We start from the raw sequence: 60,948 nt of genomic DNA, 5'->3' as shown, positions 1-60,948 counted from the left end.
TCGTGCGAAGCAGAAAATAATGTCGAATATTGCGGAAGTTCAAGGAAATATTGGTAAGTGCATTCATGACAAACTCTAAACAATTTCTCATGTGTCAATCGGTTCACAGCTAACCGAAAGCGCTTCAAGAAGCCTCGATATCCAGCGGTAGACTAGGCGTTATACGTTTGGTTCCTGCAAAAACGGCAGCTAAACGTTCCTGTAAGCCACGAAATGCTTCAAGTACAGGCTCAGAAGTTCTATTCACAGATGATTGGGGAAGGTGAATATGGTAGCCGTGGGTATGTTGACAAATTTATCAAAAGGCATGATATTTGCATTCTTAAGATAACTGGGGAAAAACTGTCCAGCAACCTTGCGGTTATCGACCAATATGTTATAGATTTCTCGCAAGAAATGCGTTGTCGTAACTTGCAACCATATCAAATTTTCAACGCTGATGAAAGTGGCTTATATTTCAAAGCAATCTCATCAACAACATTCGTCGACCGGAATTCTGCCAGTGCTCCTGGTAGAAAAGTCAATAAGGAGCGCATAACTTTTATGCCCTGTTCAAATATGGACGGTTCTTTGAAGCTTCCACTCATGTTAATTGGAAAATACAAAAATCCTCGACCACTGAAGAACCTAAAGGATCTTCCTGTCTACTACAGAGCATCCAAAAATGCGTGGATGACGAGGGAGTTGTTCAAAAATTGGTTTTTTGAGCAATTCGTCCCGCTAGTTACTGATTTTTTAAAAGGACTAAGCCATCCTGTGAAAGCTGTTCTCGTATTGGATAACTGTTCGGCTCATTATAGTACAGAGCAATTGCGAACAGATGACGGAGCCATATTTTGCAAATTTTTGCCACCCAATACCACCGCTGTAATCCAACCGATGGATCAGCATGTTATTCAGCTGGTGAAGGCTCGTTACAAGAAGATCATGACAAACGAGATTCTTGGAAGAGGTGATGATTTTCACGATAACGTCAAACGCATCAACATCAAAGATGCCATGTTTTGGATTGCCCAAGCATGGGAAGCTGTTCCGGAATCTGCCATTCAGAAGTCCTGGAAAATATTGTATACGGAGACACCGGGTGATGATGAGGACGACTTGCCATTGTCCGTATTGCAAGAAAGGCTGAGGAACATAATGAATAATATTAACCAGCTGGAAACAATTGACGAGGAAAACGCAGAGTTCGAGATCCTGAAGGACGATGAAATCGTTGAGAAAATACTCAACCCATCAGTTGATGACTTCTTTTACACAACGAACCAAGATCACGAGGATAGCCAACATCTTTCTACATCGGTTGATCCTGAAGATGAAAATGTTAACGTTTCTGATGAAGCTGCTTTGAATGGAGCTGACGTTCTGCTTAGGTATGCGGAAGAGCAAGGTTGGTCGCTTAACACCCAGTTTTCTTTGCGTAAAATGAGACAAGACATCTTGAACAACATAGTAACTAGAAAGACTTGATAAATCTCAAGAGTGAATATCTTATTTGATGCATTGGTTGTTATGTAAACATGAATGGTTATTTAATTTCCTGAACTGATTTTTTTAACTCGAAAAACTACACGATATGATAAATTCCATTGAATTCTTAACAAGTTGAATGTTACTAAATATATATTTTCGAAGGAAAATAGAATGCTAATCATAGATTATTATCAATAACCTTAATCAATAAATTTGAATAGGACCATGCATTTGTTATTTAAAACGCTTATTCCACTGGTAAATTTCATCTAAGAATATATTTACATCTAAGAAAAATGTGTGCATCTTGTATGATTTACAGTTATGTTTAAATTTTTTTCTCCTTACTCCTCCAACAATTGCTAAAGAAGCGTCTTTTGATTTTTATTGTTTTTTTCACTTTACCCCTAGTCACCGCTTACATAATATTTCATTCATATCTCAATTTCGCGTTGCTATAAACGGTAATTACCGATGCATTAATTAAATCACGCATTATTAGTAATAATCGTATTGTGAACTGAAAAAATGAAGCTGTTGTTCCTACAGGAGACTGTACTGCAGCTTATCTCTGAAGGGGGGTTTCCTTTTGTTCAAGAAAAATATGATTTTTTTTTAAGAAAGGCTGTTTTGCACTTCTAGATGAACAATATTACCAAAATATGCTATATTTTCTTATAATTTATCAAAATAATGCAAAATGAAATGTGTTTCTTAATTTAAAAATCATGCTTCTATATAAGATACAATTCGATATAACATACAGTCGTGAAATCAAAATGTATGTTATATCGAAGTTTATGTATTATAATTGCAGTTTAATGTAAAGAGAGATTTTGTCCGGTTTTGCGACAATCGTCAACATCAATATCTTTCTGACTGTGCGTAGTTGCCTTTAATTAAATTAATTAAAAATTGCTTTTAAAAGACTTAAAGTCAGTCAAGCATTGCGCAATGTTTATAGTGCAGTTCAATTTTAATTTAGTAATAAAGAAGGATTGATAGAGGAAGTGGATGCAGTATTCTGGAATAAAATAATGTCGGACAAAAGCTGCACAAAAAATTGGAAAATTGTTGGTTGGTTTTATTCTTTTATTATTGCTCAGTAATATACTTATTTTTTAGTTTCCATTTATTTAACCACATAAACAATAAAACAACAAATCGAATCAATCAGTTGAAAATCAAAATAACAAATAACGAAAAGATAAAATATTTATACAGTTTGTTGGAATTTGTTAATGGCAGTAGGCAACAAATCACGACTGAACCGAATAGTCATCAAATCATTGAGCATTTGTGGGGACATTCGCAGCCGATGTTGCTCCAGCAATAGCTTGATTGCTGAGAAGCACCGCTCAACTTAGACCTGTGTAGCTGATGCGGATAATGTAATCGTTGAAAGTGCATACAATTGTGGATCTTCATAGCGTCGAGATTCCCAATATTTCACAATATCTGTGTTGACTGGAAGTCGACTTTTTGTGTTTGCCAAATCCAAAAGCCTCAGCTTAAGATCAACTTGAGAAGGACACAACCTATAAGAAGATGCTTGCTGGCACTCTTCCTCGAGTAAAGCCTCCAAATCGTCTTCTGTTGGGTTTTTGGAATCTTGATTCGATGTTCCCGGTTGCTGTTCATCGGATGGACTGGTATTAAATGTTGTTAAAATATTGCTTACTGTAAGAATGTGCTCCTGTGTGGATTAAATAATACGAAATGGGAAAAGGTACTGTTAAACAACGGGCTTATATAAATCACGTATAATTTCAAGAAAGGTGTGTTGAATTTTATATATGCTCGATTGATATCAGTTCTCAATAAATTGTTTATATTTTCATCGTTACTTTTTTCATTGAAAAGTAGACTTGAATAGAAAATAGATTGATATTTAAGCTACATATTATTTTTAAGAAAACTTCCGATGTAACTTATTTTTCAGTCCTAATTTATACTCAAACAACTTTGACCCTATCTGAGCAGTGTTTCAGTCAAGGGCTTCAATTTTCTTCTTTTTTTCCTTTCTTGAAAGTCCAAAGCGCATATGGATGAAACCATAAACATATATAATCACAGTCATTTGAAAGTGATTAAGATCAGAAAAATCCTTACAAACCAAATTCCCATGGACAGAGTTCGCGTTCGAAACTTGCCATTGACTAGAGTTCTCGTATTGATCCCAAAAATTTTCCGGTTGTGTCGTTGAGCACCATCGAATTCCAAAGAAAATAATCCGTTGAGTTCCTTAGCAATCATGCTTCGTATGATGTTTGCAATTTTTGGGATCATCGAAGCCATTGCTTCACCGTATGACGGAATATTTAGAGCTTTGGCGAGAATTCCATTTGTCGATGGAAATGCTTTCGAGTTAAGAAAGTTTAAAGGAACCGAGTTTATGGCAAGCATTTCAACTAATCCGCATTGAAAATCGACAGGATCTACTTGCACAGTTACTGTCTTTAGTTTCTTAGATGGAGAGGCTTCTTGAGGTACAATTAGTTGATCTGACTTTCGCTTGTATCCTGTGATTCCGATTTGCGATGCAATGTTCGGATGTAATTGAGCAATATGTTATACGGTTGAAACCTTATACACTGATGTTAGTAAGGCCTTTGACAGAGTAGACATTCCCTTACTTCTTTTTAAATTAAAAAGTTTAGGTATGACAAGAACACTTTTAATATGGATTGGATCATACTTGACAGAAAAAACACAGATGGTCCGCTTTAAAGGAAAAATATCTTCGCCAGTTAATGTTACCTCGGGAGTTCCACAGGGATCTCATTTAGGTCCTTTATTATTTATTTTATTTGTGGATGACGTGAAGTTTGTGTTAAATCGTTAAAATGTGCTCATATATGCTGACGATATGAAACTGTACATGGAAATCTTTAATAATTCTGATTTGCTACATTTTCAAAATGAAATTGATGTTTTCTACAATTGAGGCGTTAAAAGTCTGCTGGACATTAATGTTAAAAAATGCAATATTATATCTTATTCCAGAAAACACACTACTCTAGATTTTACATGTACTCTTGGAAACCAGCTGGTTGTAAGGTGCGATAAAATTAGGGACTTAGGAATAATTCTTGACTCGAAGTTGACATTTGTAGATCATGTGAATACCACAATTCACAAAGCAAGTAATATGTTGGGATGCATAAAAAGATTTAGTTATCATTTTAAAGACCCATATACCATCAAATCACTTTATATAGCTTACGTGAGATCAATTCTCGAATATTGCAGTGTGGTTTGGGCTCCATATCATGAAACTTATATAAATCGAATAGAATCAGTTCAAAAACAGTTTTTGTTATTTGCTCTTAGGAAACTAAGCTGGACTTTTTTCCCCCTTCCTTCTTATGAGTCCCGTTGCATGTTGATAAACATTGAAACACTTAAGAAACGAAGAGAAACTTCCATGACATCCTTTGTTAATGATATTATCTCACAACGCGTAAATTCCGAAAAATATTAGCAAGCTTAAATTTTTACGTACCATCACGCATGTTAAGAACTCGAAATGAGTTTTAACTGTCACCTCACAGAGCGAATTATCGTAAAAATGGACCAATCAATAGAATGATGAGAGTGTATAATAATTATTGTGAGCGTTTAGATCTAACGATGTCTAAAGATACAGTAAGGAGAACACTAACTGCTAGGATTTCATCTCGTTAAGTTTGAAACAATTTTTATTTTTTAGATTTTTGGATATGCAGTCTACATTTACTGACAATTTCAAATTAAACGTTTGAATTTAAATAGCATGTAAGGCAACAGAACTATTGTAAGATTGACGACAAATAAACAAATGTGCAAAATTTCAGTAAAATCGGAGCCAGCAAATTAAAATGAAAAAAAAAATGAATGGAATTGTTCACTAACTAAAGAAATTTTTCATCGGGGGATTAAAACATACAAAGAAGTTCTTTAATGACATTTTTCATGCATAAGAATTTAGCAAAAAATGTCCTATAGCAAAAATCGATCAAATTGACTTAAATTTTGTACACATAAAAAGTGTGAAACTTGAATAATAAAATTTAACATCTGCCTAAGGCCTCTCTCCCCAACGGTCACTAGAAAATGTTTCATCCAGTTAGAAATGGCAGCTAAGATAAGGTGTACTTTTTATTTCTAGAACAGTCTATATTTATCACCTATCCTGCAATTTGCGTCGGATCCGGTGATGAAAGGCTCCCTCTGTGTAGCTGAAGTCGAAAAATGCGTAGAATTCGTTGACTAGGTACTGTCGCAACATTCTTTGCAAAACCTGTGTGTTTGACAAAAGGGGCTCGGCCCTAATTGACTAATATACGAGCCCCTTTTTTTCTGGGGCTTCATTAGCTGTGTTGGTAAAGATGTAGCTATTATGCACAATCATGCTGGAGGCGTCGGGTTCGATTCCCAGCCTGTTCAAGGATTGTTTCGAGCTGGAACATTCAACATGCAAGTGCTCAAAGAACGCTCAGCTGAAGGGCAGGTTCACAGTTTCAGTTGGGACGTGATAGCCAAGAAGAAGAACGAGCCTCTTTTTTGGGAGAACTGTCCAACGTTATGCAATCTCATTACTGTGTCGTAACCAACGCAGCGTAATGAATACATGGGCAAAGTTTTGCTAAAAAGAAGTCGCATTGTTCAACCCCACAGTCTCCAGTTTTTTTTTTTTCATTTTTCACCCTTTTACAGATGTCCACCAACAAATTTGCCAGGCAAGTGTGTCTTTATTTTGATGAATGTTTTCAGACTGCGTTATAATATAATCAAACAGTGTTTTTCATCCCGAGAACGACAAACTTGGTAGTGAATATCCATTCCCGTGAATCCTGTGAAATGCAAGCCAAACTTATGCCGCTTCCTTGGCTCATTTCAGTTCAGAAACACACCCTCCCGCAACCCTTGACATTTTTTTTTCCGTTCACCGCAAGTATTACGTAGGAATTTCATTCTGTTCCAGCTCAATTTTTCTCTTCTAAAGTGGTCGGGATCGAGAGTACACACCTACCGGAAGAGTGGAATGAGCTACGGAATTTTTCTAGAAGTTTTCCAACCATTTTAGTTTCACAAGAATGCGACAATCTTGGGAAACGTGAGCCCAAACGTTTTCTAAAAGTGCGTCTCGTGTGGATTGTGGTCGGTTTCTTGGAAATTACACCTTCGTTTTTCTATTGTCAAACAACGTTTAGATTTGTTGTTTATATATACCTGGCGGGTATTTCAAGGAGTTTCCACAATTACTCGTAGCAAACTAAAATGGCAACAGGCGTGTCGCAAAACAGTTGTTGCGACACCTATGTGACTTATTTTAGTCACCAGCCGCAACCTTTCGTGACTGAAGGGTGCCACTAGGGGCATATTCTCGAAACAATGACTTAACTGGAACTGACACCAAAACAAATGCTCAAATGCTATCATCCACGTAAAGCATCGATTGTTTGGCTTCATCTGCGGTCAAATGGTTCTCTTTGTTGGGAAAATCAAATGAATAAAAGCAAGAGTTTCAATTACGGCATCTCGTTCCATAACAGCAACGCACAACTTAAGAACTTTCACTTCCCAATTGAAGGCACTTCAAGAAAAAGTTTACTCAAATGACGTACACTGAATTGGGTTACAGCTTTGCTTAAAATACTTGCATAAGCCTCGATTGCCATGGTGGGACTCAAATTTGCTTCGCAGTTAATTTATTCCATCCCGACACATTTTACAAGCAGCGCATTAATCGTTAAAATTTCAAATATCACGTTACGAACTATTGTCCACTACTTTTCCAACAAAGTTGTGCGATTTACCAGAATCGTTACATAATTAGAGTTCGGCAGATGTCAGCCTTTCATTCAATTTATACTTTCTCGGGCAGTTGGACAGAAACGACTAGTTGCTTCAGGACTTCCCAGTTTTTTTTTCTTTCGGTATGTTCTATTCAATTAACTATCCCTATTTAGTGAAACTTTTTACAACCGACATTCGCCATAATCACCAATGGAGGTGCTGACGACAGAAGAAACGGAATAGGGAAAGCAGACCGCACTATTTTCAGTCGGGTTTTCCGTCTCTTCAGGGGGATTTACCGTGTCTATTCCGAGTGCCAACTGCTGGCAAGTGGCAAGAATCAGGCGAAGGGTGGCGTGATGTTTTCGTTTACTCATGCAGCCTGTGTGGTCACTTTACGTTGAGTTAAGACTTCCATTCATAGATTCACATACATAGAAACACACCACACACGCACACACGTACTCCAAGACGGACGGAAGGTAATCCTGAGCAGTTACACAATAATCGGACGAGAATAGCCGGAGGTGTGACGGGGCTCGTGCATGTGAAGCGCGTTGACTTTCGTACGAACCTGGGATGAAGGACTGGACCTATTTTGGAGGCACCTGTTTGGAAAGGACTTTTAATGCTTCAGTGGATGTAATGTCACCGTATGCGTTCCGTTTACATTGTGGGTAGTGGATCAAACCTTTTAATGGTGGGAGTCAAACTTCACAAATCACAATCCAACAAGTTTCCCGAGTAAAGCTTTATACCAAATTGATAACAAGTTCTGATTCCCGGTTATCAAGGTTAAATAACTGATAAATGTTATCATTGTGGTTGAGTAAACAGCGAACATAACACATATTATAACAAAAAATGCTCGTTGCAAAATATTTTCGGCGGCGGCGTGATATGTTATTTTCTGTCTGCGGCGTGGCGGCGTCACGCCGTTTGCTTTCGGCGGCAGCGGCGTGGCAGCGTTGGTCGGCGTGAGTTTATTTTTAATGATTTAGAAAAAAAATACATTCCAAACCATTCGCACATGGACAAAAAATGCTACCCAGAGTTGAGTTCATTTTACTAAAAATCGCTAAAACGTAGGTCACTCATAGTTTGAGCAAATTTTCTGACACTTTCCCGGGGAAAACTTCTGATGATGATAATGGTCCCACCGCTTACCCCTACAAAGGTTTGAGCTGGACGATTTATCTTTAAGATAATTAAATATGGCATTTTAAGCAGGTTAGCAAACAAAATTGAACTGGTTACAGTTACTGATATAAATTCCCTCTAGAGTTTACAGTTGTTTTACAGCGATATAAATGTTGAAAAGCTCAGGCGTACACCTCTTAGTTCACCTTTTTGTCGTCCTAAAATATTCATAAGTATTACAAGCAATCATGAGTTAATGAACAATGCCCCGTAACGTGGGTAGATCACCTTTTCGTGGTACGTTACGGGATGTAAGATCTACCACGGATTCCTAGTCCTGACTACTTCAAACTAGGGATACAGGATTTTTCAGTAATCCAAGGAACACATCTTAGTCCTTGTTACTTTTTATGCCTTGTTGATAGTGACAAGACTCGGCTTTGTCTACCGAGGATGATCTTGAAATAAGGAAAAAATGAGTTAGTTAGTCTTCATCTATGTGATTCCTAATCTTCTATTCGTTGTTCCCTAGTTTGAAGTGGTTGAGACTAGGGTTCTGATGCATGGTCATTATCGGTGTCATACCTTAATTTTGTTGCTAAGGCATCCAATTTTGACTGACAAAGGGGCGCGCCTTTGGAGGGTGTTTCAACTCTCCGAAGGGTATAAATAGCGGGACCTTTCAATTAGAGTCGGATCCTTGCAATAAATGCAAGAGTGGCAACTGTAAAAAAATCGAATACTTCATCATTTCTCAATATTGATGGAGTAATACGACATGCACTAAACTAAGGACATGGGATATACTACAATTGATCAATTTACTGGTCGCAGTAGTGTTAGGTTCCGAACAGAGGAAAAAAATAATAATGAGCAATCAACAAAGCCTCCTATTACACTAGCAACCCCGCAATCTGATGCTATCATAATTTTCAGCAATGTCAGGAATGCTCATGAACCCCCAACATTTGCCAGAAAACTTACTACTAACTCAAGGTATCTTCCAACTAAGCTTCAAAATTGCATTGAAGGCTGAGGCTCAAACCTTTGTAGACTACTTTTTTTTTAAACTATTAATATTAAATCAAATATTAATAATCCCTCATCACCATCAAGGCAAACAAAAAAAATTTTTGCAGTGCTACAATAATTATTAAAAGTCATTATGAAAGCTATCCATACAAAATAATCCGTTAGAGATAAGTTCGTTAAGATACATAATATGTCAATTTATAAAAAATCACTGGATAACTGTTCAAACGACAGATTTAACGTATGAAATACAGTGTGTTTTAAATTCTGTAAGTGTTGCTGAACGTCTAGGCATCGAATTGAAAACATTTATTCCTTTAAAAACAATGAATTTTGTGAAGCACAAGTTAAGAAATGAGGTGTTCTTATTTCAACCACGTTTCTAGTATTACATCTATGAAAGTCACTTCGTCTTTCAAATCGATCACACAAATATCGAGACAGCAAACCGTTAACTACTTTAAAAATGAACACCATAGTCAAATTTACATCAAAGTTGAGGAAGTGAATCTATTACATCTCAATATCCAGCGCATTATATTATTCTGCAAGCGCTGTAATATCGATATTTGTGTTTAATTGGCCAGAAATAAAATGGAAGGGCAAAAGTCTAGATGAGGAGATGATTGATTTGTATAGTTGTATCAACAATCAATACGAAACTAACGATTGTAAATTGGCTCACCACTTGACTAGCCTATTGGTCCCAAGCAAATCGACTAACGTAGCCCATTCCAGTGTAAATTCCAGTACTACACTATGTTTGTTTTGATTCGCTATGAAAGTTTGACAGATTAAATGAGGGGTTCGTGGATTTTCCAATGTTTTGAGGGGTGCATCGATTAGCTTGAGACCGAAGATAGTACCAGAGCTGAGCCAAAAAGTTGAGCTCGTTTCTTCAGGACCTTGTCGTCTTAGAGTTACCTCTATGGTTGTATTTTACTGGCAATAGTTAAATCGTTTTTCAGTCGACATAGAATTTCATACTTCTTGGCAATTTTCTTGATGACATTGTCAATGTGAGAGTTGAACTTAAGTGTGTCATCAATAATGACGCCAAGATATTTAATCTCCCGAACGGGATCAACATTCTCATCATCAATTACAACAGAGACGTTCTCATTTACTCGATTCCGCGAAATTACCATAAATTTAGAGAACGCAAACCTTCACTCGAGTGTTAAACGGCATCATCGTAATCCTCATCTGCAACTAGAGCTGCAAAGGATAACACAGTATCATCCTCGGTATCGTCTGCAAAAAGATTAATGTCACAAAATCGTAAAACACGTCGCAAGTCATTAATATACATAATAAATAATAGGAGCCTTAATACACTTCCCTGGGGCACTCCAAGGTTATTCCCCTACGCGATTGGAAACAGAATAATTAAAAACAGTCCGTTGAGTTCTGTCAGACAAATAGCTTTCAAAACATTTATATGCAGTGCTCGTAATTCCAAAGCGCTTGAATGATCTTAACAGTAAGGGCCTAGAAATTGTTTCAAAAGCACGTTTTAGATAAAAAAAAATAAACAACAAAAATTGTATCTTTACACTCCAAGCTATTTTTTCACTTCATTAATACCTTATTCAAAGTGGTTTCACAAAAATGACCTTCCCGATATCCCGATTGTTCTGGTATCAAAAAACTATTACTATTTAAATACTCCAACAGCTGGTAAGAGATGAACTAGCCTATGGTTAAAATCTCTCTAATAAAGAAAAAAAAAATCCAACAGCTGGCCTTCAACAACAAGTTCTAAAATTTTCTCTTCTGTGTGCAACGTGTTGATTGGACGAAACTCTTCGGCTTTAATCGTTCCAGCAACTTTTTGAATAGGAACCACTAAGGATTCCTTCCAAATTTGTGGCACATGTCCAGTTTGCAATGATTCATTAATAAGGTCCAGCAAGATGTGGCCAATGATATGAAAGCAATCTAGCATTTACATTGTCTACTCCGGCCGATTTTCCTAATGAAAAACAAATAACTCTAAGTTCATCAAATGTAATTGGGTGAAAACCTTCAAATCTACAACTACTAGTAACTTGAAATTTTATTTCGTCAGTCTCAACGACCAATTCAATGGATTGATTAATCAATGAAGCACGGTCGACAAAATAATCATTAAATTTAGATGCAATTACTTGTTCTGACTGTTCTAATATGCCATTAAAAGTTATGCACCTCGGTTTGCAATTACTAGGTTTTAATAAAGATTTCAAAATTTTCCATAACTCTTTGCTGTTGTTTTGATGTTGATCAATCTTCCTTTGAACATATTCACAACGAGTTTTCTTTATCGATTGTGAATACTTATTACGCGCGATTGTGTACCTAGTCCAATGATTGTCATTATTAGATCTACAAAACTTTTTGTGCAATTTGTCCCTTTTCCGTTTAAGACGTAAAAGATCCAAATTGTACCAGCTCTTCGAGTTTTTCAAAGAAACAAACTTTTGCTCAACTAGTTGATTGGTACACGTTTTCAAAGCGTTATTAAGAACAGCTGTAGATTCATCTAAGTTACCGTCCGCGAATGGAAAATCCAGGCTTCTCTCAACAAGGTTTGAAACAGCTTGCTTCGAATATTTCCTCCAGCACTTTAATTTAACAAAATTATCGTTATCGTTAACATGGTCTAAGACATTAATCACTAAAGTCTCATGATCGGTTATTTTCAAATCAGTATCCGTAACTGAACAAATGGAATCAAAATTGGAATAAACGTGGTCAATTAAAGTTCTACTGTGCCTGGAAATACGCGTATACTCATTTACCGTTTGCTTTAAATTAAAAAACTCAGCTAAACGCTTCAAATGATTCGAATTATGGTTATCACGCCAATTAATATTAAAATCACCAGCCAATATATTTAATTTACTAGAATCAAGGAATGTCTCAAACCAGTTCTCTAAAACTTCAACAAAACGCTGTTCACTAGAACTGGGAGAATGATACAAAACACCATAATTACCCATCTTCATGCCACGTACAACTGTAATGCCCAAGAACCAGTTGCCATCAATAACTTCGTTGGTACGAAGGTTGAATTGAACTGATTCTTTGACATAAATAGCAACACCGCCAGTGTGTCTAGAATGTAATAAACAAGCAGCAACAATATATCCCGGAATACTATACTGATCAAAAGTTTCAGTTTCTACAATATGAGTTTCAGGTAATAAAACTAAAGCAGTTTGTTGACAACCCCGCAACATTAAAATAAAATAAAAAAATCGAATACGGGGAAAAATTAAGAAAATTTTACACATGTTAGAAGGTACTAGTAGACAGACTAAAACCACTATCAGTTTTTCTCATATTCGAAAAGTTTTCCTCGGAAAAGCGTCGGAAAGTTTACTCATGCTATGTGTAACCTATGTTTTCGCGAATTTGAGTAACTCTTACTCAATTTTGAGCCGTTCTCATTGGCGGTGCAAGCGGAATTTGATTAGAAAAATATGTCAAGTGCTTGTTGTTGAAGTCGTTTGGCAAAGTGTTACAACCCTTTTATTAAGCATAAGAAAGGTACGTTATCCACCCCCACATTAAAAATCAATCTGTTGCATACGTAACATTTGAATGGGCCCTAGGAATTCCTTCACGTCCTTCATTTATTGAGCATTACTCGTTATTAATATGTTGATAGCGATAAATGATATGCTTGTATTACTCTGATACATATTGGAATGTACACGCATTGTAGTTATATAACTTTTTGTTTATGTATTTGAAGATGATGTATTTCGGATATACGTTGAATCCCGCACAACTTGAACCTGAAAGAGATTAAAAAAAAGCTCAAATATCAACGTGTTGTTAATAAAAGTCTCTTATTCACATTTATGTAAATCCAATCCGAATGATTCATTCCTGTGTGCTAGATCGAGAAAGTTCGAACAAACGTCAAAAAACTAAATGACAATCGCTGCACCACACACAAGTTCTAATTTCAACGCGTTCAAGATGCATTTTGCCGAAAAGGTGCTACGGATTTTTCATCGGCGTGACATAAATTTATTCGGCGGCGTGAAAGATTTTACTGCGGCGGCGCGCCGGCTCAATTTCATCGGCGGCGGCGGCGAAATGCACATCGAAATGTAAAAAAAATAAACACAACAACTGATCTATAGAACCAAATTATTTGAACTGAAATTTGAACAAAAAACCTTGAAGAACGTCAAGAAATTATCCTTTTTTTCCATGATTTTTTTCCGTCGATCTTGTTTTCCGTGCTGAGCACCAATGCTACCGACGCCAGGGAGGCAGTTTCCACACCTGGACCCTACACAGTTGAAAAATATAGTGTAAATTTGCGTTACTATGATGCACAAAAAAGGAGCGTCATACATCACACAAGTTTACATTACAGATTGTGTAAATTTATGACACATGTCATGAAATATTCCATAAATTGTATGCAACTGTCCTTCTTTGTAAGCAACATTTCTTGCAAGCTGCTAGTTTACGTGAAAAGGAAGTTTACATGCATACATTTTTGCATGCATGGATGTTTACATCACCAGTTGCTAAACTTTTACAAAACTGTTTGATCTTTCTTTTTCAAACATCCCCGCACTTCTATAAAATGTTATGCAGCTCCTTGAATTGCTACGCAGTTCGCTTAACTTATACACTTACGCATTTCTGCGTTTCTCGCTGATTTTCCGTGAAGTTCCACAACGTTTTATGAGCTTGTACGTAATTCCCTGAACTATTCCAAGTCGTTTATACTTCAGCGAAGTAACCTGATATTAAAAGAAGGTTTCCAAACATTTATGAAGCTCTCTTGAATTAAACAAGATTGAGTTAACTTCTACGAAGTTTCCCAAACATGTATAAAGTTCCCACTTTGACGAAGTATCCTGATTTTTTACAAAATTTACAAAGTTTCTCTGACGCCCTAAAAAGTTCCCCGATTTTTTACGACGCTTCCTGAACTTCTAAAGTTCAATAAAGTTCTACAAAGATCACCAAACTTCTACATATTTCGCTGAGCATTCACTCAATTCGTTGAAATTTTACAAAATTCTCTGCTCTTTTTTAAAGTTCACTTAAGAGCTTCAAAGTTCGTTGAGTTTCTACAAAATTAGCTGAACTTCTGCAAAATTTGCTTCACATTTAAAATGTTTCCTAACTTCTACGGTAACTGAACTTCTACGAAGTTACCTGGACATCTACGCAGTTACCTGTACTTCTACTAAGTTCCATGATGTTCTACGAAGTTTCAGAAGATCTACTAATTCCTTGAAGTTCTACAACGTTCCTTGAACTTTAACGAAATTCTTCGAACTACTACGAAGTTCGTTGAATTCTTCCTTGAACTTCTATAGGTTTTCAATAGACATTTTGCCTATCTCGATGAAGATTTTTTTTTCTAAATAAAGGGTGTCCACGATGAAATTGCCACACACAAAATTGATTCGCAAAATTCGAGTTTTCATCCGATTGCCATCAAATTTTCAGGGATTGAGAAATAACTATTAAACTTCATTTTACCATTTTACTCGTATTTTATTTACAGTCCATACGCAAATGCCCGCACCTTGGCCTTAACCCCGGCCATAAGATTCTGCACAACCTGCGAATCAACCGTTTTTTGCATGTAAACCCATACTTTCTTCAGTTCCTCGACTGTCTTCACTACCTTAGGTCGTTTAAGAAGGTTCTGCTTCATAATCGCCCAGTACTTCTCGATGGGGCGGAGCTCCGGAGTGTTGGGAGGGTTGAACATTTTCGGCACGAAATTGACCTTATTGTCCGCATACCACTTCAGCACGTCCTTGGAGTAGTGGCATGAGGCCAAATCCGGCCAGAAGATTGTTGGAACGTTGTGGGCCTTCAGGAGAGGAAGCAGCCGCTTCTGGAGGCACTCTTTTATGTACACCTGTCCGTTCATCGTGTCCGGGGTCACGAAAGGTGCACTCCGCTTCCCGCACGTGCAGATGGCTTGCCAAACCAGGAATTTCTTCGCAAATTTGGACATCTTCTGAGTGCGGACATGCTCCGGAACGCTAACCTTATCCTTGGCCGTGAAAAACAGGTTGCCGGTGATCTGTTTGAAGTCGGCCTTCACATATGTTTCGTCGTCCATGATGCAGCATTCAACTTTCGTCAGCATGTTGAGGTACAACTTCCTGGCACGGGTTTTGGCGGACTTGTTCTGCTTCTCGTCGCGATTAGGGGCCTTTTGTACCTTGAACGTTCGAAGCCCAGCCTTAGTTTTGGCCTTCTGGACAAAACTTCGGCTTAAGTGCAGCTTCTTAGGCACATCCCTAACGGAGGCGTTCGGATTTCGGTTGAAGGCCCCAACTACGCGGTTGTGATTTTTGGTGTTGTACGGAATACTTTTTCCTTCACTTCTGGGCTTCCGATCGGTGGTCAACCGTTCCTCGAACCACTTAATCACTCGCGACACCGTGGAATTCGCGATTCCCAACGTTTTAGCGATGGAACGATGGGAAAGATCCTTGTTCTCGTGATGAATGCGCAAGATTTTATCACGCACGAGCTGTTCTTTCGACTCCATTTCCGCTAGTTTTGATCACAGGACTTTAAAACTTGCAGGATGTAAATAATGCGCTATGAACTAAATCCACCCAAATTTTCATTAAATTCTACCCAACGGTTAAAAAGTATGAGCAATTTCATAGTGTGGCAATTTCATCGTGGACACCCTTTACACCTGGCATCCCTGCGCTCAATCGCCATTGGGTCACTGTCTGGGAACTTAAATTCTCGCCAACTCGTTCAGTAGTTTATTCCAGTATCAGACTATATTTTTTTCATTAATATGCATGCATAGTCGGTTCGACATAGTGCTGGGAGATTCAAGTGTTTCAATTTTCATTGGAATAAAATTCAATATCTTCATTATTATTTAGGATTTGCTAGCGAGTTTGAAATCAAAAAAGTGTTTATGTTCTACATTTTGCAGCACTTAGGGGCTGTTCATAAACAACGTAGACAGTTTATGGGGGGGGGGGGTTCAAATGCCAACGGTCCATACAAATTTAAAAAAAAATGTATGGGTAATCTCTACACAGGGGGAGTTGGGATCAAGAATCCCTAAAAACTGTCTACGTAGTTAATGAACAGCCTCCTGCAGTTTCTTATTCCTTTCAACCTAGCCAAACCAATCCTATTTTTTTTACGAATGGCGTTCAAGTGATCCGTATAGACTATTCTGTCATTACCTCTTCCTAATCGTCGGCTTTGGAAACGCTGCAAAATGAAAATGCAATTGACCAATAAGGTCTCTATTGTTGGACTGAAAGGTGTCTGAAGTAGACTGTACAGGATCCCCTATGGCATACATATATTTTATATACAGCCGCTCATCGCAAGTCATGCGTTTTTGTCAAAATTAAGTTTTTCAATTAAAAAATAAAGCTAACCACCCATATTTTCATAATACTGGATAAAATCATCAACTAGGGGAAATGGCTCTAATCTTGGCCTATGGATATAAGATTGGGCCCATCGCTAAAAATCTACTATTTATTAATTTTATCTAGATGAACGCGTCATTGGGACGGACCTAATAGATATTTTGGGTGCTATTGAAAATTTGATCGATTACTGAATGTATGTATGGGCCCAAATTAGGGGCATTTAGGCCGACATTACATCCATTTCCCCTATGTTCTAGAACAGTATGGAAAAACAGCTATTTGGCTATCGTCCCATCACATAAGCAGTAATGCTACGAAGCTAACTTAAAATGGATTTTCCTCTGTTTGCTGTTTTGTGCTGTGGGACGGACTCGCCATGAGCGGTAGTATATCAGGCGTAACATTTGATAACGGCACAAAAGCATTTGTAAGCAAACTTTCTAAGGCCCTTTATACGCTAACGAAAGTACGCCCACGCAAACCAATACCACTTTCGGAAAGGTGAGAGTTGCCCCTATCGGATAATGTTGGTTTACGTGAGCGTACTTTGGTTAGCGTATAAAGGGCCTTAGAAAGTTTGCTTACAAATGCTTTTGTGCCGTTATCAAATGTTACGCCTGATATGATACCTTAAAGTACTCTCTCGGCTATATTTGTTGACTGCTATTTGTTGTATTTTTTTTTCAATTTATCGTAGTTTTTCTTCTAAAGCAAATAATTTTCATTTTACGTTCAATCATAAAGTTTAGTTCTGAACTTCTGATTTAAGTTTATACGATGATCTGCCAATATATCTGAGCTTGTTGGTGACCAATTGTTGAGTGGAGCTAAAAGATCTTTCAGCACAATACCTTTGATTAATTGCAAACTTAGGTTATTGACCACATCGATAACTGATGAATGGCTGAGTTTGCCGAAAACCGAAAGTAATGCTCTTAAGAAGATTGATTTTGACGCATTGACGTCTACTTCTTAATGTATGCATCAATGCTTCATGGATGTTTCCAATTATTCTTGCTGATTTGTATTGTTTTTTATGAAGCATTCAAACAAAGAGAATAAACGCAACTCTAAATTGAATACCGAAATTCGGGGGCAAATTCATCACATAAAACGTTAATATGGAAATTAAATCTGACCTGAAGGAAAAAAGGTTATGAACATCCCTCCCAAGGGCTAGTTTTTGCACCTTGACGTTGGTGGGAGGGCTTAATCTCATGTCATAATGGAGCGAGATTCTATATATATCGCATACCTATCGGTTAATCTTAAATTTTGAGGTGGCTACTTTAGAGTTTTTTTTTTAAATTTATTTTATCAAGTGCCTTTTGAACTTTTCGCGGCTGTCGGGACTCAACGCGACCTACGAAGCTTTCATAATGTCCAATTCGCTTGTCAAACGCGTTCTAGGCTTATGTAGTTTTTGCTATTTAGTCGGTACGGATGTGGAATCTTCGAATCTCTATAGTATAATTAGTAGAATATTTAGGGAGGAAACCAATATTAATCAACTTGCCAACTATTAATGGAGGACGAATTGCAGTTTCGAACGCCTTTGGGTACGGTTGTTTGTTCTCTGCTTTGTGCGTGCGTTCGCGTTCATAGTTTTCGGCTGCATTTGCCGGATTAGCGCTGGCGCTCTGCTTCCCGGACGTTTATACGTGTGTGATTGGTAGTTTTCTCGCTTTCCGGGAAGTTTTAGAATAGAGAAAGAAAACGTGATTCAACATGTTTGCAAGCATCAGAAGAGATGTCGCAATCTGCGTTATTTGATTTTCTCCCAGACCAGAAATTAGTGGCATCGCGAGTGATAATTTGTAATTTCAGTTTATTTACGCGCTGCAAGGTGCGTGAATGAGTTCGGCCAATCGGTGTTGATGTTGGCTCGCTGCTTGCAACTTTTTTTTGTGTTTTCGAAAGAAATTGATCGAAAGTTTACCAAAAGTGCTTTTAAACGTGTTTCGCAGTTGGGAGTGGTAAAATTCGTAAATTCGCGGTTTATGTTCTGTGAAAATTCCGTATCACAAAATTGCTCACCGAGTTCCTTTTTTTTTGTGCTCCCGGATGTATTGATTTGGTGAGTACGTTCCAGTTGAAGATTGTTCTTATACATATCTCGATTGCATTTTCGAGAGGACGTCCGGAGAGCTTTGAGATTTAGGCGTTGTTGCTTTTGCGGGCAGACGAGTTGGTCGCCGGTAAGGGCCAGTAAGTGCTGCCAACAGATGAATCAAGAGGTATTCGACACAAAATTGGTAAGAAATGTCCATTCAAATCGATTTAATACAGTTGAACAAATTTCAAAACTATATACGTGCCAGATTTGGAAATAATATTTTTTGAATCTGGAAGTGTGTTTATGATACCATTATCCATTTGATAAAGGTAGAGTGAACATGCGGGGCTTATTGTAAGCAAAAGTGACCTCGGAGTGGTCGTGAATTACCAGGCATTCTGAAATGGGTCACTGGAGCTGCAATAGAGCTAACACCTTCTAACTCCCGGACTAAACCTGCTTTAATTGAAGGTTAATAAAAAGCAGTTTTCTTCCATAATAACACTGCCGGACAGTGGGGGTTAGATTGTACACACACACACACACACACACATGGATGTTTACATCACCAGTAAAATTCCGAATTTTTAACTGTGCATACCTATCGATACATCAGCTCATGAACCGGGGACCAACGGCTTTACTTCCGAAGGAAGGCGTGATCAGAGATGTTATGCCTCAGAACATCCCGGCAGCGCCGACTGGGATTGAACCCAGGCCTGCTGGAGTGAGATGTAATCACGCTTACCACTACACCACCGGCGCTGCTTTTCTCGAGATGATATCATTAAATATTTTCCATGTAACGAAAATTCAAACCTTGGGAAATTTTCGAGAGTGAAAAAGGTCAAACTTCGGCCTCCATTGCGATTGAGCTCAAATTTTGCATAGGGTCGTTTTTCAAGGCAATAAACATTTTTTAGAGGGTATCTTTTGGAAATTTGAAATGGTCATTTTCATTGGCACCCTAATATTCATGTATGTATAACATTTCAAATCCCTCTTTTTACGAATTAAATCTCAAATAACGAGTTTTCTTTTTACGAAGTAAATTCCAAATAACGAGTTTTTTTGTGTGATTTTAGGAAACTGGGATATACTGTGAAATACCTCACAATATGGGTTTTGTTGGAATCTGAGTGACGTGTAGGGACCAGAAATCGATGTCTGACGCCATTTTGAAATCCAATATGGCGGCTTCCGGTTACAGGAAATTATGGAAATTCTGTCATATACCCCACAATAAGGGTACTTTTGGAATCGGAGTGACGTGTAGGGACCGAAAATCAATGTCTGACGCCCTTTTGAAATCCAAGATGGCGACTTCCGGTTACATAAAAACTAGGAAATTCTGCCAAATACCCCACAATATGAGTATTTTTGGAATTGGAGTGACGTGTAGGGACCGGAAATTGATGTCTGACGCCATTTTGAAATCCAAGATGGCGACTTCATGTAGTAGAAAAGCTTGGAAATTCTGTCATATACCCCGCAATATGGGTATTTTTGGAATTGAATGACGTGTAAGAACTGGAAATTTATGTCTGACGTCATTTCGAAATCAAAGATGGCAGCTTCCGGTTACAGAAAAATGGCAAATACCACCACATCACCCCGGTTGTTAAGATATCCATATTGTAGGTTATTTAACATTATTTTTATGTTTTTATGTAACCGGAAGTCCCCATATTGAATTTTAAAATGGCGTCAGACAAGGGTTTTCAATCCTAATATGTCACCCCGATTCCAAAAAACCCATATTGTGGGGTATTTGACAGTATTTTTCAGTGTTTCTGTAGCCAGATGTCCCTATCTTGGATTTCGAAATGGCGTAATAAATGGATTCCCGGTTCCTACACGTCACACCGATTCTTAAGATACCCATATTGTGGGTTATTTAACATTTCTGTTTTTATGTAACTGGAATTTAAAAATGGCGTCAGACATCAATTTTCGGTCCATACACGTCACTCCGCTTTCAAAAATACCCATATTGTGGGGTATTTGGCAGAATTTCCATGTTTTCCTGTAACCGGAAGCCGCCATCTTGGATTTCAAAATGTTGTCAAACATCGATTTCCGGTCCCTACACGTCACCCTGATTCCAAAAATACGCATATTGTTTAGTATTTGACAATATTTCCAAAAACCTCATCCCAAATAACGAGTTTTCTTTTTACGACGTAAATCCCAAATAGCGAGGTTTTTTTTTACGCACTAATTCGATTTACGAACCCCCGTTTTGGTTCGTAAATGGAGGTTCCCGTGTAGTACTTTCTTTCATGATAACAACTTATAAAAAATTTGTCAACTAACTTAGTAAAGCGATAACAACTGAAAAAAAAATTGGTGGGGATATTGATTTAAAAATACAGTAGAAGTAATCTGTGATTTCGGTCCTATGTACAAATTTGGATTTCCTACTTAGTAAAACTTGGTTAATTTCTTGTGCTCTGCTTCTGTACGGACGCGAAAATTTCCGAGTGTCAACCCAACTAACAATTTTCACAATGTAAACGCTTTACTCATTTCATTTATACAGTCTCAAGCTGTATTCAAACGTTATACGATATAAGGAAACCTCTACTCAACCTCTATACAAGCAAATCTGGCGAACTTAGTCAGCTACTTATGGCTGTTGTAACGGTCGGAAGAAGCTCTTATTGCATATCCATTAACGCTTCTATACAGCCTGTTATCCTGCTCTTTAGTTGTGTGTGAACTTGAAAGGCGCTTATTCAACCTTTTCCCGGTTATCAAATAATCACTACACAGCTTTCTCTTGAAGCAGGGTTAAATACTGTTTACGCTGTGAAATCAAATTAATCGAAATTATCATCACCAAATTGTTTACCCTGCACCGGAACCTGGAATCGAACTCGAGACGACCTCATTGGCAAACCTTGACACTACCAACTGTGCTATGCCAACACTTTGAACTTATTTAAACAAATCAACATTCCCTTCTACAACAAAATCGCTGAGTAGAGGCTTTATAATAGTGCACATGAATCACTTTTCTCGACTAGTTATAAAAGAGCAGAGTAGAAGCTGTGAAACTGCACATGTCTAAAAATAAACCTAGTTGACTGTGAAAATGCTTCCGAAGTTGCTCTAACACAGTTTATAAGCTGAGTAAAGGTTGTTTAGTTGTTAAAAAAGCACTTTTGATGTTTATTTTATTTAGCAAGAGTGGTTGGTTGTTTAGAAGCCATCAAATGAGTAATATATTCACTTTGTTGGCTTTGTTTTGCAGCTACAAGTTGAAAGTTGATTAGTGTGTGTATAGAAGTGACATTAGCGTTTATTGGATGATGTTATTCAGTGCGACTGACAAATTGAATAATGGTTGTGAGAAAGTTGAGTAAACGCTCTCCAAAACTATTTTGCTAGCTTTTGCTTGTAGCTGTATCTGCAGCTTCTTTTCAGCTACTTTACAGCACAACGCTGAAAAGTTGGCTTACAAAGCTGAAAATGTTAGTTGGGAAATTAACGGTTTTATTTTTTCTTGGCGTTTTCTAATTTTAGTGCAAGAAAGTGAAAGTGATCGGTTGGAAATGCATTCCAAAGTGTTTTCGTTTATCATAATCGAGGATTCTGATTGGAAGCAGGTGCAAGAGCTTCTTTGAAGATCCGAAGGAATGTTATGAAATGTTTAGCTAGAATTAAGAGATGCAACAGTCTTTCAAGTATTGGCTTCACGTGCAAACCATCGTTCATTTGGTGAGTTCGTTCCAGTTTATTTGTTTACTTGTTTCGATACCATCTATCAGTTTTCTACAATTTTGTCTTGGACATCTTTTCGAAGAGCCACGTTCATGCTGTAATTTGTCGAGCGCACAATTTTCACACGTTGATATCGAGTAGGAACGGCAAGAGAGTCATCCAAGTGCTTTTGTTTCTGGTTTTAGACGTTTGATGTCTTCAGTGATGTTTTTGTACTTTAATGTTCCCTTTTCTGTGATCATGGTGGGTCTGAAGAGTTTTTGTTGAGCACACTGAGGCTGAAATTGCATGCCCCCTCCCCATGGACATGAAGGTTGACGGTACTGAAGCAAAGGGTTATGTTTAATTTCTTTATGTTTGCAACGATGATGATTTCCTATAGTTACACACATCACCTTGTTAATGCTTCAGTATGCCTCAAACGATTAATTCTTGGTTGTTAATAGAACTTCCTTGATGAAATCGGCTGCTTCATGCAGATTGAGCAATTCTGATTGTAGTATCAGATTTGTTCTGTATACATAAGAACTGGGAGAGCTTATTAGAAACTTCTCACCAATATAGTAAAGATCTTCTGGTAACGTTTGCATATAATTTTATGTATATTTAATTTTATTTAAGCATATTTTTTTTTATATTCAAAATGCTTTTATGTTACTTCATACGCGAAGTTAGCGATTTTCAGAGTTGGTTGGAAATGCTAACATGAAGCTTTAGTGTGATAATTTATTAGCTAGAGAATGATCTTTAGAAGAGAGTAGGTGGATAGTTCCGTTAGAGTACGGCAGTATGAAAATTGAATAGAAGTTGAAAATGAGCGAAGGGCCATTAATGCGACAGTTTTTAAAGATAGACGCACATCTTTTACCTAACCCGTACGATGTACGCGGAGACTTGAAGTATGTCTCCAAGTCTACAGGCAAAAGATGTGCGTCCTCCTTCTGCTCATAACTGACTGCGGCTGTGGAATAGTTCTAGCGACGTTTCATCACTACCTAAAGCCCCACGTTTTGCGAGAGCATTTCCAGTCGATGGTGTGTTATAATGCAATTCTTCTTTACCCAACTATTGTGTTGTCCCTCTCGTCATGACCAACGTGATCATCTCAGAGAGAAAGCGCTCATTTTCAACTTCTATTCAATTTTCATACTGCCGTACTCTAACTGAACTATCCACCTACTCTCTTCTAAAGATCATTCTCTAGCTTTATTAGCTTCATGTTAGCATTTCCAACCAACTCTGATATTATTTTTGTTACAGTCAATTAGCATTAGCATACGATACAAGAGATTTAATATTACTTGCTCGTTTTTGCGTAAAATAATTAATATTTGTTTTACTTGTAATTACCAGATGAAAGTTTTTTTTTCAAGTTATTTTTTATGATCTGGAAATTTTCCCAGTTTGGTTAAAAGTTTCGAAGCTAACGCATGTCCACAGGCCCAATAGAAAGATAGGCAGAAAAAGTGTATCATGAAGAATGGTTGCATGCAGGGTTGCTTCCACTCACTTGCATAGATGAGTGATTTTCGGAGTTTTGAATTCGTTAGAGCCTGTCAATTTCGATTTCAGAGTGCCGCAGTCGACGGTTTTATGATTCGTGAGCGCTCGCGATTCGTAGAATCGTTGATTGTGACTGCAAGTGGATTTGGCGGGTTTTGTGTGTTGGACGCTTGCTTTTTGGCATCTTCTTGTGTCTAACATGTGCAGAGTATCATTATAGCGTCTAATGGTTTTGAGATTGCTCGTTTTTTTTTCCTTTGGTTTGTTTTTTCCGTCGATCTTGTTTTCCGTGCTGAGCACCAATGCTACCGACGTGCCAGGAAGGCAGCTCCCACACCTGGACTCTACCTATCGACCCATCAACTCATGAACCGGGGACCAACGGCTTTACTTCCCATCCGAAGGAAGGCGTGATCAGAGATGTTATGCCTCAGAACATCCCGGCGGCGCCGACTGGGATTGAACCCAGGCCTTTTGGGGTGAGAGGTAAGATTGCTGGTTGTGTGAAATATATTTGTAAAAATATCTTTTTGAGATTTCAGTAGTCACGTTTTCTTTGAAGTTTATATTTTATTTCTTTCATGTAATCATCGTACATAATGGTTATTCAATAATAGATAGTTCATCCATATATTCGTTCTTTGACGCGAAGCGCTGTGGATTATGAGATGCTCAATGACCCTGGAGGGATCGATTTTGCTTACTGAGCAGAAAATCATGGATTTAACCCCAAGCTCTTCCACAGCACAATAAATCGCCACCATCATCTTGTATTTGATATTGAACCTCGGAAACTATTTGCATATAAAGCGAAAACGTAGTCCTGTATTGTCGCGAAGCGTTATGGTTCTGAGATGCTCGATGACCCTGGAGGGATCGTTTTTGCTTACTGAGCAGAAAATCATGGGTTTAATCCCAAGCTCTCCGTCATTACTCTTAAACTTCATGATCACTAAACAAAATGAATATGTTCTTTCGATAGCCGGCTAATCGAGAGATTAAATAAACAACAAATAAACAATACATAATTTTGGTTGCATCGCTAACTTGAGTTGAATCCTAACCGAATACCCTACCCAACCCTCCAACTCCGTAGCACTTATGAGGGTGTCAGGTGGCCTCTCGTTAAGTAAGTACAATATCAACATTTCCTTCCCTTTCCCTAGTTATGGTAAAGATGGGCGTGGCCAGGAATAGCGACAGTCATGCTTCTGTTACTCTTGTTTAGATTGGAACCAATGTTTAATCCCCAGCATTATTCCTGAAAGTAGTCTAACTGAGAATTTCATAAGAGACGTGAGTGTCGTTAGTATCCAATCTACGAAGTATATCAAACAACGCTAACGCTAACGCTAACGCATAAAAATGCGAATACATATTCTATTAAAGTTGTTTCCTAAATAACAATCAGATATGAGTAAGGCTTTCTTCAGGTGATTCATTGAAGCGTCCAACAATGACCGTCATGATGGCTGATATTCCCTAGCTCCATTTCTGGGACATAAATCTTGGATCACTCATGAAATTGAAACTCCTTGTGTACTGGACTGCAACAAACGTGAAGTTCCAGTTTCTTTGTTATAAGTTTTGTGAGAGCTGATATCTGTACTCTTGAAATTTTTATGTGGTAATGAGAATAATCAGAAATAAGGTTTCCTCAGCGATTCAACTTCAAACGCTAAACGGAGTGCACAATTTAGCACCAATGTTATGCAACATTTCATAGTTGATCGAATTAGCCATGAATCCTTCCAATAAATTCTCGGTGCATCTTTTATCTACCGATTGAACAAATAAAAAAAAATACTAAGGCTGTGTTCCATTTGGAAAATTTTCACTTAGATTTGACACTTCGAAAATAAATTAAGATGTTCGAAAATCCCTCTGCTGTAGATCGGCCGATTTTCGAGAAAGCGTGTGTCAAATTGATTCCTTGTCGGTCAGAAATAAGTCTGCTGGAATAGCAGATTTATTTGAAAATTTTCCATCTGTAAAATTTAAGTAAAAATTCACCAAATGGAACACAGCCTTAATAACTTGAGCACAGGATCGTTTCTTGTTGTGTTTGTCGTATTAGATGCTAGATAAAAACTTCTTTTATCGATATGTGTGCTGAAAATACCTGGGCCGAGAAGATTCAAGGAGAAAGTCGACGAAGAGAATCTTGTCAGTGTTACTTAGGACCTAATGCAATGTTCAGCTTGAATTGTTTCGCTTAGCTGTAAACAGAAAATCGATGAAGAGAATCGAACATTACAAGTAGGCCCTTTTGAACGCTCACTGTCGAATTTCAGAACCTAGCACTACCACCTCGACAGTACCTCTTTTTATGCTAAGAGATAAGCATTCCAAGTCCCTCCTACTTGAAGAATTATGCAAAAAAAAAAACTGGGGTTGTATAAACCGTTCTATACCATAATTTTAAAAGTAGGAGGGACTTTCATAGCTAATCTAAAAGCATAAATAGAGGTACCGTCTAATAATTTATCACATTTATTTTTTTTTTTAAATAATAAATGTGCGTCCACAAAACGCACAAAATCTTAAAAAAAAAACTATTTAAATGTTTTTTTTTTTCATTCAATCAATAGATTAAAGATGTACCGAAATTAAATGGAGGGATTTCAAGTTAAAGCGTTCTGTTAGCGAAATATTGACTATGAATACCGACATTTTGCCTAAATGTCCAACCCATTTTGTGTGGTGTGTGCTGCTGTCTTTTAGTGTTGCCCAATGATTAGGGAACTTTCATAAATAACTCTAGATAGAGCTGGAATTAGGGCCTAACAGCTTTTGTAAACAATAACTTCTCTTGATGATTTCTAGAAATTCAAGGCTCGCTCACGCAAACCAACATCTACCTCGGGTAGGGCAAGACTTCCCCTATCCGATGGTTAGGTTGGTCTGCGTGGGCGTGCCTTGAATTCCTAGAAATCATCGGTAGAAGTCATTGTTTACAAAAGCTGTTACGCCCTAATTCCAGCTCTATCTAGAACTTAGTAGTTGAGGGAGGAGAGGGGTTCCAGAAGTTTGGACTGGCCATGTATTAGGTGTATTGCAAAACACGCTCCGAAGGGGAAGGGGGGTTAATTGGTCAAAAATATACGTAATTTATGGATGACCCTAATTTTACTTCCAAGGCTGTGTCGCAATGGGTGAGTTTAATTTAACTCGTGGATGTGACAGATGAGTTATAGAATAGCCCTGCTATACGAGCGTGGTTATTTTGGACCGATTAGAAGCTAAATTTTGGTAACCGTGGCTGAGTTCTGTTTGAAAACTGATCAATTTCAGGCATTTTCGAACATTGAAAATAACTTACGAAATGTCACGTTTAACCACGAGTTAAATTAAACTCGGCAATTGGTACACAGCCCATGAAGTATTTTTCGATTACTTTTTCGAAGGAACGTATCAGGTTTTGTAAACAACGCATTTGATCGTCGATTTGGCGTCATTGGTAGCTCGCCCACGCATGCTAGTACTACCATCAGATAGGGGAAAATTTTCCCAACCTTTTAGCGGTGTTAGTATGTGGGGCGAGCTATTAGTTATGCCAAACCGACGATAAAATGCGTTGTTTACAAAAGCTGATAGGGTAGAGCACTACTTCGGCCTAATCGGCCATTTTGGGCCTATCGAGCAGAAAACTTAAAATAAATCCATGATTTCAGAGTTTACAAGTCAATTATGCATTTGGTACAATACTCTAGTTAATAAACTACGGAACGAAGTCAATGAGAACACGTGATATGAAGGTTTGCACCCATTATTCCCAAAAACAAAAGAAGCGCTCCGACCAAATCATTGTTATGTTCATCCGATAGGCCGAATTGAATTCATTGGCGTTTCAATGCGTTAGGCCGAGTTTAGAATCCGTAGGCCGAGTTTGGCGTCCAGAAGCAGTGTTAGACTTTTGACAATATCTGAACAATTGGTTTCTCTTTATCAAATCTTACGGGTACGTACGGAAAGGTAAATAAATTTGGAAGCCATCAGTAATAATAACATTCCGTTTGGTGCTAAACTGCGCTAGATTAAGAAATACTAAGTGCGGGTTGTGCTTAATAGGCCGAAATGGGGTAGTTAACCCTATGTCCTTCCGAAAAGTGATCGAGATGTGTAGTTATCATTCAGGCAAGGAGCGCTTGTGCCAAATGATCTCGACGAGAACGACGCGCAAAGTACGAGGTGCAAAACTCGAACTCTGCGCGCTTGACAGGAATCGTCTTCCTACTGCTGCTATACTGCTGCTACTGCTGCTGCTACCTGTTTACCCGTCGTCCGAAGCGAAAATGAGTTGAGGCACATTAGCAGCGCTGTTTTATAGCTTTTCAGATTCAAGCAGCACGATGTGCAATCAAATTGTACTTGATTATGAGGACTGGGTTTGGTGAGAACGTTTATTTCATGAAAACAGTGATAAAATTATCGCTTCTTATTTGTCCATTTCTAAAACAGTGAAAACAATTTCATGAAAAAATGAAAAAAAGTTTATTGCTACAGCTTACGAAGGGTATTTCCTATCAATTGATGTATTTGTATTTTAATTTCATCTATAAATGACAAAGCTTATAGCGTTCAAAAAATTACACCTTTTCGTGACGGTCGCAATTTTAAATTTTCGATTTACCCCCAGTACCTTCCCGTAAGACGTAGTCTACGTCAAAAAAATGATATCTGGAATAACGAGATTAGTAATCCAGATGTTATTTTCCTCTGCTCGGGATGTGCTACACGCTAGCTGTACTGATACGATAGTGATTCAACGTGTAAACTTAATGATTTTTAAATTATTGTTTTGATTTAAGTTAATTAAAATTATTAGGATTTATAAACGTCTTCTGGTAGATGTTTTTTTTTTTTTATAAAAGTTAATATAACACTTTATGATGAGATTTGAACTTGTAACTTTGGCGTGGACGTTAAACACCACGTCCTCATATATAAACCCAACAATGTATGATCGTTTGGTCGAACAGCTAAACTTTCCTCATTACATGAGCACGTTGCTTCCAGCATGGTTGGCTTTCAGTACTAAAAATACCCCACCGTACAGCAGCAAAACAAAACAAAAAGCTAAACACTGAAAATCACATCGATATTGCACTTGAAGTGATGATGTCACCCCCATCCATTCACATTCGGAAATAGACCAGCACTCCCTGTACCTACGAGTAGGTACCTACAGCGATGAACTACGGCGAATAATTTACACACAACGACAAGCTTCAGTCCCAGTTCTAAACTCGAACCGAACAACAATGGGTGTTGCAAACGAGATCCTGGCACATAAGGATCGCAAACACCTCTACGTTGCTTAAGTCGATGTGATGCAATGAAGAAAAGCGCTCCCTTGGCCTGTGCCCTTGCGTCTCGCACTGATTCTACCTGTCGGCGGTGCAGGTGGTGGCAGGCGGAAAGCTATTCATAGGCGTGTGGCCAATACTTAGTGGGGTTCGATTGCAATCCCACTTCCATTTCTAGCAGGCAATTCGCTTACCGAATCGGTACCGTATTATACAATTGGCTGTTTAAGGATTAGCTTAAAACCGGCGGTAGCAATGTAACAACGACAAAGTTTCAGCTCAGTGACGTCAGTAGTTTCATTCGTATGTGAGTGTGTGCCACCGACGATGAATGCGAGGATGCAACAATTTACGTTAGTTCTTGCCACACACTGGGTTATGTATTTTCGGTGAATAAAAGCATTCGACTCTTCGACGACCATCGGCAGGAGTGGATGTAATTTTAGAATGCTATAAAGTTTGAACGGAGTTTACCTATGCGAATGGTATGCAAAAATAGCATCAATTGTACTTTTTTCAGCAATGGTTACGTTTATATTCCATGTTTCAGTTTGACTTATCTAATCAACATGCAATCAACTCTCTCTTGTGTACTTCACAGTGCTGATAAAAGTAATTTCTTCTACATTCATCTTAGTTGAAATTGAAGACAACCTTAACAGATAAACCCACTACCTGCATGAATTTCAATTTTGACATAGCAACAGTCTATTGATTAAGGTAACCTCTCACATTTCTTTTTTTTTTTCATTCATGACTCACTGTGTTGTCAATATTAATATTCGTCTTCAGCTTTGTGAGGATGATTTTGAGTATATTCCACAAAGGTGTAATCCTGGAACGTAGTAGGCTCTGCCCGCAAACGGTTGGTTTTGTTTTCGCTGGCGCTGATTTCATCTGTTTTTCGCATATTTTTTTATTGTACCAAATCAAACAAATATTAGTTATCGCGTGTGGATAAGTGTAAATTAAGATCTATCACGTCTTAAGAAGATTTTTTAGTGATATTGTAATTAACGTGAATTTGTTTCGAGTAGGAGTGCTGTGGTGTCACGTCGGTCGGTTTTTCTTTTCGCTTGTTTTTGGCGCTTTGCCTCCCTCCCAAGAAGAGTTTTACCGGGTATTTTTTTTTCTTTTCTTGGTGCTGGCGTTCTGCATTCCGGAGAATGCACGTGAATGAGGTGTCAAGCAAAAATTCGGTGCAAATGAAAAACTTCGAATGTGATTCAAATTGTCGTGTTGGGTTGTAAAAACATCGCGGAAGATTTTTTCGATTACCGCGAGTGAACAAACCGGTCCTTTTTCGCAGGCAGAATTTGGTGAGATCCATCTGATTTATAATCAATCATAAATGCATATTTCCATATATTACTAAATACGTGCCAGATTTCGAAACATCACATTTTGAAATCTGGAAGTGTGTTTGCAGTACCATTATACATATGATAACGGTAGTGTTTACATGCAGGGCTTATTGTATGGGAAAGTAACCTCGGAATGGACGTGAATTACCAGGCATTCTGAAATGGGTTGCTGAATCTGCAGTAGAGCTATCGCTTTCTAACTCCCGGACTAAACTTGCTCTAAATTATTACATCAAGGATTGTTGTAAGCAAATTTCTTCCATAATACCACTGCCGGCCAGTGGGGGTAGATTGAATACATACATACATACATACATTCCACAAAGGTGTAATCCTACGTCAACATGGAGTGGCAATTTACTAATTAAAATGCATTGCTTTTAACAAACCGGTATCAAAGTAGTAATGAGTATTAAAACAAATATTAAGAAGCATAAATTATTATGACTTCTTCTTCCTAAGAAGCAATTCGTGCACAGCAAAAAAATAATTTTGATATCACATCAAAGTGGATGCACTACAATCATGTCGAAAATTTCATGTAATTTTTATAACCACATAAATAAACAAATGCAGTAAAAGCAGCGTAATGTCAGTTCATGCATTGTATTAATGATAATTTTGTCCTTTTTAGCAAGTAATATTACACCATATTTTCGACATGATTGTAGTGCATCCACTTTGACGTGATATCAAAATTATTTTTTTGCTGTGTGGTCAATTACGGGTCACTTGTGTGATGGACTTCTACCACCGGAAAGGTGGTCCGTAGTGCTAAACAACTGCAACACTTTCTTTTGTGCATAAATTTTTAATGCATGGGTAAAAATTGATGAAATTTTGAGAAAAACTAGTTTACAGTGTATAACTGATGTAAGAACTCAGTACTCACCAACTACCTACTCGGAGATAAAACATACAGCACCCGGTCGACTCAGGCGACAAGAGCAAGCTCCGGAACACCCAGGGTCGGCTAGCTACCGGGTAATCAGAGGGTTTCGCAATACAAAATCGAAGAACGTTCACTTTTCTTTAAATGCATTTATTCGTTACTTTCTGTATTATGTGCGTGTTGTTCTGTTTTCATAATTTCGTGTAATATGTGTCGTGTAGCCTAATCGCGTTGTTCACTGTACCGGTACATACTACTGCTGCCGTTGATGGCGAATCGGGATGGTCGACACAGTGACTCCTGTCCTACTGTGCGGCCGGAACTCTCGCCAGATTGCCGAAGCGAACGGATGACGGGCCAGCGGGCGTTGCTGGACGGTGGGATGGCAGGCGTCGTCCTTCGTTGGCACGATCGGCCGACCGTGGCAAGGCCACCTTCACAGTTCGAAAAAGTAGAGTAAATTTATGTTCAGTATGATGCACATAAATGGAGCGTCACATATCATATAAGCACAGACAAACAGACATAACTCTTAGAAGAAAATTCTTCAAAAAACATCGTCAAGCGTATTTTGCATGCTCACTAGCACCCTCTATCATGCAAATTCCGGAGCATTGTTTTGCATCCGGAGCATCTCTCGTTCATGCAATTTTTCCACTAGTTGATTTTCCCTCGTTCTGTCAACGCGTCAGCTGTGTTGAATGAAAACAAAACAGATGAAAATCAGTGATGTCGGTTCTACGAAATCTTCCGTAGATTTAAAGAATTGCTTAAATTTTGAATAAAAACAAATCCGTAGGAGAAATTCACAGAAGGTCAGTCATTTTAAGGGATTTTTTGTTGTGAAATGTGATTTTTTGCAGGAAACAAGTTTTTAAACGACATTTGTGATTTGTTCACAAATTCTGTGTACATCGTACAGCGTAATATTACAAGCGGAATGACCAATCAACTGTTTGGGTGTAATATTCAACAACTTTTTTTTTTCTGTATTCGTCAGATTATTATATGGTACAGTAATGACCCGATTTCGTCAACCCCTCAACACATTAGACTTTTATAATTAAATATTTTCATAAAATCGTAATTCCAAATCATTCTCTTGCATCTTCAAGATGGGTGTTTAAGGTATACTTTGATCCAATAAGACCACCGAAAAAGCGCTTAGGTTTCGTAGAACATTAGAAAAGATTTTCAATAAAGGGACTGGCAAAATCGTGTCATTACTCTATATGTCTCCAGTCCTTTGTCATTTTCAAGAGCTGACATATACCAAATTGAATTGAAAAAGAACTGGCATCACTGATAAGTTCGAAATGTAGAGGCTTGCTTAACGCTTCAGTGGCACCACCATGACAAATGCTAGCATATTCCCATCTAAAACCATATTTGCGAAGAATGTGATGGTGAGGTTTATGTCTGTTTGTTTTTTTTTTTTATAATTACTTTATTTGTACAGGCTCAATCGAATAAACTTTACAGAGCCGAGTTATCCTTTGCGTTATACATTATTACTGTCTTAAATTTAAAGTTAAAGGAACTGGACCGAGTACTCGCGGTTGTCTCGAGGTTAGTGGAGATTTACAATTTTTTGGATGGGAAAAGGGAAGAAGGAGGTTTGAAATGTGGTTTACGATACAACTATTTAATTAATCCTAAAGCATGAAATTATTTCTATTCATCTTGAAAACAAACATTGAAAAAAAAAAACCCACACGTACAAAATACAAACTAAGCACAAGGTTAATCAAACTTACAATCTAAGGTTAATATCCTTAAAGTAAACATATATGAGTTTCATAAACTCCAGATCGCGTCTAGCCAAAATATCCCGAACTGGAACATTAGGTTGTCTACCTCGAGCCCGAAGGGAATCATAAAAATGTGATCTGACTCCACGATACTCCGCACAAGACCAAAGGATGTGATCAGCGTCCTGGTAACCTTGTCCACATTCACAGAGATTGCTGTCTCCCAACCCCACACGGAACAAGTGAGCGTTTAGACAATAGTGATTGGACATGAGACGAGACATCACGCGTATGAAGTCTCGACTCAAGTCCAACCCTTTGAACCATGCAAACTTCGACACCTTAGGGATAATTGAATGTAGCCATCGTCCCAAGCTCCCTTCACTCCATTGATGTTGCCAGCTAACGAGCGACTGCTGACGATAAATAGAGAAAAATTCACTATAGGCGATCTGTCGATCATAAATGTCGCCTTCCATAGCGCCCACCTTCGCAAGTGAATCCGCCTTCTCATTGCCCAAAATTGAGCAATGCGAAGGGACCCACGCGAAGGTGATGATGAAAGAGCGCACGGATAAAGTACTAAGCAGTTCTCGTATTTTCAAGAGAAAATACGAGAAGTGCTTTACCGGCCTAATGGAACGGATAGCCTCGACAGAACTAAGACTATCCGTAAAAATAAAGTAGTGGTCTGGAAGAAGTGAAGCAATAGTTTCCAAGGTGTAGTGAATTGCTGCCAGTTCAGCCACATACACAGAACAAGGAGCTTCAAGTTTTCGAGAGGCGCTATGAAATTCATTAAATACACCAAAACCAGCGGACTCCTCTATTAGAGATTCATCTGTGAAAAACGTTCTTGCAGAATCAACATGGCCAAACTTTGCAGCGTATAATGACGGAGCAATCATAGGACGATGATGCTCTGGAATTCCGCGGATTTCCTGCGTCATAGATAAATCAAAATTCACTGAATTGCCGAAATCGGAGAAGATTACACGATTGGGAATATTTCTTGAAGGGCTGACATCCTGTGTTAAATATAGGTAGTACAAAGTCATAAAACATGTTTGAGGATTTAGCTCCAGAAGCTTCTCAAAATTTTCGATCACCAGTGGGTTCATTACTTCGCAACGGGTGAGGAGCCTAAGAGATAACTCTGAAAAACGGACGGATAGTGGCAACATGCCCGCCAGCACTTCGAGACTCATAGTATGAGTCGAGTGCATGCATCCTAACGCGATACGAAGACAACGATACTGGATCCGTTCCAGCTTGATGATGTGCGTTTTAGCTGCCGACTGGAAGCAAAAACTACCGTACTCTAAAACCGATAAAATCGTTGTCCGGTACAACGTCAGAAGATCTTGTGGATGGGCTCCCCACCACGTTCCGGTAATTGATCGAAGGAAATTGATCCTTAGTTGGCATTTTCGTCTCAGATGCTCAATGTGGGATCTCCAGGTGCATTTGGAATCGAACCAGACCCCGAGATATTTAAAAGACATGGAATGAGTGATCGGTTTACCCAAAAGTTGAAGCTTCGGTTGTGCTGGGCTATGCTTCCTAGAAAAAACGACCAACTCAGTTTTCTCCGTGGAGAATTCGATACCTAGCTGGATAGCCCAAGTAGACAAATTGTCCAAGGTATCCTGTAAGGGTCCTTGCAGGTCAACCTCTTTTGGCCCTGTGATAGACACTACGCCGTCATCTGCAAGTTGTCTCAACGTGCAATTGTCACTAAGACAGACATCAATTTCTCTAACGTAGAAATTGTTCAAAAGGGGACTTAAACATGAGCCTTGGGGGAGACCCATGTAGCTAAATCGAAAAGCTGTAGAGTTTCCATGAGAAAAGCTCATATGTTTTTCTGACAGCAAATTGTACAAAAAATTATTCATTAATGGAGACAATCCACAAGCGTTGAGTTTCTCTGAAAGAACTTCAACGGATACTGAATCAAAAGCCCCCTTGATATCCAAGAACACAGAAGCCATTTGCTCTTTCTTAGCAAAAGCCAACTGAATTTCCGAGGAAAGCAACGCGAGACAGTCGTTCGTTCCCTTACCCCTACGGAAACCAAATTGAGTATCTGAAAGAAGGTGGTTCGTCTCAACCCATTTGTCGAGGTGAAAAAGGATCATTTTCTCCATCAATTTCCGAATACACGACAGCATCGCGATGGGCCGATACGAATTGTGATCCGATGCGGGTTTATCAGGCTTTTTAATGGCTATCACCCTCACTCGTCTCCAATCGTCGGGAACAATATTGAGCTCCAAGAACTGATTGTACAAGTTCAACATGCGCCCTTTTAGCGACGTCTGGGAGGTTTTTCAGCAAGTTGAACTTGATTCTATCAGATCCCGGGGCAGAATTGCCACACGAAAGGAGAGCGAGTGAAAGTTCGACCATTGAAAAAGGCTGACTGATTTCGTCTACCGAATTCGCGGTTTCGTGAGGAATCAACTGCGACGGCACGGAATCTGGACACACTTTTCGCGCGAATTTAAGAATCCATTGATCCGAGCATTCCTCGCTTTCGTTGTTAGTAGACCGGTTACGCATTCTTCGCGCCGTACTCCAAAGCGTATTCATAGACGTTTCGCGCGACAATCCGTCTACAAACTGCCGCCAGTAACCCCGTTTTTTGGCCTTGATGAGGCTCTTGAGTTCGCGTTCAAGAGATGTGTATGCGTCGAAATGCTCGCGTGTTCCGCGTTTCCGAAAAAGTTTAAACGCGTCGGACTTTTTACGGTAAACCTCCGTGCATTGTTGATCCCACCAGAGCGATGGTGTTTTCTTACGAATAGACGATCGCGGCACCGGTCGTGTTTGAGCTTGAAGTGCGCTGTCGACGATGAGATTAGAGAGGAAATTATATTCCTCCAACGGCGGAAGCTCTTCCACTGACGATACTGTATCGTCTATCGCGGATTGGAACTTAGTCCAATCGATGTTACGGGTTAGATCATACGCGACATTAACAGATTCTGACGAGTTGATCCCACTGGCAATCGAAATTTTGATCGGCAGATGATCACTACCGTGCGGATCCTGGATTACATGCCAAGTGCAATCCAACGATAGTGAATTGGAGCATAAGGTGAGGTCTAATCTGCTACCATTCGAGGATGGACCAGCCAAACGTGTTACTTCTCCATTGTTAAGGATTGTCATGTTGAAGTTGTCGCAGAGATCATAAATCAAAGTAGAACGGTTATCATCGTACAGCTCCCCCCAGCCTGTACCGTGGGAGTTAAAATCTCCCATGATCAACCATGGAGCGGGAAGTACCGCACATATGTCGAAAAGTTGTTTGCGATTAACAGAGACTCTAGGAGCAATATATACAGAAGCAATACAAAGGCTCTTACCTTTAATGGTAGCCTGACATGCGACAACTTCAATACCGGGGAATTCGGGAAGATTCACTCTATAGAAGGAATGGCACTTTTTGATCCCCAAAAGTACCCCTCCTCCACGTGAATCCTCACGATCCAATCGAATAATGTTAAAATCAAAAAAAGGGAGATCAATTTCTGAAGAGAGCCATGTTTCACAGAGGGCAAATGCATCGCAATTATTGTTATGGACTAAATACTTGAACGAATCTAATTTCGGAATAAGACTTCGACAATTCCACTGTAGAACAGTGATCAAATCCCCGACCTCGTTTGGAAAATTATCCATCGAAGGAGATGATAGCTGCAAGAAGGGGCCATTTTGAAGTCAATTGCTTCAAGAAGGATTTCACAGTCGGAAGCAATGTGAGGACAATGCTTTTCAGAGGATCAGAAATGTTGAGGTATTTGAGAATACCGTCCACAATGTCATCAAATGAGAACAGCCCAGATGAAGAAGGGGTTTCTGTTCTTAAAATTGGGGCATCAGGGGTTTTGGATGTCCCCGGAAGAGGTGGAAAATCCTGGGTATAATCAGTTCTGCGGAATCCAGGAGGAGTAGAAGTCTCCTTTTTTCCACCACTCCTTGATTTGGGCAAGCTGATTTGGGGTTCTTGATCTGCAACTTTCCGCGAACGGATGCGTTTTCGTTTCCGGGCAGAACCTTCCGGAAAACTGAAAGAAGTTCCCTCCTCAGCCAAGTCAGAGCCAGACTCGTCATCTGACAAAAGAGCGAAGGGATTTGTTTCGTTGGTCGATGGCTTGGCTGTCTTAAGCATTTCTGCAAAAGACCGCCTGGAACGTTCCTTAAGGGAGCGTTTCATTTTGTCCCCGAGCTGTTTGTACGCCGGGCACGACGAGAGAGCATGAGGAGGAGTTCCATTGCAGTACACGCATTTTGGTGCAGTAGCTGCGCAGGCGCCATCCTCATGCTTCTCCCCGCATTTGGAGCAGCGTGCCTTGTTGCCGCAGTGGGAGGCCGTATGTCCCAACCGCTTACAATGCTGGCAGTTCATGACCCGAGGTACAAACAACCGCACAGGAAGACGAAGTTTTCCCAGCTCGATGTATTGAGGAAGGGCAGATCCAGAAAAGGTCACCCGAAACGAGTCTGTGGGGGTAAAACTCTTTTTACCCTCGCTGAGCGATACTGACTTCATTCTATGAACGGCCAGTATCTTTACCGGAGGAAGCAAGGGGTTCTTGAATCGGCTAACCGCTTGCTTCTCCAGTATCTCGGGGTTCAGGCTCGCCTCAGTGACCACGCCTTCGATCTCCACATCAGAAGCTGGAATGTACACTAGGGTGTTTCATTTTGAAAAAAGTGATGAATTTTTGATAGGCCACCCTCCAGTTCGATTCATAGCCCCAAAATATGAACCTGTGCAAAAAATGGTAAAGATTGATGAAGGTTTAGAGGTCGCGCCAATGATTTGGATTTTGTATGGAGATTTTGGTGAATTAGTATGGGAAATTATTGATTTTCGTTTACATTGCTCTAACTTTGGTTGTAGTTGTCCAAACGTTGAAAAAAAAAATATGTGGTTGTCATGACAATGATCAACAAGCCTGTTGTTGTTGCGATGAAATTGGCGTTGTTGCCTTGTACATATTCATCTGTCAATTTACCCTATTTTGCCATTTTTTCACATTTTTATAATTCTTGATACGCTGCAAAACTGAGCGTAGCAACTGTAGGCTTTTTGTTTATTGCCATAGCAATAACATACTAAATTTTTTCGACATTTGGACAAGTAGAAGCAAAGTTATAGCGATATAAGCGATTTTTTAAATTCTTCCATAGTAATTCCCATACAAATTTCAAATCATTGGCGCGACCTCTAAACCTTCATCAATCTTTACCAATTTTTGCACAGGTTCATATTTTGGGGCTATGAATCGAACTGGAGGGTGGCCCATCAGAAATTCATCACTTTTTTCAGAATGAAGCACCCTAAATTGTACACCCTATATTCCAGTGTGAAAAACTGGGAAACAGCAATTTCATTGGCCTGTTTCAGGTTAGCGACGGTCACACGAAGTTTGTTGTGCCTAACCTTCGTTATTTCGGTCACGGCAGAGAATCGCTTTGTCAGATCATCAGATATCTGAACAACATTCAAGGGTTTGTTTTTGGGCTGAAAATAGACAACCCATGGGCCAGTCGAGTCATTCGGGTAGGCCCGCAATCTGGTGCTTTTCTCATCCTGCCCATTGACAGACTGAGACGACGAACCAGGGATGACATCATCATTATTCTGAGATGAATGGTCATCCATGTCGTCTTCTGACAAAACATCCATTTTGTTCAACTAGTGGGAGCGCAAAACGCTCTCCCACTGAACGCACAGACACAATACACAGAAAACACTACAAACACAGAAATACAAAATGAAAATTTAACTAATGGGGGAGGAAAAGAAACAAAAAAAAAACAAAAACTTATCTGATAATTCTATACTACTACCACCGAGCGTTATATGTGTAGGCGTTTACACAGATGGCTGGAAGAGACGCGCTGCGTGGATGACCTTCGTTGTGGTGCACTTGATCGAGGCTCGGTACTCAGCGCACACAGGCGCACGATGATTGATGAACGATGTAGATGTAGAAACGGGTGCTCACACTCGATGATGATGATACGTGAGCGGGTATGCGTGAGCGCGTATGCGTGAGCGCGTATGCGTGAGCGCGTATGCGTGAGCGCGTATGCGTGACCACGCAACGATGATGCCCAAATTGGTTTGCGAATTACCAATAGCACGGATTAATCGTTCCGAAAATGACACTTTCTACTACAAAAAAAACTCACTTTTCGATCAATTTACCGGGAACTATGCCAGGAGTCACTTAGTGAGAAAAAACTGATAATTTATATCAAGCGAATACCGAGAAAACTTCCAAAACAACGGAGCGCGAAACAAGTCGACCGTACTTCTTGCTAGGACGCAGTGAGATGTTATGTCTGTTTGTCTGTGATATAAGTTTACAGTATATATCATGTAAAGTTCAGATACGTTGCATGCAATGTAGCAAATATTGTTTACAAAAGCCCATTGTTGTAAACAACATTGTTTACTAGTTGCTCGGTTGCGTGAAATGAAACACAAGTTTACGTAAATGAATGTTTACATCACAATTAAAATTAAGAATTTTTATCTGTGTTGGTCAAGCCGAGAAGGGAAAACTCCTTTGGGATTATGGCATATGTTTGAACAGATAACATCGTTTGGTCCTTGAAAATTAGGCTCGGAAACTGTTTCCAATTTCAAGAGCCGGCCGTGTGTACGTAATTAATTTACGGTTTTTGGTGCAAGTTATTTAGTTACCTGAACGGTAAATTTCCCTAGCGTACACTAGCTGCTGCAAGGAGGGGGGTCCTGGTTCTAGTTCAAAAACACCACTGCACTTAGCTAATTAAAATGCGTCTTAGCACACAGACGCCTGATATTAAAAGAGGCCGATTTTGGGCAATGGCCGTTCTTTTCTCCCAATTTTCTTCATCCCGTCATCCTAGTTTTTATGGTTGTTTGTAGTTCTACGCTGGACATAACGTAATGGTACAACATTTTCACAGCGGTACAGAACCCTATCACTTCTGTGGTATACTGCTGTTCTTGCACAAGAAACGTGAAGGCTCTGAATATATAACATAAATGACATAAACCTACTCAAGTAACAATTTAGGAACCATTTAGCATCCACTCTGATTTATGATGGTTTTATAACGGCAATGAACAATCCATTTATTTTAAATATAGCATTTCAAAGTATAAAACATTCCTGCTTAGTAATTCAGCTTTTTGCTATTTTAAAAACCTCTTATAGTCTTTCAAGAAAGTCAAAAACTGTCTTCTTTTAAAAATAAATTTAAAACAGTCATCAAACCCTCCTTAAAACTGTTCTGTAATTCAAGCATAAACGTTATAGGCAATTTTTTATTATAAAAGCAACCATAAAACCATTAGGTTTTGTATTATAGCAAAAAGCATTTATTGTTGCTTTTTAGGGTTTTTAAAGTGCATCATAAACTCCCCAATTTTTCTGTTTACAAATTGAGCTTAAAGATGGTTTTTCATAGTTAATAAAAGCCAATTTTATGACAATGAAATTTCGTAGCATAGACGAAGTAGGATGCAAAATTCAAGTGTAAAGTGAGCGTGGGAAGTTCAAAAACATATCAGCCATCTCCAGATCTTGCGAATAGATGACAACCGACAGCAAACCACTGAAACTGGTAGTCAGCGGAGATTGGCTGGTTTCCAATCCATAGCAGCGATTTTATTCGGCGACATAATCAACTCTTCGAAAATTTCATTCCTGCATCGTTGGATGGTGCACTTCTGTAACCATCCGGAAGAAGGGGATCTTTTTCGGGAACGATTGCGCTTTCAACTGTTCGAAATGCGAATGTTGTAAAACAGTATCGCAAACTGTCTGAGTAACCAATCTCCCAATCTATCGGGAGAAAACCACCTGGAAGAACCCTGGATCCCACAGCGCAACTATCGAAACATAAACAAACTTTGACGTTTAACTTTTTGCAGGCAACTTTGCCTCCATAAATGCTGCCATAAATCTGAACGGGTTAGAATCAAGCAAAATGGCTTTAGATAAATACAATCTAGCCTGCAAGTTATTTTTTCATAAAAGCCATTTAAAAACCTTATTGATTTGTTAAGGAATTCTTGAGAGCAAAACAACTTTTTCACAAATGACCCATGAAAATCAACTTTTATGTCACCGCCATGTTACAATTAGTTTTCTTGTATTTTTACAATCTTCGATTTTCAATCTATATTTCCTTAGATATGACTATATTTTGGTAAATTTTGCAATGAGCAAACATTTAAATGCGAAAATAATAAAAACAATCTCGGCCAAGCTCGATCGGAAGAATATGTATTTTTTGTTCAATGTTAAATAATTAGTCAAATCGACGTTTTACAAGGGTGGACTTAATTTTTTCGATGTTTTCACGTACATTTCACATAAAATTTAATACGGCACTTAAAACTAGGCCACTTAATGAGAACTACAGTAATAAAATTGGATATTCAACAAGATTTTTATACCATCCTTTTCTGTTTTAATTATTTTGATAAGATCGGATTCCTAAATCCTTTTCTATCTTGATTTATGCTTTTCTAGTGGATTCAGCATGCGGCTAGGGGAAGTGGCTCGGAAAGGGTTTTTATTGTTGCTAAATAGCTTTTATTGTAGCTTTCAAATGGTTTTCAATGCGTTCGTCATACAACCTGTTGCAGTAAATCAAAAAGAAAATCTTGAAGAGCTTCGAGAATACACCCTTCAGAACCTTCTCCAGGTTGGGCCAACTAGACATAGTCTAGTCTTAATGACGTTTTGGTGGATGCATTAATGACAAAATAGCCTTGACCAGGCTTTTATGAATGTTGTTTTATAGTTGCTTTGTAGTATTCTACATTGAAATTCATCGTAATGGACGAAGCAGGACGCCAAGCAGATCCCCGGCCTGGCAGGTGACGTGTGGGTGCGGCAAATTCAGCAAGCCATACATAACGACCGGCACCAGGGCGTCACAATATCAGCTTCAATCGACCAAATCGATGCGACGAAGAGACTGCTGGCTTTCTTCTTCTGTTAAAGTCGAACAGCTTCGCAGCATTCTAGAACCTCAGTCGGCGTGCACAAACAAATGTTCAATCGCTTGTCCCTCTTTCTCCCGTCACTCCATTGGTCTTCCTTTCAAGCTTCGGTGAAACGGATGAGCGAAAGAGCGCTCGACTTTGATAGTTTTCTCTTTCATGAAACACATCAATAGAGGTTTCATGACGTAGGGTAGAGCGCTACTTCGTCGTAATCGCCCATTTCCGTTCTATCGATCAGAAAAGATCAATAATATCAATGATTTCACCGTGCCCTAATCAATAATAGGTTTGTTCCGATGCGTTAGTTCATTAGCTACAACATAAATCCTGTTAGAGCGCATTGTATGAATATTTACGCTCATTGTTCTCAAAACAAAAGAAGCGCTCCTAGCGAATCCCCTTTTTCTACGTTTATCCGTAGGACGAAGAAAATCTAATGGCGTTTCAATGCGTTAGGACGGAATTGAAACTCGTAGATCGAATTTAGAATCAAGAAGCAGTGTTAGATTTTAGACAATATCTCAACAATGTGTGACTCTTTATCAAATCCAACGGTACGTATGGAAAGGTGAATAAATTTGCAAGTCATTTTTGATAGAAATATTCCATTTTTTGTTTAAACTCGTTCAGAAAAGAGAGGTAAAGCGCGGGTTGTGCTTAGTACGACGGAAATTAGATCAAAAACCCTATATGATGGAAAATGAAAATACATATTTAAAGCATTTCTCACGTGAAAACACTTGAAGATTACACGTAATATGTTTAATTTATCTTCCATCCACATATTTATCTAAAAAAATTAACGAAAACGGGACATACCGCATTTTAAACAAATTGAAAGAGCGGTGATAGAGTGTTCGTGAAAGGGGATTGAAAGCCATAATGAAGTTTCGTTTAACTAGAAAATCGACGTTAGTTACATTGAAAGCGATGAGCAAAGCAACGACGAGAAGTTCCACAACCAGCCTTTCCTTCTAAGCGTCGTGCTTATTTATTTTCGTTTCTTGCTGATAGTCTAGCTAGGCGTTATAGAAATGAAGCGTCGAACACGTATGTATGAGAGAAACAAAACACGAGTACATTTTAGAGCTTCGAAAATGTAGAGCCCTGACCGGCACCATCAATGGCCAAATATATAAAGAAAAATGCCTCGAGAAGCGCCTGCTGTCCTTCCTTCGGTCCCACGAAGGTGACACTCTGTTTTGGCCGAATCTGGCATCGTGCCATTACGCGAAACCGGTGATGGAGTTGTACGAAGCCAACGATGTTTTTTTGTGTTCAAGGAGGAACATCCGCCAAACTCGCCAGAACTTTACCCAATAGAAAAATTCTGAGCGAAAATGAAGAGCAAGCTTCGGAAAACAGGGAAAGTCTTCAAAAACGACAAAGATTTAAAAAATGGGTGGAAGAAACTGTGTGTAAGAGATATGGCGCAAGTGTTGCACAGGATTTGATGGGTAGCATTAGGTCCAAGGTTCGGCCATTTGCCTAGGCGAGAAGGTTTAATAAACCAACTTTGCAAAAACATAGCAAATATGTCTTTATTTATTTCCTGAAAGTTTCAAAAATATCCGACTTAAAGTGGATTTTTGGTAAGTCTTGTCGCCAACTTCCTTACTGATAGGTTGGGAATAGTGCACCACTTGTGCACGATCTATTTACGCCTTTCCGTGGAAATGTTTAGCATTTTGATGATTTTGTCGATGCCCAACACATCCGGGAAGAAATAGCGGCGAGTTGAAAGTGTGCTTATCTTTCTGGGACACCGTATACCATCTACAGTGGAGTGCAGATGAAAGAGGGAACTTGGAGAAGGCGAATGAAGGGTGAATCAGTCCACATCGTGCTCTCTTGCCGTGCGAATCTATTTGCTTTTTGCTGAAAGAAGTGTTACTACTACCTAAAGCTACAACAAATTTAAACAGCACTTTTCAGTGCTCAACCTGTCAAATTTCTACCTTGTTCAACACTAATTCCTCTTCGATCCTTGTTTTGGCACTACCCGAGGTAATCCTTCTTCGATATCGATTTGGAAAATTCCTCTTCGATCCTTTAGATTCTTTTAGTAATCTGCTTGGAAGTCGATTTGGATAAATATTAACTGCTGTCATGGCGCCTAAACGCAAAAGAAAAAGGCAACCTCTTGATCCCCCTTCTGATGAAATTAATTTGAGCAATCAATTTGATTTGCTCACGGATGTGAGAATGATCCATCATCCAGGAAACATTCTAGTAAAATTTCCCGGATTAATGCCAAGAAGGAAAAGATCCCCCCTATTGTGATAAACACTTCCGATTTCCATTTTTTCACTACAAATTGGACGTCGGGATGAATGCCGTGTATTGGCTGAAACCTTGGACGGATTCAAATGTCTTCTCAAGTATCTTACTGAGAAGCAGCACAAATTTTTTACTTACGACACCAAAACTGAACGTGTGTTCAAGGTTATCATGAAAGGACTGCCCAGTGGTGAATCCCTGGATCAGATCAAAGATGAACTGGCAAAATTACATGGAGTTGTGCCACTTCAAGTAATCAAAATGGAAATGGAATTCCGTCCTGGCGATTCGCGCAATGGGATTTCTAATGATTTTTATTTAGTTCACTTCAAGTCTAGTGAACTAAACAACCTTAAGGCCTTAGAAAAAGCTAGCCTTATGCTGAATGCCCGAGTGAAGTAGGAACACTGGAAGAAATTTCCAAAACCTCACCCAGTGCCGTAAGTGCCAGGGATGGGGTCACGGAACTAAAAGTTGCTACATGCCAGCTAATTACATGAATTGTGGTGATTCCTCTCACGCAAAGGACGACTGTCCTGTGAAGGAAGATCTTTAAATGTTCAAATTGTGGTGAAAACCACTAATCCAATTTTTGGGAATGTATGACTCGCAAAGCGATCCTACAATCTCGTTCTAAGCGACAGGTAGGAAACGCTCCACGTTTCCGACCAGGTACAAACTCCTCTGCTGTTAACAACGGTCAGCGAGGAACAAATTCTACATTCGTACCCGTAGGTACAAATATCACCCCTGCTTCAAATTTTTCATCTATACCTACTCCCCTAGCTGCTAATAATATTCAGCGAGTTGATGGAGCTACCTATGCTGCTATTGAAGCGGGTAGAAATCAAAATACTAACCAACGTGATTCTAACGGAAATTTAGACAATTTTGACTTAGGAAGCATTACTGCCCCTAAAATGGAATTTTTACAGAAATCATTAATTGACATGATTTCTGATATGCTTAAATCTAACTCCATGTTTGATGCTATTCATGACTTTGAAATTCAGTAATGAGTTTTAAAGCATTTTTAATTGGAATGCTCAATCTCTTAAAGATAATGAAGACGAGCTATTTAACTTTTTGAGAGTTCATAACGTGCATATTGCCGTTATAACTGAAACGTTCCTTAAACCTGACCATAAGGTTAAGAAGAATGCAAATTATTTCATTAATAGACATGATCGCCTTGATGGACCCTGTAGTGGCGTTGCCATCATTGTTCATAGACGAATCAAACATAAAATTCTTTCTTCATTTGAAACCAAGGTTTTAGAAACTTTGGGAGTTTGTGTTGAAACAAAATTTGGACAACTTACGTTCATAGCTGCCCATTTGCCATTCCAATACGTAGGCCATCAAAAGAATTTTCTCAAGGGTGACCTTCCGAAACTTACCCGTCATAGGTCTAAATTCTTCATTATTGGTGATTTTAATGCAAAACACCGCTCATGGAATAATGCTCAAAGCAATTCCAATGGTAATATTCTGTTTGATGATTGTTCTGCAGGTTATTACACTCTTCAATATCAAAACAGCCCAACATGATTTTCTTCAGCAAGTAATCCCTCAACTATTGATTTGGTCTTAACTGATTCATGTCAACTTTGCAGTCAATTGGTTACCCATGCTGACTTCGGTTCTGATCACCTTCTAGTAACTTTTGAAATATCCCAAGAAATTTTAATCCCAACAGCTCTATTTTAAATTACCATAGAGCTTATTGGGAGCAATATCGAACATTTATGGAATAAAACTTCGATGTTTCCTTTGCAAACCAAAGATGAAATTTATTATGCCCTTGAATCTATGAATACTTCTATAGTTGAAGCAAGAGCTGCCTCAGTACCAAAATGCGAGGTTAAATTCGATTCAATTAAAACAGACGACAATCTTCAGCTCTTGATCTGTCTTAAAAGTGTCCGTAGGAGACAATATCAAAGAACACGCGATCCTGCCATGAAAGTTATCTGGCGGGATTTGCAAAAACAAATTAAAAATTTACCCTGAGGAACAAAACTTATGTTAATAATGTTTCTAAATTAGACTCGAGTTCCAAACCTTTTTGGAAACTCTCAAAATTTTTGAAAAAACCTCAAAAGCCTATTCCAGCGCTTAAAGAAGGTGGTAAAATTTTGATCTTAAATTCGGAAAAAGCTCAGAAACTTGCTAAGCAATTCGAGAGTTCCCATAATTTCAGTTTGGGTCTTACTAGTCCTATTGAGAATCAGGTTGCTCGGGATTTTCTGAATATTTTCTCTCGGGAAAATATTTTTGATGATTCCTGGGGGACTGATTTGGACGAAGTAAGGTCTATAACTAAAAAATTTCAAAATATGAAAGCTCCAGGTGATGATGGAATTTTCTATATCCTCATCAAAAAACTCCCAGAGAGTACCTTGTCTTTCTTGGTAAAATTATTTAACAGATGTTTGCATTTGGCATACTTTCCTGATAAATGGAAAAAATCAAAAGTTGTTCCAATTTTGAAGCCGGATACAAATCCAGCTGAAGCTTCTAGCTACCGTCCAATAAGTTTGCTTTCTTCAATAAGTTAACTTTTTGAAAAGATAATTTTAAATAGAATTGATGCTTCACATCAATACGAACTCAATTTTTGCAGATGAGCAGTTTGGATTTCGCCATGGATATTCAACTACTCATCAACTCTTAAGAGTTACCAATTTAATTCGTTCAAACAAATCTGAAGGCTGCGCAACTGGAGTTGCTCTTCTAGACATAGAAAAAAGCATTCGAAAGTGTTTGGCATGAAGGTTTGATTGCTTAATTGAAAAGTTTAAGTTTCCACTTTATATTTTGAAATTAGTTCAAAATTATTTAACTGACAGAACTCTGCAGGTAAATTATCAAAATTCCAAATCTAATCGACTACCTGTTAGAGCAGGAGTTCCTCAGGGTTGGGCCTATATTGTATAACATTTTCACTTCGGACCTCCCTGATTTGCCTCAGGGTTGCCACAAATCTTTATCCGCTGATGACACAGGCATTTCCGCTAAAGGAAGAAGTCTTCGTGTTATTTGCAGCAGACTGCAGAAAAGTTTAGATATTTTCTCTTCTTATTTACAAAAATGGAAGATTTCTCGCAACGCTTCCAAAACTCAACTTATAATATTTCCACATAAGCCTAGAGCTTCCTTTTTGAAACCTAGTAGTAGTCACATAGTCGCTATGAACGGAGTTCCAATTTCCTGGTTAAACCAAGTGAAATATCTTGGATTATAACTTGACCAAAAATTAACTTTTAAATATCACATTGAGGGCATTAAAGCCAAATGTAACAAATATATAAAATTGTTGTTTTCTCTTATAAACAGGAAATCCAAACTTTGCCTGACGAATAAACTTCTAATATTTAAACAAGTTTTTAGACCGGCCATGCTGTACGCTGTGCCAATATGGTCTTGTTGTTGCACTACCAGGAAAAAAGCACTTCAAAGGATTCAGAACAAAGTTCTGAAGATGATTTTGAAGTTGCCTCCCTGGTACAGTACTACCGAGGTACATAGAATTTCGAATGTTGAAGCTTTAGAACAAATGTTCAACAAAATAATTAATAATTTCAGGCAAAAATCGTTCCAATCCTGAATTGCAATGATTAACTCTGTTTATACTTAGATAAGATTTAGTTTTAGTTTTTAGTTTTAAGATATCAATTGTTATAGTGACATGCAGGTTTTAAAAAAACCTGTTTAAAATACTGAATTGCCAAGGCAGGAACAATGTAAAATAAGTGTTTTTATATCATAACAATGTGGGAGGCGAACCAGCCCAAGGCTGAAAGCCTCCTTAATAAAGCTAAATAATAATAATAATCATAACAATTAAGGCTGGTAAGTAACTGTGGTAACTGGAACACCTAGGTTAAAATGAAATGTAATTTATTTTGAATTTGAAACAAATAAGAGTTAAAAAAAACAAACAAAATGAAGGGTGTATTGTACTAGCTTCTGGAAGAACCACCCATCTAGTGCTTCCATCCCGGGATGTCCCGGGATGAAAATCCCGGGATTGTTACACTTCCCGGGATTCCCGAATCCCGGGAAATTAATTTAAAAATCCCGGGATCGCGTGAACACCGGGATTTTTTAATTTGAGACTCTTTTACCACTTTAAATCTTTCTTGGAATATCTGTAGCAGAATTTTAATCCAGAACTTTCACATCTTATGAAATATATATCTTCCCTTCGTTTGCCATTCATTCTGATTTTTCGAAAGAATTGCACACATACATCACTTTTTGTTATGATTGTTGTGCAAGAAGCACTCGTAAAAAATAGGATCTAGCAGTGAAACAAACCGTGAACATTTTGATTCAATCAGGTTGAGTGTCGTGAGATGTCCATCATTCATAGTTGATCGAAAACCATTGAAATAAATTGTTAAGATGGTTGAAAGTACGTAGTACTAGTCTCAACTGATGAAAAGACTCAGTATTTGCAGTTTTTAGAGTCCTTCCTTAGATTAGCGAGCGGAAGCTTGTTAAATGCTTACTCCTTCTGGATGAACTTCTATATGTCTCCGACTTCTATCTTGGCTTCCATAGCTCTCCCTGGCTGTCATTCGTTACGTTGAAAAGTATGCATTACTAGACTGGCCCACATTTATATGGGGGAAATTTTTAACATTTTTTTCAACGGACCAACCCCTAGATTTGTGCCATTAGGTGAGAAAACCACTATCTGAAAATTTCAGCTGATTCGGATGCAACACGAGCTGGCGCTTTTGATTTAAAATTTATATGGAGATATTGGTTGAAATGTATGGAGAAATAACATTCCTTCACTTTTTCGTGTATAGCAGCATTTGGTTCAGCAAATTCGATTAAGCTCAGTAGCTTAAACTATAAGAAACAACTTTCCAGAAGACAGTATCATGATTCAAGTTAGTATTATCGATATATTCATTCTTGAATTTATATGTGCATTTTGTTCGTATATTGCGACAAAATACAGGCAGCTTATAAAACGTATCAACTAGACTACAACTAAAAAAATAAAAGTTTATATTTTCAACAGGCCAAAATCCTGACTCGTGTCAGTAGGTGAGATAACCACACTCTGAATGTTTCAGCTCTTTTTTACGTTACACGGACTGATGCTCTTGGTTTAGTGTTCATATAAGAGATTTGGTTGAAATTTTCATATACAAAATGGTCATATACATTCAAAAGCGAATATCTCAATAAAACTAACTGGCTTAGTTATGCAATCTTCAGCAAGGTTGTTACTCATTGTTTGAACTACAAGTTTTAAAAATCTGAATCAAATTGAGAATAAGCAAACTTTTTTATGATCGATAGAGTGTAGGAGAGTAATTTTTCCATGTATTTTAACCAAATTCCCGATACAAAAATTAAACTAAAAGCGCCAGCTAATCTTAAAACCAATTGTGCTGAAACTTTCCGATAATGGTTTTCTCATCCAAAGGCACAAATCTAGAGGTTGGCCCGTGGAAAATTAGAACTTTTATTTTTGTGGGCCAGTCTAATGCCTTACCTTTACTCTTTAGTATGTAATCTATGTAATCCTAAAGCACGGCAAAATTTTTTTACAAATACATTCATGAGAGAAATTATCCACCATAATCATCATGATCTGCACGGACTATTGTGAAATTTGGCTGACAAACATAATATCACGTCCCATTAGGGAACTTCTTAGATGTCAAGAGACATTTATTTGATTTCAGAGAACTTTATAGAAGTTTGTAGAAGCTCGTAAAAGTTCAGGGACCATCATCGATTTTCAGGATACTTCGTAGAATGTTAAACAACTTCGTGGACGATGATTACGGAACATCGCATGAATTATTTGAAATTCGTTCAAGTTCAGCAAGCTGGGCAAACAGTTAGTTGTACCTATCGAAAAATTAAAAAAAAATTAAGCTATGGAAAAATCTTTAAAGTACTGGGAACTTCGAAGAAGTTGACGAAAAATCCCAGGATTTCGTAGAATATTCTACATATTCAGGGAACTTTATAAAGGCTTTGAGTACATGGAACTGAGTTTAAGTTCAAGAAACTTCTTGAAAGTACACGAATCTTCGTATAACTGATATTCACGGATTTGTGATGATATCTCAGGATAGTATTCAAGACTTTCCAACTTAATCAAGTAATGTTCTGAAGATATGCAAGTGTTTTAGACATCCTTCCCAGACGGAAGTTTGATTAAAGAGTATTTAAAGGATATACAGCTGGTCGGAGATTTAAAGACCTCTGGATATTTTTCAAGACTTCAGGTCGATCAATTATTATTCTTAAGATTTTTAACTGTTCGTAAAATTCAAATAACGTTTCTAGATAGTCTCTCAAGATTACTGGTTGGTCAGATATTAGTAAATTCAGATTGATCAGAAAATCTGAAGATCTTAAACTGGTAAAACATTCAATTGGCTCTCTCAAGATGGCAGATCGGTTAGGCAGTACTTAAAAGATATCCAGCTGATCAAATATTTCAATAAAGTCATCTGGATATGTTTCAAGGCTTCAGGTTGATCAAGTATTATTGTGAAGGTATTCTCCCAAAACTGAACGTTGATCAGGAAGTATTGAAAAGATCTCCAACTAATCGAATATTTCCGTAAAGTCCTGTGAATATTCAATTGGATCAAGTTTTATTCTGAAATATCGGATTTTGGCTACATTATTCATATTCAACATATTCAGGAAGAAGCTTAAAATATGAAATCAAAACTTCATTTATTTAACAAAAATCATCACATGCCAGCTAACAATTAAAAAAAAAATCCATCGGAAGTCTGCTTCAGCTTCCGCATGTCTTGAAACAACTTCACGTACCATGAAATGTCTTCAAAATGTCTGCATGAAAAAAATACCTTCACAGGATTTTAAATGTCTTTAAAATGAAGATATGTCGTTAAATCTGGTGTCCCTAGTATTGAAAAAACCTCCTTTTTTAATCATTCTTCTAAAGAGATGAACATACATTTCAGAACATCGTTAAAATAAATTAGATACATACGAATATTAAAACAATTTACTATCTTTATTGACTTCCCGGGATCCCGGGATTTCCCGGGATATCAAATAAATATTTCCTGAATCCCGGGATGGTGGAAACCACCGGGAAATGGAAGCTCTACACCCATCGTCTATTCCGCAAAAAATCGGACAAAAGTGGGCTGGGTACGTCGTAAGAATGTCAGATGATAACCCGGTGAAAATGGTTCTCAATCTCAATAACGAACCGATTGAAACAAGACGAAGAGGCTCGCAACGGGCAAGCCGGATCGAACAGGTGGGAGGCGACTTGCAGCTATGGATTGAGTGGACTTCTTCGTACTGCACAGGACACCCCGTCCTTAGCCTGTAGTAGCATCAACACTAGTATGTCGATATGATATTTTTTGTTAAATGTGGCGCTATTATATGTACAAATGATTAATTGTTTTTCATCGATGAGTTAATAAAATCACTTCCACCGAATAAATGAAATCCAATCGGGACGGATTGGCGTTGGCGACTATCATTACTCCAACGGGTTTTCTCATTTACGTGTGTGTGATTAAAAAAACTTTCCTCCTTCACTTTCTCATGTTAAAACCGCAAACAAAATCAACACACTCGTCAACGCCAACAACAAAAGACAAAAGCCGATTTTCCGAGAAAAAAAAAATACCCAACACATTCACACTCAATTACTCCGTCCATTAGTTACGCAACATGGAAAAGAAACGAATATCACGTCATCAAGACAAGGAAGAATAGTCAATTCACATACCAAACCTTTTGTCCCGCTTTGGTCTGGACGTCATCAATGGCAGTTTCAGGAGAGAGGATCACCATCGTTTATTGAATGAGTGTTAGTGCTGGCTGATTTATGAGCTGGGCGGAAAATTTCCCTACGTTGGCCGCTCTTTCTCTCGGAAACTTGCGCCCGTATTAGTGACGGAGCGTCTACCAGGAAAATTTATGCTCAGGGGAGTATCTTTCTGTTTCATTTAGGTATGACGTCATATGGTAGTATTCTCCAACCACCTGCTATAACGATACATCAAGTGCTGAAGGCCACGCGCCATAAAGTGATGAATGAATGGGCGAATATTTTCCGAGCTCGTTCTGGGAAAGGACAATCGATTCGTGTTGGTTGAAGAGATGGTTAAATAATGCCTAATGTCATCATGAATGTTATCGTTTCTATTTGCAAACAAGCATGATATTCATAAATTCTGTTATCTTAACAATAGTAAACAATGTGTCAACTGGTTCAACCAGTGTAGGGTGCCCCACCCCAACGTACAAGGTAAAGAAAAACCACAAGAACAATCTGAACTTCCACCACACCCACGCGGCTTATGGGCTAACAGATTCACAAGTTGTTCGATGTAGGTGGATTTGAGCCTTCAATAGCATTATTCTCAATAGATGCCTGTAGTAAAATGATCTGTTCCGGTAGCCTCAGCGGAAGGAAGGATCGTGACGCAAGGAGTTGTTTACGCGTTTGTACTACACAACCGTGGTTTTTTCCCCCTGCAGGATATGTTTACCCACACTTTTTTTTTGTTCGATGTAGCGTTGAAAATTGTCGGAACTGATTGACGTTATTCAATCGGCATCTAATTGGCGTCAAACAGCTTAAATATTAAAGCTTAAATGTTATAGCTTAAAGATTCGCTTAGAGGGTGTCCCACATCAAATTGCATCACGGAAAACCCGCTGAAATGAAATGATGAAATGAAATGCTATTACATCACTATGAAATAGTGATGTAATAGCAAAAAGCAGATACAATATTACATCAATGGATGTAATTTTGTTCGCAAAATCGATGTACATCGTACAATGTGATATTACACAACCGATGGATTGACCTGGTTGCAGCAGTTTCGATGTAATATTCAACAACTTTTTTTGCTATGTAGTTGAGCGATCCTTTTCAAACTTTCAGACACTAAAATAACCCATTAGTAAGAATTTGGAATATTTATTTCATTCATTTCACTCATTAGGTTCTGTACAACACCTGGCTGCAGCTTCTTCTGTATGGAAACTCACTTTTTCATCATGTCTTTCTTAGGTTTGACCTCCTTGGGATGCTTCCGTAGTGCCTGCTAGTGCCTGCAACTTTCATCTACTCTGGGACGCAACGGTGTTCGCCCTATGGAAGCCACCGAACCTCTCACCACAGTCGTGCCTTTCCTGCCATCGCCCTGTGTGTGAGTTTGGAAACGTGGTCTTCCAAACTAATACCGCAGGCAAGTACGATTCGGGGACTACAATCTTCCTCATCTGCAATGGTGCTTCGATGAGGACGTTAATGGGTTTAAACCTTCGAACGCTTCCAGTGAACAAGAACTCAATCTCACCGAATCCATCTCTGCGTGCGGGCTGGTTCAAGTGAATTCTTATACGAACCCGAACGGTAGACTACTAGATCTAGCATTCACGAATTCTCCAGATGTCATTGAAGAACTGCGGCCACCACTTCCACTCTTATCCACCGACGCCCATCACCCACCGTTTATTTTACTAGTGGATGTGCACAGCGTCATCATAAACCACCAAATCGACGCGGAGTCGGATGCAATTGACCCAGATTTCAGGCAATGCAACTTTGATTCACTTAATGCCGCGTTTTCGTCGACCGACTGGCAGCTTCTGTTCAACTTCTCCTGTACCTCACCCGGATTGTTTCCAACACGTGCCATCTTATGGTATCCACCTTCCAATCTTCAGTTTTTCTTGTGACGAAGTGTTAAGTACTTTGGCTAAATTAGATGCTTCGAAAGAAGCGGGAGTCGATGGTCTGCCATCGATATTAGTGAAGAACTGCGCTGCATCTCTGGTTAAACCATTGACGTTACTGTTTAACGGTTCGTTAGAACAAAAAACGTTCCCAAGTTTATGGAAAACCGCGTCAATGATTCCTGTACACAAATCTGGCAGTTTAAACAATGTGGTAAACTATCGAGGGCTTCAATTCTCTGCTGTCTGGGAAACGTTCTCGAATCACTAGTGCATAAGGTCGTGCTGAATGCAGCGAAACCGATTATCTCTGAGTATCAGCACGGATTCATACCACACCGGTCTACTACAACCAACTTACTGTGCTATACCAACGTACTGTTCCGTGAGATAGAACGTCGCAACCAGGTGGACTCTATTTACATCGACTTTTCGAAAGCGTTCGACACCGTCCCGCATGCCTATGCCACAGAAAAACTGAAACACATGGGATTTCCGGATTGGGTTGCGGACTGGATAAGGTCATATCTAACGGGTTGAAAGGCATTTGTGCAAGTGAACTCGTCTCGTTCCAATACGTTCGACATACCATCTGGCGTACCACAGGGTAGCGTGTTAGGACCTTTGCTCTTTGTCCTCTTTATTAACGACCTGTGCCTTCGAATATCCTCTGGAAAGCTCCTTTATGCTGATGACCTCAAAATCTTCAGAATTATCGCGTCTGTACTCGATTGTATTGTACTGCAGGCTGACATCGACGTAGTGTCAATCTGGTGCAAAGAGAATGGTATGAACGTGAACATCAATAAATGCAAAACGATCACATTTAGTCGCTGTTTGTCAACGCTCACTCACCAATATCGAATTGACACTACTCCGCTAGAACGTGTGCAATTTATTCGCGACTTGGGAGTTATAATTGACTCTAAACTTAGATTCAGCGAACATGTCTCCACCATGACAGCAAAAGCTTTCTTCGTACTCGGGTTTATTCGTCGTAATGCTTCTCAACTAACCGATGTGTACGCATTAAAATCACTCTTTTGTGCTTTAGTGCGCAGCATTCTGGAATACGCTGCCCCGGTTTGGGCACCATATCACACGTCCCAGGTGATCCGCATTGAACGTATACAAAAAATGTTCATACGATTTGCACTCCGGTTAAGATTTATTGAAATTTTGCAAATAAGCCGTATGCCTAACTAGCTTGGTGAAACTCGAAAACTTCCTGACAAATGATTTTCCAAATTCTTCAGGCTTTGGTTGAGCGCAGTGTGCTGAGGATCTGCTAATCTCTTCCTCAGTTTCCTCTGTGACCCTTTCCACAGGTTGATTTGGCCAATTACATTGCTCTTCCTTAAGCCAAGAAGGTCCTTCCCACCATACTTCATTGTTACTAATCTCCTCTGGTAACAATCCTCGTGAGATCAGGTCCGCTGGATTCTCCACTCCTTGAACATGATTCCACATGCAGTTTTCCGTTGCGTTTTGAATTTTAGCCACACGATTGGCCACGAAAGTAGTCCATGTCGAAGGAATTGCTTTCAGCCACTGTATAACACAGGTAGAATCCACCCAGAAGAACGCTTCAACTTCGATTTTCAATGCAATCAGAACCTTTTCCTTCAACTGTGCCGCTAATAGGGCTCCACATAGCTACAACCTTGGAATGGATTGTGATTTTAGTGGGGCGACCTTGGATTTTGATGTAAGTAACGCAACGCAGCAATTCCCTGAAACGTCAGTGCTTCTAACGTATGCACACGCTCCGTATGCCAACTTGGAAGCATCGGAGAAGAAGTGCACCTGAACGGATGTTGCCTTCGGTAGTACGACACAGCGCTTGATCGGTATCTCGTTCAATAGCGGGATTTGCCTGTGAAACTTCATCCATTCTTCACATTCCTTGGGCGCTAGATGTTGATCCCATTCTAGCTTCCTTCATTCTTCATCCATCAAGCACCATAGACGCTGCATGAATATTTTTGCCGTTACTATAACTGCACCTATCAATCCAAGAGGATCGAAGAGAGTTGCGATCATGGATAATAATTTCCGTTTCGACAACTGCTCATTCTCGCTGATCTTTGGGGTTTTGAACTGGAATTTGAAGACGTCGCTTGTTGGCAGCCATATAAGTCCCAATTGCCAGCTGTTTAAGGGTTCGCGTTGCTGAATACGGTGCTGGCCTCGTACCGTAAGTAACCGTACAGAGCTCGTAGGTTTCGGCTCTGCCATTGAAATCCTTCCGCCATAGTATGCATTGAAGTACCACATCCAACCAGTCTACCCAAATTTGATGGAACATCTTTTCCGCATCAGCTACCATCAGAATTTGCTTGATCCGAGATCGCAAAATCATAGCACGTAGGTCATCCTGGATTACTGGCCCTGCCAGCAGCGCATCGTTGAGCGAAACTCCTATAGTGGTCTTACAAGACGCATCAAACACCACTCTGACCTTGGTGGTCGTGCTACTCTCCTTAACTACGGGATGGTGAGGTAGATAGCACCGAATTACATCTCCTTCTGCAGTAGCGTCCACCTTGCGCATGTGTCCTAACTCCAAATATTCCTCCATAAATTGGTCGTACTGTTCCCGCAGCTTTGGTTCCCGAAGCAATCGTCGTTCTATCCCTTGAAGACGGCGGAATGCGATATCCCTTGATTCGCCCATCCTAGCTTGCACGGTTTCGTCCTTCGGAAGTGAGACTGTATATCGACCATCTGTACCACGTCGTACCGTGCGACTATAGTGCTCCTCGCACTTTATCTCCGTTGGTGAATAATTGTTGGGAGACTCGATTTCTTCGCAGGCCCAGAATCGAGTTAATATTTCCTCCAGACTATCTGTAACCGCCATGTTACAGGAGAACCTTGGATTTGGGTGATCAGTTTTCACCAAACCAGATACCACCCAGCCGAATACTGATTCCGTTAGTGTGGGAAATCCGTTTCCCAACTCGATTTCGTTGCCTGTATTGAAGAAGGCAAAGAAATACTGGATTCCGAATACCATATCCACTGCCTTGGAATTGAAGAATGCTGGATCTGCCAATTCCACACCTTCAGGAAATTCCCAACCTGTCGCCTGCACGTCTGTTGTTGGAAGGTTCGCTGTTACCCTCGGTAGGATGAGGAATTCCATATCACGAGAGAATCCGGAAACTCGTGACTTAACCTTCGTCGTGACCTTGTGCTTTACCCGCGTATTGGATTGACCTATACCCAGGACGGATATATCCGAACGCCTTCGTTGGATATTCAAACGCTGACACAATCCTTCAGTCATGAAATTGCACTCTGATCCTGAATCCAACAAGGCCCGTGCAGGAAAACTGATCCCTTGGCTGTAGCAAGCAGTACTGACGAAGAATGACGGTGTGCCATATTGGATGACACTGCTCCCGTAGCCGGGTTTGTATTTTGCTCTGCCGTAGCTGAATTGCTGTTCTCTGCTTGAGTAGGTTTTTGCGCTGCATTTCCCCTTGTCCCATCTGGTCGGAAACATACCATTGTATGATGCTTCGCCTTACAGTTTCGTCAAACAAAGCGAGATGAACATTCGGATGCCTGATGTCCACGTCTGAAGCAGTTGCGACAAAGTGAGTGATATCGCAGCAGCTTATCTCGAGCGGACACCGTTAAACGTTGAAATGACGGACATTGGTATAAGAGATGAACTTCTGAACAAGCCACGCATCGACCACCAGATGCTTGCACCACGTTATGACTTGTTCGTGGAACGGAGAACTTCTTCTTGAAACATGTTGCTGAATCTCCCTTGAGTTCAACAGATTTGGATGGAAGCGAACTCAAAACTCGAATCCGTTTTTGAAGAAATCCCGTTAGATCCTTAATGGAATCTTGATCCTTGGAGGCTGAATATTCTTCCCATCCTCGCTGCGTAACAGGATCTAGTCGAGAACCAAGAATATCCAATAGCAGCAAATCTTTGTAGTCCTGCGGTTGGACAAGCTGATCCAGATTTTGAAGAATACGCTCAAATCCTTCCAACAAGGACTGAAGCTCGGACGCTGACTCCTTACCCAGCGTAGGAAGCTTGAACAACGCTTGGACCTGGTGGCGCTTAAGTAATTTGCTGTCGTTGTATCGTTTCGTTAATGTTTCCCAAGCCACTTGATAATTCGCCTTTGTGATGGAAAGCGGATCAATCAAGGCTTTAGCTTCACCAGTGAGGCTCCCTTTCAGGTAGTGAAACTTCTCGATATCGGGCAGATCGGGTTTCCAGTGAATCAACGAAGTATACAAATCACGGAAGCTCAACCACTCATCTATGTTACCATCAAAGGTCTGTAACTTGATTTGTGGGAGTCGAACGTGCTCTAACGTAGACTGCGTTCCTTCAACGCGAGACTGAGTCAAGGCGTGGACGTCTTCCAGTTCCTTAGACTTCTCCAGTAGTGAAGTTTTTACGGCAAAATAATGTTGAATGAACTCTGACCTCTCCTTAGCACATTTACCGTCGTCATCGGAATAATCTTCGTGTGATTCTAAGTCGACTAAAGAATCGTTGACCTGTTCCCACAATTCTTCTAACTTATCTAACCTAACTGACACAAGGTTCGCGAGGAAGAAATAACCATGTAATAAGCAACCAATTCCCATGCCTCGGCTGGGCATATACTGCTACATTAATTTTACCTGGGAGAATAATTCACGATACTGGTATTTCGATAAAACAGAGTGCCGGCTATTCACGGGATCACAACTGTTGTTCCTTAATGCGTAGAACGTGCTGAGTATGCTTCGGTGGGCCCCTCGAACACACGTTCCACAAAATTAATCGATCAGTATTTACGCATACATCATACAGTGTTCAAAGAGGAATCAAAAGTGCCGCATGTAATATCTGTGTTATCCCAGCATCGGCTGGCCATATACTAATTGGTGCAATAGTGAATTAATTCAAACTAACTTGTGCAACCAAGTCGTCTACTGATGACCAGTGATGAAGTGGGATAGGTTCTGTTGCTGGAGTGATGATCCAAACGTTCCAAATGTTGGATATTTTTATGTGGAGAATGGCAATCTCTGATTCGGCTGATGACGTCACGATTTGGCTGGTGGATGATCGCTCCGGTTTCGGTAGTAGTGTTGAGCGATGATAACGTTGATTGTGTGGTGAAGATGCAACCGTTGTTTTGGTTTTCTCGCGGATGGTGTTTTGAAGCAGTTATAAGTTGGAATTCACTCGAAAATAATTGGTGTTAGATTGTCCAGAAATCCAAGCAACGGCTGGACATATATCTTGTGTATATTTACCTGGATGAACCAGGGCGGATTGCCGTTGATTTGATGAATACTTCGATGCTCTTTCTTGCAGATTCTAGTGGTGAGGATCCTTATCCTACGTGGTTACCGATTGTTGTTGATCGATGGTAGATGAGTGTAGTGCTCGTTCGAAGAAATTAGTGTTAGCCAATATTTTTAACCTATCTCCGGCTGGACATATTACTAATGTGTACCCACCTGTGGGACCAATTAATTAGTCCGTATCCAGCCTCGTTCCTTATTTTCGATGCGCAGAATGGTTGACTGATAGAGGCTTTGTGATCCTTTCACGATGGCGATTGATCTCGAAGAGTGATGATCGAGATGGCGTATTGTGTCGTTGGTGCTATATAGTGATTCCAATGGCGGATGTCCTCGTTGATTGTAGAGGAAGTTGGTGATTTAGGATGACCTTTCCTCGATCATCCGGTTCGAAGGACCAAAATGTTTTACCTCGGAACTGGTTCTTCCTTCCAGGATTGGTTTCTTAGTTGAAATTAGATTGGACGCAGACATTTCTTCCTTATGCGGTGAGTAATGGGATCCAGTTCAGCACACAACACAATTACAGTTTATTTTTGTTCCATTAATAGTCTGTACATTTAAACACTTTATTTAAAATCACTACACTAAACATCGAACATTTATTACAACTAACTACATCTATTACAAAATTAAAAAACTGGTCTGGTGACCGTCTGCTCATCGAGCTGGCCCTTTTGTATCTAATAATTAAAATGAAACCTAATTCTATTCCTTCTCGGTTCTTGACCTATCACAAAAGTGCATATGCAATTAATTTTACATGGTCTTCTCTTAGTCTGTTGTAGTGGGGAAATCGTGTTTACACTTCAATCCTCCAGACGGTGACAGTACAACACGTTCCACAGTCCCATGCAGCATTCGGTTGTGGAATTTGATGTTGAACGCACGGTTGTGATTAATTTTTTGTATTGCTCCTCAACAGTATCCATCAACACGATCATTTCTATAAATGAAATAACTTCCGTCTCTTTTAACCTTATGGCCAGGTTTAAGGAAGGTTTCAGTTATAACGGCAATATATACGTTATGAACTCTCAAAAAGTTAAATAGTTCGTCTTCATTATCCTTAAGAGGTCGAGCATTCCAATTTAAAATATTTAATGATTTAAAATCCATTGCTGAATTTTAAAGTCATGAC

General features: G+C 39.2%; 2 protein-coding genes across 2 annotated transcripts; one reads left to right on the top strand and one right to left on the bottom strand.

The window, feature by feature from the left end:
- Window positions 1-879: 879 nt before the first annotated feature.
- LOC135709867 (jerky protein homolog-like) lies at window positions 880-55,010 on the top strand. The gene is made up of 2 exons (XM_065232296.1): window positions 880-1,390; window positions 54,742-55,010. Exons 1-2 carry the CDS (start codon window positions 880-882, stop codon window positions 55,008-55,010), a joined length of 780 nt encoding a protein of 259 aa, XP_065088368.1.
- A 1,531-nt stretch (window positions 55,011-56,541) lies between these two features.
- LOC135709858 (uncharacterized) lies at window positions 56,542-57,333 on the bottom strand. The gene has a single exon (XM_065232283.1). It carries the CDS (start codon window positions 57,331-57,333, stop codon window positions 56,542-56,544), a length of 792 nt encoding a protein of 263 aa, XP_065088355.1.
- Between the last annotated feature and the right edge of the window lie 3,615 nt (window positions 57,334-60,948).

The sequence above is a fragment of the Ochlerotatus camptorhynchus genome, unplaced genomic scaffold, assembly GCF_037179485.1.
Source record: "Ochlerotatus camptorhynchus isolate MF236.1 unplaced genomic scaffold, CSIRO-AGI_Acam_v1.1 ptg000036l, whole genome shotgun sequence".
Taxonomy (NCBI): Eukaryota; Metazoa; Arthropoda; class Insecta; order Diptera; family Culicidae; genus Ochlerotatus; species Ochlerotatus camptorhynchus.
Note: the sequence above shows the minus strand (reverse complement) of the source record. Positions and strands in the feature narration are given on the sequence as shown.

Excerpts from the sequence above, each read along its gene's own strand:
- LOC135709867 (XM_065232296.1), top strand. The coding sequence starts at position 880 with ATGGATCAGCATGTTATTCAGCTGGTGAAGGCTCGTTACAAGAAGATC. Across the intron at positions 1,391-54,741 it reads TAGGTATGCGGAAGAGCAAG|TGCATAAGGTCGTGCTGAAT; the intron begins GTTGGTCGCTTA and ends TCGAATCACTAG.
- LOC135709858 (XM_065232283.1), bottom strand. The coding sequence starts at position 57,333 with ATGGCGGTTACAGATAGTCTGGAGGAAATATTAACTCGATTCTGGGCC.